Genomic DNA, 72,089 nt, shown 5'->3' on the forward strand with positions numbered 1-72,089 from the left:
CAATTGACAATTAGAAGAAAACAAATTTTAAAACAGCAACCCAACAAAGCAATAATAAAAAAAGTTGCTCTATTATACTTATTGACATCTGCATAACTTTTCTTAGTTTTGTATTTGTTTTGTTTCTATCTTTTTGACGTATACATTTTCCACTAACAGCTGTAGATTGAAAGCATACATTGTGAAAAGTAAGGCGTCATACAGAATGTAGATCCTTTTACTTATAAAACAGATGTAATATATAGATTTATTCATAAAATATTACAATTCAATTCAAATATTGCAAAGAAAGGATATAAGGAGTATTTGTATCAATAGAACTCATCCATTATTTCATTTAAGTATCGTATCAATTTTTGTTTCTAGATCAAATTCATTCCTTTTGTATATGCGAATTGGAAAAATATGACACACAGCTTATTTTGTCTAGCTATTAATTTAAATTATGTACTCAATTCATCAATATTATTAGTCCTAAAGACTCATCAAAGGCGCTCTAGTTAAAACAATGTGAAGGTAAAAGGCCACATCTAAATATTGAAATTTTTAATGCAGTTGCCATTCGCAGTAGATGCAAAATATTCATTGGGCATGCAGTTTATTCTTGATAATGTCTTATATTTTCATATTTTTATTAGTAGGTTATTTCAATAATGAATCATTAGCTTGTAAAAAAGTAATGATATTCCATGTAGGACATTTTTAACTAACTATTTTAATCATAATTGATAAAATTATGCTACTAAATTTCTAAACTATTAGACAGAAGTGATGCTCACCATTCAAACATGTAAACTTATTTGCTTCCTCATATATACTGAGTGGCAATGGAAACGCAACTTTTTTTTTTCAATGACGATGTTTCTTTAGGTTTTAAGAGCTTTTCAATTTTGAATCCTGAGGGTAATAAATTCCTTTCACAATTAATAAAATATGGAAATTTGTCCTTTGAAGGGCAATTTTCAACTATAATGAACCATTGTTACAAATAAAGGTGAGCAAAGCGTGTAGTTGTACAATAATTCTTTACATTTGGTACAGAATAATGAATAATCACATTTTGACGGGAAATTGTGAGTGTTACTTTTAACCTCCGTCAGAATTTAAAGCAAACATCGAACTTAAGAGGCAAACGCGAGGCAACTCGTTTTGCAAGTTACGTACAGCCCAACGTCCGTGGAATGTCTCAAAATGAGATCAGATGGGGCTTGGAATCATTTTGATTGTTTGCGTTTCTATAGGCACTAAGTATATTATCGATCATCCCATCATTTCATATGTGAACTTGTCAATCAACAAGAGTATTGTCTGAATATAAAGTAATGTCGGTCATGATTGATTCTCCGCTGTACATTTTAGGTGTTTTTCATGCAGTAAATCATTGCTGTTTCTGAATAATGATTAGTTATCACTGAGTAACTGTTAATCATATTTTCTTCGGCCGATGACCGAGAAATGATTTCAAAGTCGTTTGCAAAGTCATACCCTAGATTGATTGCGAAAAGGTCAGTATGGTGTGCAATATATAATACACTATACATAACTTTATAAATTATAAATTTGGTGCGTCCGAATCGACTTTCTTTGTAAGACCTTAAACATAACCAACGATAGCCAGGGATGTATAGACACTAGGCGAGCTGAATCAACGAAAGGGACACGAGCAAATAGTCAAGGCAGTCTTAATGTCTAAAATCGAATTTAGCGCCCATAAGAAGTATTTCTGGAATAACCGTGATGCGCAAGAACAAAATGTTGGAACATAAAATATCTTAAAATTAAAAGGTATTATAGGCATAGACAAAGCATTCCCTTTACTTCCAAAGATGTAATACATGTAATACACAGATGCGGATCCTGGATTTTGAAGTAGAAGGGGGGGGGGGGGGGACCATGATCGAAATCATGATTAAGGTTGGTTTGGAGACGTAACCACTGAATGTTTTGACGTTTTGTCTTTACGACAGAATAAAAAAATTCGATACTGTTTATATTTTGAACTTTCCGTTTAGTAAATTCTCTTTTTTTTATAGCAAGACCACGTCAACGTTAAGATACACTGTGTGATATCTATAAATACCGTTTTAGGCAAGTGACTTATGATTGCTTGGTTTCCTTAATGCTCCCTAAAAAAAAATTAAAATTTCATATTTCTTTCTTTTTTTTTATTCTAGAGTTATTTAAATGCAATTACTTCAAAATTCAATCATAACATGTTATAACAAACATTGCGGCAGCACCTGAGTAAATATTTCACATATTTTATTGCCAATAAAATGCAATATAAAAAATGAAAATAAGTCACATCCTCATCATTGTAAGAGGTAATCAGTTAAAAGCAAGTCAGAATTAGTAAGTTTTAATTTTTTTTTTTTTTTCAATTTATTAGGTTTACAAAACGATCTTAAATATCCTGGAAAAATGTTTGGTTATTGTACACAATTTAAAATCAAATACGTTAACGGATATAATCTATGTAAACTCAGTGATTATTTGAATTAACTTATTTTTAAAGGTTATCAATTCAACAAAATAGTAAGATCTTTGAATATTTTTTTGGTACTTACATTTATTTTTTTTATATATATTGTAAAAAAACGTAGTAACATTTCAATCTCTAAAGAAAAAATTCATACTAAAATTTACGACAAAAGAGACGACGTTTCATTCCCTATTGTTAATATTCCTTTTTTAGACGGCGATGTTCCTTTGGCTCCATTATACGTTGTTTATATATCCCAACTCGTTCGTTATGCCTGTGTGTGTAGTGATGTCATAGATTTTAACGAACGTAATCACTGGTAAATTATTAAGTCAGGGATTTCGTTACCATAAATTACGTAAAAATTTTACTAAATTCTTTCATAGATAAAAAGATTTGATTAGTAAATTTGGCTGTACCTGTAGAAAACTGATTAAAAACGGTGTTTCACATCCTACATTTTACGGTAATATTGTACTTAAAGCGCGGAAATCACTATGTGATCCGTGTAAACTTATCGAACCTTTAAACTAACTTATTATTAAAGGTTATCTTACCAATGTTGTAAATAGATCTTTGACTATAGTTTACATTGGCACTAATATCGATTTTGTCATCAGCAAATTAAAATATAACTAAATTTCAAGCATATTGTTTTTCTTAAATTGTTTAACATTTCACAGCGGTATAGCATGTTTCTTTAATTATACTTCCCTTAGTTTATTTATTTTTTATCTACATTGTATCATAGATCAAATTTATTTGTTCAGTGTATGTTCACTGGTGTTAATATGTCTTTTCATGGAGTTAAGCCATTTCAATTCATATTTTTAGTGTGTCTTTCTATGTTGTGATGTTACACTATTGTTTCAGAAAAGGGTAAAGGTTTGGTACCATTAACACGTTTAAACCCGCTGCAATTGTTTGCACCTGTCCTAGACAGGAATCTGATGTTCAGTAGTTGTCGTTTGTTGATGTGGTTCATTAGTGTTTCTCGTTTCTCGTTTTTTATATAGATTAGACCGTTGATTTTCCCGTTTGAATGGTTTTACACTAGTAATTTTTAGGGCCCTTTATAGCTTGCTGTTTGGTGTGAGCCAAGGCTCCGTGTTGAAGATCGTTCTTTGACCTATAATGGTTTACTTTAATAAATTTTGACTTGGATGGAGAGTTGTCTCATTGACACTCACACCACATCTTCTTATATCTATATAGTTGAATATATATGCTAGACAATTAGAAAAACGTATGACCCTACATCCTGTCGGTACTATTTGCACATATTTCAACATTGTCATATGACATGCTTTTCTCAGAGTGTTTATTTCGTCTTTACACTTAATCCATACGATGCAAATTGATTGATACTTTAGTCTTGGAAAACTTTATATACTAGTATTTGTTGTTGGTTTGGAACTAGCTTTTATAATATGAGAGTACTGTAAGTACTTCGAGTACAATCGTTATATGTGTGTCCGAATTCAGGAGCCTGTTATTTCGTGACTGTCATTGTTTGCTATCTGTTATAAAATTTTTTCGTTAATTGTTTGTACTTAATTATACTGATTTGTTGTTTTCTGTTTCCTTTAAATTGTCTCACATTTTGTCAAGGTGCCTTTTATAGCTGACTTTACGTATTTAGTTTTGTTCATTTTTAAAAGACCGTATTGTGACCTTTCGTTGCTTACACCCACCTCAGTTTTGAGAGTTGTCTCAATGGTCATTAAATAAACCACTTCTTCTTTATTTTTATATTAAGGATCAATTTTTTACATCTTATCAGATTAAGAATCAACCAAAATTTATTGAAAGTTAAGTCACTGACATTAAACTTGAACATATCAAATTTCCCCCAATTTGATTCAATGATTGATGTGATGTTTGTACTAATGCCGTGCAGGTGTGTATATAAACAAGAACACCTGCGTTTAAATTATAAAACCACTGTAATCGTATTTGCCTTTAAAAGTTTACACTTCGATATAATAATCCTCTATTTGTTTTACATTTTCTATCAACATTAATTTGAAATGGATACAGCTACGATGGATACAGCTACGTTCTACTACCTTGGATAATATTCCAATTGCTAAATAAAGGCAACAGTAGTATACCGCTGTTCAAAAGTCATAAATCGATTGAGAGAAAACAAATCTGGGTTACAAACTAAAATCGAGGGAAACACATCAACTATAAGAGGAAAACAAAGAAACAACAGAAACACTGAAGTGCAACAAAAACAAATGACAACATACATAGAAACGAACTATTTGATAACAACCGCCATATTCCTGACTTGGTACAGGACATTTTAAGAAAAATTGGTGTGTTGAACCTGGTTTTATGGCTAGACAAACCTCTCGCTTATATGGCAATGTTAAAAAAATATCGCTAAAATGACAATACTACATGACAGAAATACAGCACAAACACACAGAAGAACACTCATCACAGAGAAACACACAAATAAATAATGTATTAGTCGATACAACATGTAAACCGCAGAATAACAACGATCATCTTCCATTAACGACAGAGAGCACAGGACATCACAAACAGTGACGTATTTTTGTAACAAAAACATAATCTTGAAATTCATACAATTTATTCACAATACTAGTACTAGTCCAAAGAATTTTCATGATAGTAACGGTATTGAAAGGCTATTTTATAATTATTTGGACTAAAAACGATAACACATAACACATTATCCAACCGAAACCACAACAGAAACATCATAAATAAATACATGAATGTTGGATGTATAAAATACCGAGATACGTCGTATAGCAATGCAAATTCACTTCACATTCGGTAAAACAGTCATACTCGGGAATAGGTCACGTTCGGTACTTAGCAGACAGACAACATAGATGTTAAACCACAATCTAAGACGTGGTAAAAATGTCATTAGTTAGTTTAGACACAGACACGTCGTATAGACTAGAAAAATGGCACGAATATATATTGTCGCGAATATGTAACAATTAGTTCTTTCCTTATACAAATATATCATTACAACAAGAAGAACATAAAAATAGATAGCAGGGAAGTCAGTGAGAAAGGGATAAACGCGAAAAAAGTTTTTTCGCCAAAAAACAAGTTGGTTTACAGTAAGTTTGCCCATTTCTTATAGTTTAATGGCAATATGTTTCTACTGCGAATAAAAACTCATCATAGAAACACGGATTTAAAATTGGTATGCCAGACGCTCGTTTCGTCTACAAAAGATTCATCAGCGACGTTCAAATAAAAAAAAGTTAAAAAGGACAAATAAAGTACTAAGTTAAAGAGTATTGAGGACCCAAAATTCCGAAAGCTTGAAAAATTTGTAAAATACAGCTATAAAAATGTATCATGTTGTTCTAATGTGTATATGTTAATGGTCTTTTCCAGACTTTTGTCAAAACTACATTCTGCATCTATCATTACTTGACAGAATATGACAGCTTTTCCATTCTTCCCTTTGCTTGATATAGTCGAGCGTTTAGTTTTGTCAGGTTTTATGGACTGTCCACGTTTTGAATTTGTATTTCAGTTCGGTATTTTTTAAAAATAACCTACAGCTCTCATAATAAAATGTTCTAGATTATTTTGATTTATGGATGCAGTTTCAAAGTAACTACTAGAATTTTGTTCTTAAAAATCGTGGTGTGCACACCTAGAAAGAAAAAAAAAGAAATTAAGGACAGACAAAAATACAATAACTTGACTAGTGTCAACCTACACAGATTTCAATTCTATCATGCGGTAGGACAGTTCCAGTCGAGGAAGGTTATTCTATAGTAGTTCACAGAACCCGACTATTCGTTTTGAGACTATCAATTTTATTTGTTTTCTTCTAACAGCATTTTGGTATGAAGGTAAATTATGTTCTAGTTGCTACTAAAATATCTGCAGCGGTGTTTCATATAAACATAATCAACAGAGACAAAATAAGAATTACTCTGGAATAACCGGAAAACAAAGAAGTATTTCTCTAATCATCATAATCAACTTCTGTACCGACCATATGCATATGATTTAGTGTTAACCACTTCGGCACGAATCACCTCATTACCGACCAAGTTTATGTTATGATCATAATGAGTAAAGTAAGTTGCACGGAAATTTTTATGAAAACAATGCTCATTTGATTGACATTAATTCATTTCGAAACAAACGAGAAGTAGCACGTACGGGATTCGAACTCACAACCTCAGGATTGACAGGCTAGTGATACAGTAGGTCGACTACTTAGACCACTCGACCATGGCGGCCCCCTACATCATAATACGATGTCGGCTGTGGGTTACATATATTTTTCAGATTAAGTTTTTATTGATAAAAAACCAAACGTTTTTGTCAGGCTTTAGTTTTCAATGTGGTGTTCATAGACTGTTGTTTGTCTTTTCGTCGTTTTCCGTTTTTTTGCCATGGTATTGTCTGCTTTTCCGCCTCTTTTGATTTTTATTGTCCCTTAAGTATCTTTTGCCTCCTTTTATCTTCAATTAAAACAGTTTTTATTAGAACAATGTTCGCTTTAAAAAATACTTGTTATAGCAAAACCATAAATAAATATCCAATGAGGTTAAAACACTAGAAGGTCGCTCACTTACTTGAAGGTCTATGTTCATCTTTAATAATGGACACACTCTAAATAATGAAGACAACGGTATAACTCATGACTAAACTCTTTTTGGAATTCATAACTAAAATCCCTTTTTGTTGAACTTGTATCGCGCCAATTTTTCTGTTTGCAGTTTCTTTCTATCTTCTATAGTTTTCGCCCGAAACACAAACAAGTAAAATTCGTCATGGTGATAACTCCTAGAAGAAGACAACTGGCAATTTCATCTAATCATGCTAATGGTGACGTATTAGCTGATATAGTCTTGCTTATAAATTTGGCATTTAACGTTTCTAACTATCTATTATAATTTTTAAGATAACGCAAATACGCAAAAGCAGTAAGAAAAGTTGACTAACAATTTCAGAATTATTCACTTATTTGTAGATCTTGCCGTTTGGATTATTTTTGAATTTAAATCTTCTCTCCATCAATTGAAGTTTCAAAATAATTCGCAATAAAAGTTAGTGTAAAATTGTTATTTAAGAGTAAAAAATTCTTTATAGTCGACTGAAGATTTCGGCATTTTGACTTATTTGTAGATTTTGTTTTGCTGGTCATTTTTGTTATTTTAAGTTTCTATCTATAAATCTATTAGCTTTCAAAATAATAGGCATAAATACAAAAACAAAAAGAGGCTAAAAATCATCATTAAAGGACAATAGCTCCAACTAGGAGTCGACTAATGATTCGCTTCATTTAACTTGTTTGTTAATCTTGGCTTACCTATCATTTTTCTATCTAAAGTTTACGTCTATCTTTCATAAACTTATTTTTTTAAACTAGATCTCTCGATGATAATTGTTGCCTAGTTTGAATAAATTTGGCCTTGTAGTTTCAGAGGAGAAGATTTTTCTAAAATTTGATAAAACGACAGAAGACGGACGCCAAGTGATGGTAAATCTCACACTTGCCCTTTGGCCAGGTGAGCTAAAACAAGGATGCAAAGTCTACAACAGACGAGTGACATCAAGATTTGGTTACACTTTATTGGCACTAAGTTTACACCCTGACAAACCCCTTATTACCCCTTTACACACATGCAAAGTCCGATTGCAAGTCATCATAGAGTTATAAGTTACGTTAAACTATTGGAGGTACAATATGATGTCTTAATTCATTCACTAGATCATTGCAAGTTCATTATGTTGTCCTCAAAATCAAATTATCAATGTTGTTTAAATATTTGTGATACTTTTTTGTTCGTTTCAATGTTGATATCAACCATACAAACATATGAATGAATATGTAAAAACTTTATGAATAAGAAACCATTATTACAATGCCTATTTTACATTCATTTTTATTTGTTGGTTCTTAAATCATAAATTCACTCCATAAATCAAAGAAAAGTTGAAAAAGACATAAAGAATGACAGTGCTTTGTCTGTTAATGAAACTATTTTAATCTAAAAACTTTGACAGAAATTGTATAGTCACGTGCAATGTTTCTTACGCAGACGAAATAATTTATTTCTGAATTGGTTGAACCGGCATCGAGTTGAGAAAAGAACCCGCGGACAGGATTCCCTATGATTAAATCTCAAATTGTACATGCTGTAAGGAAAACATATCTAGTAGTACTAAGTATTTACTTAACATTGCTAAAATCTAAATGGTTCAAAGGTGGATTTTGAGATTTTATTTTGAACTTTACTTTTTCTGCATTTCTTCACATTTTCAAATAATTTAATTTTGGATGTAACACGTCTTCTGATTGGCTGAAAGTGTTTTGTCTATCAGCTCAAAGACATAATTTTGTCATGTGACCGTGACGTCACCAACGTTTTTTCTTCAAAATTTACTACTTAAAATGGAATTTAGAAATAAATTATAAGGAACGACTGTAATATTTATTCTGTATATTCGAAATAACCTAAAAAATGTGGTGACCACTTTTAAATAAATCGCTACGCGGGTTATTCAGTATGCACCACACTTTTGATGTTATTTCTTCATCGACAGAAAAAAGATTACAGTCATTCCTTAAATCAAGCTATAAGGATTGATATTACAATCAATATCACTTGGGGGTATAAGAATGGTAAGTGTAAAATACGTAGATTTGACTAGAATGACTGTAATATTTATTCTGTCTATTTGAAATAACCTAAGCAAATGTGGTGCACACTTTTAAATAAACCGCTACGCGGGTTATTCAGTGTGCACCACATTTTTGATGTTATTTCTTCATAGACAGAAAAAAATATTACAGTCTTTCCTTAAATCAAGCTATAAGGATTGATAATACAATCAATATCACTTGGGGGTAAGCATGATACGTGTACAATACGTAGAACTAGAACATGTTAAATCTGTTTGAATTAATAAACATCGAACGAGAAAATTAACTAATGAGACATGGCACCGTACACATGTATCTGTAGTAATGTCAAGGCTATAGAAAACCTCCTCGATGGTCTCGTGGTAGCGTGTTCCCCTCGAGTGCGGGAGGTCGTAGGTTCGAACCCCGGCCGGGTCAAACCAAAGACTTTAAAATTGGTATTTTCTGCTTCTCGCTAAGCATGCGGCATTACATAGTAGGAGCAAAGACTGGTCGACTCGGAGTCAGAATAATGTGTCCGGTTAAGGTGACATGTCTTCCTTCGGACTGTTAACTTGTGAACTAGCACGTTAAAAATCCGACTCAGCGTGTCGGTTTAGTACAAATCAGGGTTTATATTCATATTACATTAACAAGTTCTTGTCCTAAATATGCATATTAATTTGCCGCTGGACGTTAAGCAGCTATCCATATTCATCATCATCATTATCATCATCACCATCATCATCAAGGCAATTAAAATTATTGGAAATTACATATAAGGGTCATTATCAGAAAAACATGCAAATATATGCTATTTGGTCTTTTTAAGTCACAGACATGAAAATATATCAAAATAACACTTGTATATGTTTGATATGAATGTTTTGTGATACACTATATCCAGTTTACTATATGAAATGTTATAAAAACATTATTTATGTGTTTTGAAACCCTTGAATATAACCAGAATTAACTGTTATTTTTTTCTATAGTACCTTTCAGACCTGAAATAGGACTTTTATTCATATTCTTTGTTATTAGGATTTATCACTATTTATTGCATTTTGATATATACAAACATGTTTTAATGATTTTGAAAGCGTATGATACGGTGCTTTTAGTCCGCAATTTGCCTTTTGTCCGCATTTGCTTTTTGTCCGATAGTTTTGCTTTTTGTCCGACACTTTTGCTTTTTGTCCGTTGCTTTATGTCCGTTTTGCTTTTTGTCCAATAATTTTGCTTATTGTCCGACACTTTTGCTTTTTGTCCGTTGCTTTTTGTCCGTTTTTCTTTTTTAGCTCACCTGGCCCAGGGGGCTAAGTGAGCTTTTCTCATCACTTTGTATTCGTCGTCGTCGTTAACTTTTACAAAAATCTTCTCCTCTGAAACTACTGGCAAAATTAAAGCAAATATGGCCAAAATCATCCTTAGGGAATCTAGTTTCAAAAAAGTATCCGATGACCCCGCCAAATAGTCAAGATGGCCGCCATGTCTAAAAATTGAACATTGGGGTAAAATGTTGATTTTGGCTTATATCTCTGAAACTAAAGCATTTTGAGCCAATCTGACAAGGGGTAAAAATGTTCATCAGGTCAAGGTATATCTGCTCGAAATTTTCCAGACACATCAGACAACGCGTTTTTGGGTTGCTGCCCCCATTCAATCACCAATTAGTATACCTTAGGTAAGGCAGTAAACCAGTTGGTACAGCCTAGTAGTTTGTTTCCCTTTTGCCAGAGGTGCTTTTTAAATTAATTTCAACATTTTTTATTTGAAGTTGTGTTACTTTTTAACTTTCCACTTAAAGTTTTTGATATGATGTATACAAATATTAACTTTTACGAATTTTACTTTTTATAGAGATTTATGTAGAGGTCATCAGATTTTTTTGGGACCCCTTATCATAAGAAGATAAAACGGAGAAATTTTTAATTTTACTACCTTGTGGGATTTTGTAGATTACACCTACCGGTATCAAAAAAGGACTTGCATATACTAGGTAAAACATTTAAGCTAAAGTGAATGAACTTTCAAGTATATTTAACATTAATCTGGTCATTCAAAAATTAAATAGTTTCTCTTTAATGGCATACAATACAGTTTCGATCCATGATGTTTTTTTTCACAAAAATTTGCATACAAGCTATAGTTTTTCACCTAAGCAATTCAATTATGCAATAAAAATATACCTTCATGTGCTACTTTAAGAGGTAAAAGGGGTCAAAATTTCGGTTTTTTGGACATTTCTATCCTTTTGATAGACACACCTAACTTTTTTATTTCAACAGATAAACACAAGCGGATTTTTGTTAAAAAATTATGAAAATCTTCTTTACTCATCTCTTAGTATCTCAGTCAACAATTCTTTGAAAATAGTTAATGTTTAACTTAGTTTCGGAATCTTAGGAAAAACGACATTTTTGCGGTATATTTATCAAATTTAAAAAAAAATCAATGTTGACTTTTTCATTAAAATTGGTACAAATAATCTTCATACGTAATCAAACATAATGAAATTTAAAAAAAAGGGGGGGGGGGGGGGGGGGGGGGGGGGCATGTACTCGTTTTCATGTTAAATCAGTTTAAATCACACAAAAAAAACCCAGTCATTTCTTGATATGTCATAGTTTGACCTCGCGAAAATTACATTTTACGTTAGCAACGCCATTACCTCCCCTGTAATTGTATGACGTTACGCGCGATGTTCGTGCCGTTTACGTTTTTTGCATGTTTTGTGAGTAAAACTGCGCTGCAGGTGCAGAAAAAAACGTATTTTAATTCAAACAAAGATATCAATGTGCTGGATATAAATGTCCTTGTTCATTTATCTCCATTAAAACAATATAAAACGCATTTGTTCGAGTTGATAAGCATTTGATTCTGGATTTTGGGGAAATAATGGGTTGTCCCGGGTAACATTTGACGATAAAAACTGAAGTATAAACCTTCTTTTCGCCTTCTTTTTTTGCCGATTTTCATTTTTTTTTTTTTTGCCGCGAATTGCCATTAAATGGCAATCCATTATGACATATTTGTATGACGGCTAATGACGTCATATTCTGTTTCGCAAGGCAAATCGGCAATGTTTCATTGTGTCCCATCTCCATTTCCGAATCTACTTTAACGAAAACAGTTCAAAAATACGGATAAATGATGTCATCAGGTGAGAAAATGATATAGCTAGTATAATGTTGTTTTTCTGTAATTAATTAATTTCAAAAGCAAACTAGTTCAAACACAAAAACAAAAAAGATGCTAAATTTTTAAATTTAGTGAACAAAATGTCACACGTTCATTTTTTACAAAAATGTTGCGTACAGTCGTAATTAAAGTTAACTATGTTTAGTTTTGCACTTGATTGTCGACAATGAATTTCTAATATAGACATGTTATTTTTCTAGTCTTTTTAAAATATCTATATTGAACTCCATAGCATTCGTACTTTCCGAAAAAAAAATGTTTGAAAAATGGTGAAAAAGATGTCACACGCATCAAATTTATTACGGCGGCAACCTGATGTCGTTTCGAATAGTGAAAACAATAAAAAACGCGGCGCCATAAAAACAGACAGAACAAGCGCACAACTTAGTCGACTGTCGGTGCATGCATTGTTCAACTATATATATAGAGAGAGACTTTTTAAGCTACGATTTGATTTATCAATATGTTACTGATTTTTCGGATCCTTTTTGTTATTCCGTGATTCTAATAAGTGTTGCCCTCGACGCGGAACAGATTGCATGTTTTATTTTGCCCGCAAATTTTAACTTGGGTGCAGAACTTTCAAAGTTTTTAAAACGAGTAAAACTTGGGTGCGTAATTGTACGAGCATTTCTTTTATGCGTTTCTATCTTTTAGCACTAAAGAGGCTTCTTTTAAACAAGCGTTCCATTTTTAAAACTCAATCATAAATTTTTGGTAATGATTTTAATTTGCAGTTAATAAAAGCACGTCTGCTTTGAGATTGAAAATTTGGAAGGAGAAAAGGCACAGAAAAACAGAGAAAGGTGTAAACAAAACTACAAAATGAAGAAAAAAGACAGAATGAATGCATTAAAACAAAAATGTCACAATTGTGGTTAAGGATCAAGTTAATAATTCTTACTCGAAGGCGTGTTTAGATCGTGAATGTAGTAAATGTGGACTTTCGTTATCAAAATTTACGGACGAAGAGTTGAATGATTTGGATGATGCTCCCAATGTATCTTGGGAACGGTACGAATATATCACTGTGAATTCTAAGAAAAAACTTACACTTTTCAGAAAATGCACTAAACCGGGTGATATGTTTAATTACTTTAGAGAACTTTTAGACAAATTCGCTAGACATCAGTTCCGTGCACAGTGGCAAAATGCACAACTTAAATGTTTGAAAGAAAACTTATTACCTAATCACTGTATTATAATTCATGACTATTCCGAAAACTACGGTTGCAAAGAAAAGTTGGAACTTCAACAAACTTATTTTCAGCGCACTGAGGTATCTATCCATGTGTCCATTTATCGACATGCAATTCTGGAGGTAGACGGAGTAGAAAGTTTGCCGGATATTTCATGTATTATCACTGAGCATTTCTTTGTCCGGATGAGAAACATGACCAATTTTTTACCCAAAAAGTTCAAACCCTTGTCAAGGAGTATTTAGATTCGATTCGATATGATGTAAAAGTTATTCACGAGTTTACTGACGGTTGTCCGGTTCAGTATAAGTCACGAAATTGTTTTGGAATGTTAACCGACATTTGTTCCAAACACGAATATGAACTTTTCATTCGAAATTATTTCGAAACTTCTCACGCAAAGGGACCTCAGGACGCAGCCGGGGGCTTTTTAAAGAATCAAGTAGACATGGCTGTTTTTCGCGGGAACGAAATAATACAATCTGCAACAGATTTTTTTAAATATTGCGGGAAACATTTGAAGGACACCAAGTCACTGTATTGTAAGCGCCGAATATTTAGATATGTCGAGAGTATAGATCGTGACACAATATCTTTAAAACCCGTTCCTGGTATTAGAAGTCTCCATCAGGTTTTTTCTTCTTTGGACGATGCTAATTTGACAGTTAGGTACCTGTCATGTTATTCTTGTGAAAACTGTTTAGTTGGTACTTACAAAGACTGCATAAATAATTCCATTGGAAGTAAGGCGACCATACCGATAGTTGTCGAGAACAACCGAACCCGCCATTCGGGTCCCGCAGAATCCACGGAAAATTACGAAATGGAAGACCTCATTGCGGTTGGCACAATACTGGCAGTATACACTGATGAAGCAGATTCAAATTATTACCTTTTTAAAGCAAACGCTTGTCCCGAAACTCTTAAAAAGGACACCACCGATGATTGGGGCGTAACTTACGTAAAGGGATCCAAAGTTGTTCGTGATTTATACTTTGACCAAACAAAAAAACTTTTGTCGTATAAACTATTGGATAAGAAACATTCCATCATTTCCATTGCATCTGTTATTTACATTTCACCAACTCTTCAATGTTCGACGCGTGGAACTCTTAGTCTTCTGGAAACTGCACATCTTGACATTTTATCAGTATTGGATAAAATGGAAGGAGCACAATAAAACCTCTTTTTTCCATAAAAAACATATTGTTATATCTCCTAGCAAAAAAGGTTTGGGCTATATAGGAATCACCCTGTCCTTCTGTCTGTCCATTTTTCTTGTAAGCGGTAATCCTTATAAATTACTTGATGGATATTAATGAAACTTTACACAATGTCATTTAGTTGTAGTACACTAGCTAAAGATGTCCATGCAGGAAGATAGACCACTTCGTTAAATATTACAATATAGGGTAATACATAGTCTTGTTATGTAAGCGCAACTTTTTCTAAAACGTTTATTGGATTTCAATGAAACTTTACATTAGTGTAGTATACTATGTGCATAGATGTGCATAAAAATAATAATGTAGTCTGACAACTGTTACTTGAGATAATCTTAATTTGAGGGGGAAAAGGGGAGGTGATCGTGATCACAGTTCTCGTTTTATTTGTATTGGAATTAGATTGAAATGAATCATTTTAAAAGAGGTCAAATGGTTTGCAAAAAGTGATCATATTTATTGTATTGGGAATACATATCATTATAGTACAATTGTTATTAACGTTACTTATTCTAGAAGTATTTTTGTAGCATCTGAACCAGAAAAAACGTCCGATTTTAGCGATAACGTCTGTTACGCTTATAGGCACGAACATCGCGCGTAACGTCTCTTGTATGCAGAGGGTAGTCGTGAAGGTACGGATTACTTGTACAATTCATTCAAACATATATAACATTTTAAACAATAAGAGGAATTTGTATGTTTAAGAACACATATTAATGTCATATAATTTTTACAATTCTTTTCTTACCAATTTGACTATACGTTTTGACTTTTAAGGAAAGATACCTCTGTATGTGGTACAAAAGACACTTTTCAAAATGTATTTACCGTGTTTTTACACATCAGGAAGATGTATTTTTCTTTTATTAAAGCTTTTTTTCCAGAATCTTTTATTTCTTATGTTTTGTATTTTAATCTATACATGCAAATACCGTATAGCGAAAAGTTTAACTTCTTATTGACTAAAAATATCAGAGGACATCAGAAATGTCATGCCAATCCAATGGTTTCGTGTAAAACTTGTGTGGTATATTTGTACATTAGATGACTATCCAGTAAAGCCAATAATCAAAAATGTGATCATTATAAACCAGTTTTCGCTCGGCTTTTAACAGTGAGTAAACCCCATACCACAGAAAAAAGCTCGCTCAAGCCCGGGAATGATCGATATTTAACGCTAATGGCATTTTCTGAATTTGCAACCACGAGTTCGTTAGTTAATGCATGCAAATCGTAACAATACTTGTTTCTTAAACTGAAATTAATTATTAATAATTATGCCTCGATACAAAAAAGATGTAAAATTGACATTTCAGAGCAATTATTTATTTAAAGTCCTTCAACTTTGGCAAACATTTCTTAATCTGAACGAAATTGAAGGATGCTATGCATTTTCTCAGGATAAAACCATACACAATGTTTCAAGCTTACAGATAGATAAGGAAAATGGAAAATCTAAGGTTTCAAGCAGAAAGTTCCATCTAAAGATGGAGGCGCAGGATACCAAGGAGGCATTGAAACTCAGAAGTCGAAAATGAACCGACAACGCCATGGCTAAAAAAGAAAAAGACAAACACACAAACAATTAAAGTACAAAAAACATAACATACTGAGCAAAACTGGGGGTGATCTCAGGTGCTCAGGAAGGGTAACATGTATAACCCCGCCACATTCTGTATGTATGTTTTCTGTCCCAAGTCAGGAGCCTGTAATTCAGTGGTTGGTGTTTGTTGCTGTTGTTTTTCGTTAATTTTTTTGTATAATAATTAGGCCGTTAGTTTTTCGTTTGAATTGTTTTACATTTGTGATTTCGGGGCCTTTTATAGCTGATTATGCGGTATGGGCTTTGCTCATTGATGAACGGTGACCTATAGCTGTTAATTTCTGTGTCATTTGGTCTCTTGTGGAGAGTTGTCTCATTGGCAATCATAACACATCTTCTTTTTTTAAAAGCAGTTCCTGCTACACACTTGGCACTCATCATGCTGCTCGTGTTAGTCCAAAGCCGGTAACAAGTCTAATTCGGTAGGCCACATTCAGGGAAAACGGGACGGGCTTGTAGTTAAGACATTTGAAACCTATCCACTATCATCTGTGAAACAGATATTCCATAACGGTCAACCAATTCTTGATGGCGTCCGTAAAACTTACGAGGGGATGATTTCAACTTCACCACTTGGATTTCTTGGTTTAACAGCTTCTTTGTGAGCAACAACCCTCTATCAAAGAAATCATGATTGGAAAATTGTTATTATTGTCGGCAAAATAGTCTTGAAGAAAATGGGTCAACAAAATAAGTCAAGTTTACCGATTAGTAAAAGTATCTGAAAAACTTGACTATAACAATATTGATCAAGGTCAAACAGACGTCTGATGTTCAGTCGTTTGTTGATGTGGTTCATAAGTGTTTCTCGTTTCTCGTTTTTTATATAGATTAGACCGTTGGTTTTCCCCTTTGAATGGTTTTACACATGCCATTTTTGGGGCCCTTTATAGCTTGCTGTTTGGTGTGAGTCAAGGCTCCGTGTTGAAGACTGTACTTTGACCTATAATGGTTTACTTTTACAAACTGTGACTTGGATGAGAGAGTTGTCTCATTAGCACTCATACCACATCTTCTTATATCTATTCTGACGCTATCTTTTCGGTTTTTAGGTTTATGCAATATAAATGATGCCGACGATTTTCACGTTTTTGATTGTCTATGAGGTGAAGCGTTGAGTTTCATACGGTGTCATGTAGTCTCTATCACCAAATACATTTGGTCTCTTGTAGAGGGGGGTTTCTTTGGCAATCTTACCAATTATTCTAAGTTCCATTTTTTTTTATCGACCGTCACTGATGAATCCTTTGTAGGGAAACGCGAGTTTGGAGAATACAGTTATACATCTGCATGGTATCTTTCATGAATGTTTTAATTATTATCCGAGATACAGACCTATAACCACCAATACTTAAAATTGACCAAGGAACTATGAAACTGAGGTCAAGGTCAGATTGCCACTTCTTGTCGGATATGTAAATCATACATAAATTAAATCTAGCCTATGTCGAGAACTCATGATTGATCGATGAATGACGAAAGTAAGGGCAGTGTCAGTTTACATGCAATTAGACATCTATATATTGCAATCATCCAATACAACCAATATTGTCCAACTATTGGTTATTATCTAAGATACCACACTCATTAAGACAAACAAATAAACTATAAAAATGTATTAAATTTCAGACATACTATTTGCGAATAGTATGTTCACATTACAATCATTTCAGAAAATATACTTGGTCTGCAATGAGTTTATTAAAAAAATACCACCAAAATCTCATGAAAAATAAGCACATGAAAATAAGGTCAATGTTAGATGAACCCCGTTCAATATTCTAGTAGAAATAACAAGCCCTGCATACGCTAATTGTAGTTGACCCATTGCTTAAAAACCATCAGATAAAAAACCGAACCATAAAAATATAACATTGACAAAAACCTACCGGTCGGACATGTGCACCCTACAATCAGCCTATACACAAACGAAACAACGAAAAATAAATCAAGGACAATTGAAAATGATGTCATTGAAACATAAAGCTTTAGTATGCAAAATTTGAAGCATTCGGATCTTCTTCACATCTGAAATAAAAGAAATATATACCAATATATAAATAACACATAGCTGAGAGGGTGATAGAGCAGATTGTTACCCCGAGAAAACATTGTCAACTGAGGCGAAGCCAAGGTTGACAATGTCTTTTCGAGGGGTAACAATCTACTCTATCACCCTCTCAGATATGTGTTATTTAATTTATTATACTGAATATTTTGTTATTACTGTCGATTAAATTTCAAATTCAAAGCAATAAACTATGACGTCTTGTACATAACAACCATCCGTATTTGCCATAGGATAGAGTCGTATATAATAAAGCGCACACTTGATCAAGCGTCTCCGTGAAGGGTAATAGAGTATTTGCCATAGGATAAAGTCGTATTTAATAAAGCACACACTTGATCAAGCGTCTCCATGAAGGATAATAGAGTAAATTAACACCCTCGTATTAGCCAATCAAAATATGGCACTTTAACGTGAAGTATAATAAAAGGTAATGACGTCGGACTTGCATACCCATATTTTGCATTATCACGGGTGTCATTCGGTTTATCGAGAGAAATGATCGTGAAAGAATACCTAACGGTAGTCAAGCATTGCGATCGGATCGTGAAAGATCTTGTATCGGATCGTGAATGTAATTTATTGAAATTTTACTTCAAAATCTTTGCAAAATCTGTTGTATTTTCAAAACACGGAACAAATCCGGAAAAAAAATTATGTCTGTCAAAATGATTCAACTTGCTCAATATTACTACATATGCAATAAGATAAATAAAATATGCAGTACTTTAGGAGAAAACACAAAAGGCGCAACACAAGTCTATGGGATTTATTAAAATAGGAACACGTTTTGTACCTATAATGACTACATTCCAATATACAATGATATATTTGAAACTGAATCTTTGGTGTGACCGATAATACAATAAGATGAAAGTATTTTTTTGCTTAAAACCCTTCATTTTGTTTTCAAAAACACTGAATTTTGTTGATTTTTCATAAAAATTTATCGTGAAAGATCGGGCAACGCATTATCTCGAATCCTCGATCGTGAAAGACAATGGGTGACCAGAGAGACGCAGGACTTTTTTGATTTTTTTACCTGTAACACTAAAGGACATTTGCACTTTTAACTTTGATACACCTGAACAAAATTGACAAAACATTTGCGCTTTTTAACTATAAAGTTTTATACCTGTAATCTTCAGAAAATTTCCCAAGTCATGGAAAGATGTTCACATATTCTTTGAAAGTTCATCCGAACAAACGAGAAATTCAGAAAAAAATAATCGGGTTAACCAGACTTATTATAAAGAATATAGTATACGTTTTTTGAAGGCTTATTAGATTTATAATTTCTGTTTATGTTTGCGTGCAGACTTTGCTTACATTTGCTTACATTTCAGAGTGAAGTGAATAATTTGATTCAGTTTGTAAAATTACACCAAGACACACACATGGAGTTTCGTTTGTCAGAAACAAATTGGGGGGGGGGGGGGGGGGGAGGGGGGGTGTATGACGGAATTACTTTCCGAATAGACAAAACACTTAAGTCAGGGGATATTTCATAGAGATGCATTGTAAATAATTGCAAAGGTATTTCGCCGAATTCCCATTTTCCTTCAATTCTTTGGGAATCCAGCAGAATCCAAGCGTACTACGTATAGTTTTGAGCATGTTACGACGTGAGAAATAAGTACTTTTAATCTTAAGATATAATATTTTCTGCCTTTTCATCTGTATATTGTTCCAGGACTAAGTGCGTGTGCGTAATAAAACGGACTTATCATGATCGAAAACAATAGTTCAATTAATAAATAAGTATATGTATCTACCTTATTTACCAGAATTTATCTCTAAAAGAATGCACGCAAATGTAATCAAAAGCTGTGCGCAAACGTGATGATTTTTTCGCGCAAATGTAATGGTTATGCGTGCAATGTAATGCATGGGTTTCTCGGTAGACGGTAAACGATAGAAAAAACAAAACTTTTATGGATGGACAAAAGCATGATGGGGAAGGTTGAAGCTTTTAGCTGTATATAAATGTATGAATGTTTTGTATTTTGTGTGTTTTTTTTTTTATATTTAATGATTTTTATGTTGTTTAGAAAGCGCAAATGTCCTATTGAACAAGTGCAAATGTCCTTTTTTAAAAGTGCAAATGTCCTGTCAAAAAGCGCAAACGTCCCGCGCCGGACCAGACTTTTAAAATACTCAGAAAACAATAATTATATTTCTTTTACCACTTGATATACCTGCAACTAGCTGAAGCGTGTAATTATTTTGATAAGAATGGACATTAATGCTTTCATTTTGTTTCACTTTTTTTTCAATTCAACACTTTTCCTTCAAAGTTATTAAAATAACTAAAAACGTGTCTAGATAAGTAGATCTCCAAGATAAAAGGACCTGCAGAAGCGTAAAATAAAAGTATATATGTATCTGTAATGCTTAATGCATCCGCCCTGGAAAAATATGCATGTGTATGTTATTTTTTTGGGTTTTTTTTGTGTGTGTAAGAGATGATACCTTCAGTAATAAGGAGTATCGTTCATGCGTACATCGTATGACAATATTGGCTAATTATTGTTTACTTCGTGGCTGCGCTGACATAAACTAAAAAGGTACCAAGAAAACATTATTTATACTCGATTGTTTGATCAGTCTGTTCACAATACTATATATCATTGTACCAACTTAGTGGGGGAAATTACCAATCAACGTACCTCGCAATCGATTGTGCATAATGCCCAGCTTGAACTGTTATTTAGCAAATTAGGTTCTATTCTCAATCTTAAATTTGTATAAGAAATCAAAACTTATGAGGACGGAAAATAGGACTGATATTGTTATAAGGCACCTAGTCGGTTTGGTATTATAAGATAATCAGATCCAGTGGCTTTAAATGATTCACCAACAAAAGAGAACCGGAATGAGTCATGCAAATCCAATATTTGCTATACCAATTAGAAATATCAATTACCATATAATCAAATAATGAGTGGAACGTTATCGTAGCATCAGATCTTTCACGATCCTTTTCACGATCTTCAAAAAGCGGTTCACGGTCTTCACGATCTAAAAAATCAGTTTTTTGTAAATATTTCCATTTTTTTGCAAAATTTCTGATTAAATTAACACAAAATAACTGTTAGAACCATTTGAATCATTAAAATGGATGACATTTGTCAAAGCAAAGTTGTTTAGTCATTCGAATTATGAAAAAAAATCTTGTTTGTTTACATATTTAATGTCATTGAAATGTCGAGGAGCAATCTGTCTTTTGTAGTTTTGTAAGAACGGTTTACTTTTAAACCTTGATTTTTCTCAGATACTGACCATTATGTTGAACCATTTGACCAGTTTTATTTTTTTGTAAATTTTTCCGTATAATTCATTATATCAGATTATTAATTGACCTTGTGCATGTCTTCTCGATAAGATTGAATTCACGATCCTGTACAAAAGCTTCCGATCGTAATACTTGACCACCGTAAGGTATTCTTTCACGATCATATCTCTCGATAAACCGAATGACACCCGTGATTATGTTGCGCACTTCTCAGGCGAACATCGCCGCGATATAGCCTTTCTGTGCTAATGCGGCGTAAAGCAAACAACAATCAATCAATCAATCTCAGGCGAACTAAATGTATGTCAAAATTATAAATGCTCATAATAACCATCTTCTAAAACTTTTCCAATGAATCATTTTAAACGTAAGTAAATTCAGAACATATTGATCATACTAGATGGAGATTTGTTTCATTGGCACTCATACCACATCTTCTTATATCTAGTGAAAGAAACGAATATTTCATGTACAAATCATTTATAAAGTGAGTATGGTCTGTAAACTCCAAAAAGGGCATAGTGTTTCGAAGTTTAAAATGAAACCTGCAAAAAATATACACATTTTTATACCGGACATAAAGCAAAATCAGCGGACAAAAAGCAAAACGGACAACAAGCAACGGACAAAAAGCAAAAGTGTCGGACAAAAAGCAAAATTATCGGACAAAAAGCAAAACGGACAAAAAGCAACGGACAAAAAGCAAAAGTGTCGGACAAAAAGAAAAATAATCGGACAAAAAGCAAAACGGACAAAAAGAAACGGACAAAAAGCAAAAGTGTCGGACAAAAAGCAAAATTATCGGACAAAAAGCAAAAGCGGACATAAAGCAAATTGCGGACAAAAAGCACCGTATCAAGCGTATGTTGGTTTTATTATAAAAATTTGCAGCAAAAAGAAGAGTCTCATTTTTTTAGGTCACTGGTGTAACCAAAAGACAAATTGGTTGGATAAGAGTTATCTTTCTCAAGATTTTAGCATTTACAATAGTTTCTCCCCTAGCAATGTTACCTGTAAGCATGTAATGCAGACGACAAAAAAAATCTATGTTGGAAATTAGTGAACAATTCTTAAAAGTAAGTAAAAGCTGTATCGTAAATGAAATTAGTGTTCATGGTGTACCCTTATAAAAATCATTTTCCGAAATATTTCCTAAATTTTGATTTATGAAAAGATATTGATTGTAGAAACATGCACCAGGAACAACATATAAAATAGGGGAATTGAGCACTTCTTTTGCAACTTAATCAAAAAATACACCTGAAAGTCATTGGCGTTACTGTCAATGGTGAGACCACTTTAATAAAGTAACACCATTGACTAGTTTAGTAACACCCCTGAATATATTATGACTATCAGCAATTTTGTGTGTTTTTTTTTCATGTTTAACAACCGAAACATCATATTATTTATGAAATATAATACTTATTTAACAATGTTTTAACAATATAATATATTACCTATACCAAGTTTTCACAAACTGGTGTATGCTGGTAACACCAATGACACTATTTAGTAACAATATTGACATTTTTAGTTATTGATGCTATGTGATATAATTGGGATTTTTTAGCCTAAGAATTTTTTTTCTTTTTCTTTTGCTTAGTGTTCTTTCTTTTGTGTTCAGTACTTCAGAAAAGTAAAATTTGAACTTTGTTGTCCATGTTGATACTATTTTGTCATTGTAGTTACTGAAGGGTCAGTGGTGTTACTATATAAAAATGCAATAATTTTTATTTTCTATTAACTAATGAAAGTTTTTTAGGCCGTATACGAAGGATTAGGCATTAACTTATCATTCAGTCTTACACATTTTACATATATTCAGTTTTAGTGTATACTTTAATATTAAGAACCGCCATAATTAGGACAGCTACAGTCCTTGGATGGTGTAAACTTCCCACTTACACCATACACCATTACACCATTCACCATACACCATTACACCATACACCTAGTGCCATTACACCATACACGTTACACCTTTGCACCATACACCTTACACATTACACCATACACCATTCCCCATTCTATCTACACGATCCGAAATTACCCATAATGCAATTAAATTTCAAAAAAAGCGTGCGACTACAAAATTATTAATTTGTTTTAAAGAACGAATTTTGATCACAATATTGTAAATTAATGTATAAAATTAAAACCTCCGTGGTCATGCCTATGATGGTTATATAAACAATACAGATTAAATATATATATATACATGTTTTTGTAAATAAAGTACGCATAACACTTTGCTTGTAATGCAAATTTATCCGAGATCTGTCTATCTATAAATTAAAAACGATATTGGTTACAATGCTATTATTATCGGTTTTAAAATGTAGCGTAAATCTTATAAACTTGGTTTTCAGATAAAATCGACAAACAATGCCAAAAACGAATAGTACTTAGATCATATAAAATAATCATGAAAGCAATATTGGTGTACAGTTAATCATGCTTATGGCCAGCGTAATATTAATAATATTTCTTTTTCTGCACCAATCAACAGTGCAAGTATGCATGTCCTTTTTTATTCAAATAATTGAATCATCACAAAAAATCAGAAGTTTTCACATCTCAGACAGTGACTTGCTCCAATATAACATTTTTTTTACTGTCTCAGAAGTTTACACCATCCAAGGGCTGTATGTGTTTTATTTATTCTGAAATTTATGTTCAAATAGAATGTTTACCTATAAAAATAATGTCAATAAGTAGTAATTTAACCCTTAACAACAAATCGGAACAGTTTTTTGGTATTTAAAAATATTTTTTGAAACTAAATGCATGTCTTTATATTGGTATCACCATTGACATGATTCTATCAAAGGATGACCTACAATTGTTAAAATTGAAGGAACTAATTTTCTCGATGGCAAATTTCTGAATATAGTTGCTACCATATTTCAGAATAGCAGGACATATTTTGATTTTTAAAAACAATGACATCAGTTTCCCGAAATTTCCCTCATCGAAATATGCATGTTTTTTGATAATGACCCATATCCAAAAAATACGTCTATGTTATATAGGCACCTACGTTTTAATATTGAATTTATATTGTACATAGATCAAACTTATTCGTTTAGTATATGCTTACTTATTTTTGTTTAAATGTCTTTTTGATCGAGTTAAGCCATTTCTATTGGTATTTTATAGTGTGTCTTTTTATGTTGTAATGTTACACTACTGTATCAGGTTAGGGTGAAGTTTGGCGCCTGTTGAAACGTTTAAACCCGCTCCATTTGTTTGCACCTGTCCTAAGTCAGGAGCCTGTTGTTCAGTGGTTGTCGTTCGTTGATGTGGTTCATAAGTGTTTCTCGTTTCTCGTTTTTTATATAGATTAGACCGTTGGTTTTCCTGTTTGAATTGTTTAACCCTAGTCATTTTGGGGTCCTTTATAGCTTGCTGTTCGGTGTGAGCCAAGGGTCGGTGTTGAAGGCCGTACTTTGATCTATAATTGTTTACTTTTTACACATTGTGACTTGGATGGAGAGTTGTCTCATTGCACTCATACCACATCTTCTTATTTCTATATAGCTTTGTTAATTTTATGAAATATTTATATTAAAGTTTTATAGCAAAATATACATATTGCTGGCTTCGTTTGCAATAGTTAAGCATATTTTATACTTTTTTTTATATTTGCATTAGAGAGAATTATAAATCTGATTGAAGGATTCTTTTCTCAATTTCCTCTTAGCAAACTTATGGAACCATAAATAAATCAGTTCATTGAACATAACTTTGTCCTGCGAAGAAAATTTGACACGTTTGGAATATTAAATTGATAATTTTCTTAACAAGGAAAACTTGAGGCAATCTCATGTAAAATAATTGTATTTTTTAATCAATTGTTAATCTAATTGACATATGGTTTTGATTGATCCCTGATAGTATAAGAACACCTGGATTCCCTAATATTTTTATAAATGCATGTTATTTACCGAAGGAATACAATAGAAGACAAGTGGATCTCGTTAAAAAAACTGTTTTATCCAGTACAAAAATGTATACAATTTGTGCTACAACTTTAATTATTGGATCCATGTTTAATTTATATGAAGTAACAGGTAATTTAATATAGTGTTTTACAGTTTGATCTTTATCTGTTTGGGTTTTTCTCTACTACAGACAAAACCTTTTTTTCAAATAAAAAAAAACAGGTTTAGTATACGTATTGTATGTTTGATTAGTTAAAAAAAATCAGGAATATTTAAGTTACACTGCGGTTGTCTTAATGTCTATTCGTTGACTATTAATTCAACAGAACTCGTCTACTTGAAACAAAAGATAGGAAGATACAATGGGGGCAAACCAACAAAAAACAAAACAACCATTGAACATTACAGTATTACACATACTATACATGCTTATACTAATTGTATATATAGGTTTGTTCGTGTATAACATAAAAAGCTGTCTGAATATTTGTATTCATTTATTTACATGTTATGTCAAAAGGGTTTTCAAAACTTATGGACCTGTTTGAAATGAATTAACCCCTTTTTACACTTGTGAACAATATCACTATAAGGTCTCTTTTCAAATGATAATTTCATTTTTCAGGCTTATCATACGGTAAAGCAGCTTCTATTGAGGAAGACCAAATGATTGATGAATGTCCGGAGCTGGAGTGTTATTACTTAAGCTATCCTATAAAATGTTTTAAACCTACAACATTTTGGTATGAGGGCAAACTATGCCCAGGCTGTTTTCGTAATATCTGTTCCACTTATCTGTACAAACCACCTCAGTACAGGGCAAACAACTACAACAAACCAACTCAATACAGACAGAAGAAGTTTTATTATAATGACCATTGAGGTAAATTTTGTCTGTTCTTGAATTGCCGTAGTATTTACATTTATTTCATATTTCTATAAATAGTCGCACGTCAATACTACAAATGAAAAGGGAGAAATCGACTGAACGAGACATTATAAACATATTGCTCCATATCAGAGTACATTTTGTTCAATCAAATACCTTTCCGTATGGGTTAACAGTTTTAAACGAAACATATTTCCTAAAATATTATTTTCAAATGCATTTAAGAATTGATGAGTAGGTTCACAGTGCAACAGATTCAGGTCATATTTATAAATTAACTAATGATTGGTGTATGACCGAATCGTTTATTTTTTGCAATACAAAGGTATGCTAATTCAATAGATATTTTCAAAAATGATAAAATATAAAAAGAAATTAAACCGTTAACAATTACTGTCCAAAATGTGATTAAAATAATGCAACACATAGAAGGCCATAATGGACATGTCTTAAATTAATTTTGCTTATTGTTAATTTGCCGATAAGGGGAATTGGTATATCGTAGACTACTAAAGATATTATTTGAGATGGGTGATGCAAACGGATTTTTTTTCTTCTGTAATTGTTCATTTCATTTAAAAAGTTAAACAACAAAAATACCGAACTCAAATGAGACCAATATAAGCAATGATGATAAGCTATAAGTGTCGAAAAACTGTTTTATTAAATTATATGTAATTCATATTCTACGATTTAATTTCAGGTTAAACTATTACCAAGAAGGGATTGTGTCTCTGCTAAGTTTAAACAAAGCTTTAACATCCTATGACTTGCTAGTTTCGCGATTCTAATGGAAGATGAACAGGATCGTACAGAAGAGGATGAAAATGTATCACTTTATCAGAAATAGATACTGTTGTGTTAACATACACTGTCAGTGTGAAAGACGAGTATATTAAGCTATGCATTTACTTCTCAAAAGTAAATATCTGAGGCGTTTACTGGAAAGACTGAAATTGAAACATTGTATGAATGAACTAATTTTGCAATGGTTTACTCGATGTATCGCGTAAGTTTTGCAATAAAAAAATATCCAGAGATTGTTTTTTTTAATTTCTTTTGATAGCAGGTGGTTAACATTTAAAAGTCTATCCGATACAACTTTATAGAGTACCACTGTATCGGTTAATACCCAGAGATGAATAACCGAACTATACGATAGCATATTTTGGGAAGTATAAAGAGAAATAGATGTAGCTGTTGATCTTCTACTTCTTTTTCTAATGATGATGATGATTTAAAAGCTAACAAGCCATAGGAAGAAATGTCAGCCTGTCCGTACGTATCATTTTGACAGTCACATTGCAGGCCAACGAGTCTTTGTGCTTACTCATTAATGTCGTGAACCAACCGAATAAGCAGCAATTACAAATTTTCAAGTCTTTGACTGCAATATATACTGGTATGTTCTGATTTTATACTAAGTGTTATTTACCATTTTCATTACTCCTTTTCAAAGTTTCACTATAAGTTTTTACTTACTCTTTGTACATGTGCTAAATAAATGACTGTACGACAATCCTAGCTCTGTTATAATCCGAGATGAAGCCGACAACGAAAGTCAAGACCAGACTAACGGAATTTATTTTGTGGTATAGCTTCGGCGTCCCAGTTGTTTTGGGCGCTGGACACATTTGAGATGGAGTTTAAGCGACTACCTTCATCCTAGAAACAAATTATGACCATACATCTAACATTTGTAATATTACATCAAAAAGGACATACACTATTTCATCAAGTGATCTATTGCTAAGTAAACTGTAGGTTCTAAAGTTTAGAGATGTTGTCAAAACTTGACAATTGTATTTTTTTTTAAAATCTTCTTGAAAACATTTGCGCAATTTACGGTCAAATACGTTTTGTAAGCAAATGACATCAAGGTTTATAGTTTATCACTGGACATAACAATTTTCTGGATAAGGGATTGATGTCGAAGTTGTCAAATGCTAAAACATGTTAGAAAAAAGTATTTAAATTTTGATAGAAAATTACCTGTCAGTGTGATTTTAATGCAAAATATAAAGGAAGTTGTACACATGTATATTTGAGAGATGGATTTGACATAAATGTTACACCTATCAATTTAATGGTTGATTATGGTAAGTAAGAAGTCTCGTATCAAGTAACATGATTATTGCGGTTCACATCAAGTCTATCTTATAATAATTACAAATTAAAATATGTTTAAACCATAATTTGAACTAATAATTAAATTAAAATTTAGTTAATTTCCTTGTCGATTTAATTTCAATAATTACTACTATTGAATAAGGTGGGCAATGCCAACTAGTGGAACAAAACAAAATTGAGAATAGAAACGGGGTATGCGTCAAAGATACAACAACAAGACCAAAGAGCAGAAAACAGCCTAAGGCCACAAATGCGTCTTCAACATAACCAGAAAATCACGCTCCGCATCTTCAGCTGGCCCATAAACAAAAATGTATACTAGTTCAGCAAAAATGGACGTCGTACTCAACTCCGAAACATAAAAGAACCAAAATTAAAACAACAAATAAACTAACAAAGGCCAGAGGATCCTGACTTATGACGGGCGCAAACATGCGGCGTGGTTAAACGTGTTTTGTGAGATTTCAACACTTCCCAATATAGCCAATGTGGAATAAACAAACACATACCAACACTCACAGTAAAACTCAGTTTAAAGGAGGTCTGATTACGATGTAAAAAAGGTAACAGAAGAAACTAATCAAAATGACAATAATCAGCATAAATTAACATAGGACTACTTGCAGTTACTGCCATGCCAGCTCCAGACCTTAATTAAACTGATGAAAGATTATGTCTTTACCATTTGAAAATCAAACACAATACCTCACGTTAGGGGTTTAGTATCATACCATCATAAAATATATAATATAAGAACATAACAAATAGTACGATAGTAGAATAAAAGTTTGAATCTTGAGAAAAAAAATGTGGAAGGTTCATAGCATCTGTAGCAGAGATTTAGATAGATATGTCTGTGAAGAAGCCTCCTTATTATTCAAATGCTAGTACAATAAAATACAAATAATTTGGAAATAGCTCGATCCTACATGACCTGTCATATGAACATTCGTAAATTCGAAAAGTGAGAATAGGATCTAAAAGAGGGACGAAAGATACCAGAGGGACAGTCAAATGCTAAACAAAAACAAATTAGTCAAATTTGTAGGAACACTCGTGGCTAAAACTTTTAAGAATATATTGAAATAATATGACGTCAAAAATATTCCTTCTTAGTTCATAGATTCAAAGATATATTCAGTTATGTGGTCTTTAAGAACATGATTGAATATCAACAAGCTATTCAGTCTTCTGTCCGATACCGGCTCCGTGTTGAAGATCGTACTGTGACCTATAATGGTTTAATTTTATAAATTTTGACTTGGATGGAGAGTTGTCTCATTGGCACTCATACCACATCGTCTTATATCTATATATTATGTAGTTGTATTTCCCTTTCCTTGTTTTATCATTATTCTTGCAGGAACATAAAACAATGTGATTTTGTAAAAACAATTATCAAATACGAGCTATCTTTTGATTCGCATGTCTTCTTTTACAATATTCTGTCTACAGAGTTCAGTTGCACAATGCGGTACTAATAAATACACTAGATACGTCATCAAATTTTCAACAAACGCTTGATTTATGTTCTAGTAGCAACCTCAAGAATTTTTACGAAATAAATAATTGTACATGTATATACAATTTAGTCATAAAAACAAAATATATTGTTTATTCAGGAATGTTTGCAATGTTGTTTTTTTTACAACAATTATAAAATCAGGTTTAATCCACTATTTTTTACATAAGGAAATGCCTGTACCAAGTCAGGAATATGACAGTCGTTTTCCATACGTTTGATGTTTTTGAGCTTTTGATTTATCCAATTTGATAAAGGACTTTCCGTTTTTAATTTTCCTTGGAGTGCGGTATTTTTGTTATTTTACTGTTCACGACGGGAATCTTTTTGCAAAATCTACAAAATACTATTTCAAATTTTGATAAACTTTGTTTTGTCTCAATTCAGAATAAAAAATGTACATTTCTGTCTCTAGTCCAACAATAACAACAATGCAAATACCCCTTAAGCTACACTACTTTAACAATATTTATAGAAACATATATGAATATGATAAAATGTCCATACGCCTTTCGCATGCTGCTGAAATATTTATGTTTTTTCCGATACGAAATATATTAAAAAAAAGCAATATTAACTTGTTTAGTATAGGCTGTCCCGTGTTATTATAAAATTACGTAACTTTATGATTTGCATATTTGACTGGCTAAGACATACAATGTCTTAGAATGTTTGGACCAATATATTTTTTTTTAACTGATTCAATTTCACTAAATGGAATACAACCATAAAATGCCTTTCGATATCTGACTTATGTTTATCAACTTTAGATAACGCATTGTGATTGTTGTGGTACGATCGTTACATATATGTAATGTTTTGTCGACTTGATCGTCTTTTCATCGATTTCGTTTATTGCCATGACGGTATCTGTTTTTTTTTTCAACTTATGAGTTTTAAATGTATCTATGTTGTCTTCCGCCATTTTTGAAAATTCCAAAAACTGTAAAAAAAAATATGTTTTGTTGAAGCCTTCAAAGTTATCCAAAGAAAAAAAATGATCAAACTGAATTTAGAGAATATTCAAATCATGATCAACATTGTCTAACTGTTGAATACTTTGAATACTAGTATTTCAGATAAAAACTGGTATGCTTTGGTCTGATCTTGATTCAATTACATGCCAAAATAATTAATTACATAACAATTCCAGGCTTGTCATTTCAATTGAATTACAATACAACTCATCAAATATACAAGGCTCAACATTCGCCAGATGCGCGTTTCGTAAACAGAAGACTAGTCAATGTCGCTTGGTTGAAACAGTTTGAATGCCATTACAAAGTTGAGGAGTAATAAATAAAGTAAATTCCAAAAAATCTGTGCCAAATAGGCTAATTAATATAAGTTGATCAGTATGGAAGAGTTAAATTTAATTCTGAATCACACTTCGGTTAATATGACATTCAGAAAAAAAGATATACACCAAAATTTGACAATTAGTATATTTGTAGGCAACATGACACACATAAATTGCATTATTATGAACCTGTGCCAAGTCAGGGGCTTGTAGTTCAGTGGTTGCCGTTGGTTCATGACTGTCATATTTGTTTTTCGTAAATTGTTTTGTTATGAATTAGGCCGTTAGTGGAAAATTGTCTCATTGGCAGTCATTTTTATTTTCATAAGATCATCATTGCATAATACAATAGCAAATTAATATACTTCTTGGCAATTAATTTTTTTTTTTTTTAATCTTTGGATATTTGTATGGTTGGAGAAAATAATTCGCGGATTTGTGGAAAATTAGGGTTATTGTTCATATCATTCAACTTGAAATATCAAGCAAATGGTATGTGAAAGGGTGATATATACGAAATATTTTGATGTTGTCAATGTTTTAAATATCAAAAACAAAACATTACCAAGCAAAAATGAGAACACAGTTAAACCTTTTGCCACTGAAAAATTGCATAAGGCCTTCTTCGTAATATATTTGCTAGCCCCGGGGAAATTGTGTTAACGACAGACAAACGGAAAACATTTTTTCTCTAAGCAATGAGCGTCGGAGTTTGATACACTATTACAGCAAAAGGTTAGGTTAAGTGATATAGACCTCATAATAAAACAAATATTATAAACGCAGGTTATTCGCATGAGAAATCAAAATTGTTAGAACGATTTTCATCCGTTTTGTGAAACACGGTACCTTTAGAAAGAGGCTGCAAATTAATTACCAGTTGATTGGTTGATTGATTGTGGTTGAGACAAATGAGAAACGATGTTAAATTGAAAAAAAATAGATTCGCATAAAACGTAAAAACTCAAATGATAGATAAATCTTTGTCGTTTACCATCAATTTTAATTTACACGATATTTAATATATTTGTCACGAATTTTATATTCATTAATAAATTCATCACTCAACATACATTTATATTTTCTGAATACCAAAGAAATTTAAGACCTTACAATTGAATAAAATTGAGAATGGAAATTGGGAATGTGTCAAAGAGACAACAACCCGACAAAATAGCAGAAAACAGCCCAAGGCCACAAATGGGTCTTCAACACAGCGATAAAATCCCGCACCCGGAGGCGGTTTTCAGTTGGCCCCAAAACCAAAATATATACTAGTTCAGCAAAAAAGAACGTCACACTAAACTCCGAAATATATAATTGAACTAAAATCAAAATAAAACATACAAAACAATCAAAGGCCAGAGGATAATGATTTGGTACAGGCGCAAAAATGCGGCAGGGATTAAACATGTTATGTGAGATCTCAACCCTCCCCTTATACCTCTTGCGAATGTAGAATAAACAAAAAACACGCAGCAATACATACAGTAAAACTCAGTTTAACAGAAGTCGGAGTCCGATGTTAAAAAAAGTAGCAGAAGAAACTAAGCAAAACGACAATGATCAACATAGATTAACAAAGGACCACTATCAGTTACTGACATGCCAGCTCCAGACCTCAATTAAACTGATTGAAAGATTATGTCTTCATCGTATGAAAATCAAGCACAATCCCTCCCGTTACGGGTTTAGTATCATTCCATCATAAAATATACGAGAAGAACATAACCCGTATCATGCCAACAACTAGTTTTAGAATAAATGTGTTTATTTTCGATGCAAAGACCCTATGAGTGATTCAATATTAATTCTAAGAAAATGCCATCTTTAATGACCTGACAATAGTATCATAACTATATCCCTTCTGAATAAGTCTGTTTAAAGGTTTTGTTAGCTTTTGAGGTGAATGATCACATTGTTGTGCTTTGTAAATAATATTACCATAAAAGATGGGATGTGAAATACCTGAACGTATAAGATGTCTGCACATTGATTTATATTTACGAATGATATCCGTGTACCGATGATAAAATTTAGTAAATGATTAGATAAGTTTGTGATTTTGAAAACCCTAGTGTAATAATGTTTCAGTATTGCAGAGATTTCTGTCGTTAACATCAAATACATTGTTGCATAAACGAACGAATCGAACAAGCTGAGATATGTAAACACTATCGAAAATCATCTCTATTATCGTAAATTTTGGTATTAAGCTTCCCTTTAAAGATATAGATATCAAGATCCAGGAAAGGGCAGTGTACATTATTATTATTAGCTTTATAAATGAAACACTGTTTGCATTCTAAGAACGATGTGGAATTTAAGTGGAGCATGATCATAATACTTTATAGCATTTAAATTGTTTTAGACTCATTTAGTCAAAAACAAACAGACAACGTAATAGCAAAAAACGAAAAACGACAAAAAGACAAACAACAGTACATAAAACATAACATAGAAACTAAAAACAGAGCAACATGAACCCAACCAAAAACATGGGTGATATCAGGTGTTCTGGAAGGATATTTAGACCCTTTTCCACATGTGAAACGCGTCCTGGTACTCCATTAACATCTGTTGAAAATGAATATCCAGTGATATGGCATTACGCAACAGCTTAATGGTTAAAACTTAGACAGACTTTGATGAAGGTTCATATTCAGTCACCATCAGGTTTTGATCATCATCATTAACTCAAATGTCCTAGTATCTATGTTCATCAGTCTGGAAAAGTTGAACTTAATTCTGAATCATACTTCGATTTATATGACATTCAGAAAAAAAAGACATACACCAAATTTGACAATTACTATTTGTAGGCAACATGACACACATATATTGCATAATTATTGAACAATTGCCAAAAAGAAAACAGAGAAAAAGACATTAAAGTCGTCATAATTACACAGAGAAGAGTAAATTAGCACATGAATGAGGTAACTTTTTCCACCAATTTCAGTATTTAGATTGCAAAAGTTCATAATAAGATCGCCTGTCATTGAAACAGTAACATTAGAAAGTTTTCCAATCTTACCTCTCGAAATAGCAAAAACTACTACCTAGTTGTTTTATGGCAAAATGGTATTTTCAACGCGCTGTAAAATTTGCATATGCATATTGGTTTTCAGCGAACTTATGAACAGGATATGAAATTACACTTGAAAACTATAGTAATCTTTTTAACTATTTCTTTCTCCCATTTTTTATTTCCTTATTTTTATGCTAATCAAAACAAACAATACCTTGTCTTTCTCCATATGCGCACCTTTTGACGTCATCAATATACCAATATAATGCATTCAATTAACACATGGTGTTCGTTGTTTTGGTGTAGTTCACCGATGGTTTTGTTTTCTTCGTTTGTTTTTTTTTTTTGCTATTGTTTTCGCTAGTTTAATATTCAAAGCGGTGCACTTTGTCCGTGACAAAATGTTTAGTAAATGTTAATTTAAGGCACTTTTAGTAAAAATTTATTGCATAAATATAAAAGGAGGAAATGTTTGCAGGTTGTCTTGTACCTGATGCCTCTAGTAACATGCAGCATGATAATTCATTGCATACATAATAAAGAACATTTTACTTAAGAAATCATTTTTTTATCAGACCACAACCTTCTTTCTAGGTTTTTTACATTAATTTGGCGACAATATTTGCAGTGACACGTGACTATTATTAACATGATGGATTGGCTTTTCAAAAACCGCATTTCCGTTATGGCGTACAGGAAAGAATATCTTATAAAATTCAATGATTTAAAAATATATGTTATAGAGAGACAATTTACACGTTTGACTATAATAATTGATAATTAACCTATGTATGTAAAGTCTGCGGTAGTCAAACATATCAAATGAATAAAATTTCTCGCATGATTGATCTGATTGACAGGATGTTTGGATCGATCAAGAACAGGTATATAAGAAAATGTTCTCTCAAAAATCTCTACTTTTACTTGCTATTCTTTAGTATAGGATCTTAGTGAAAATTTTCTAATTGAAATTTGTTTGATTATTATTTGAATATTGGGATATTTATTTGAAATGTATACACACATTGTCGCATATTTTTTCCTCGGAATTGTGTTACTTGTTAAAGAAATCAAAGGTAAGACAAACGAATATATTCTATGCAATAAACGTAATTGTTTTTTTTTTCTATCATTAAGTTTGTTTATATCTTGATTTATTAAAACAGACTTTAGATTTTCAGATGCTTTGGCATGAATCAAATATATATCATTCTCCATTTGTGGGTTGCCATTTTATACTAAAATTCTGGTATTAAAGCAAATAAATGTAATTATTATACATCATGTCAAAATGCCTCAGTTGACAATGTTTTTTCGGGGTAACAATCTGCTCTATCACCCTCTCAGCTATGTGTTATTTATATATTAGTCTTTTCTTAATAGAGACAGCAGCAGTGATACTCTAATGGAATAGTTAAGCATCTTTTTAATAGTTCTCTAAATACATTCACTCCCACGTGCACATTTCAATTCTTTTAGGCAAAATAAACTCTTTTTCTAAGCCACAGTATCAATTTATGTTAATTATCCATATTTTTTACGACGATATCCATTATACATTACAAAGCCTATAAAGAGCATGAACGAAATAATTGAAATGATAAATAATAAAAAAAGAATAAATAAATAAAAAGATTAGAACTTCTTCGATTTGATACTAATTTAAGGGGGTACCAAACACTTTGACTAAAATACAATTGGCTCGTTTAATTTTCATAAAATTTTGACAAAATATTTACTTTGACCAGTTTACAAAAATATAAAAATTTCAGGAAATTTGAACAACACAATTTACAGGAATAATTTCAATGGATATATAACAGGTTACCAAACACTAATTTTGATCATTGAGAAGCTTGATTTCTCTTAATACTAATAGCATGTGATTAAAACGTTCAGCTGATTTTTAAAGAGTTAACTCACTTAGGTGTTCTGTACCCCCTTAAATCAATCAGGAAATTATTTCATTTTGTAAAACCTATCTGCTCACCATTGCAAAATCCGTTGACGTTTATTTGTTTTCTTTTTCCAGGTATGTCTTTCAGCAAAACAGTTACCATTGAGGAAGAGCAACCACTGAAAGAGTGTCCAGTATTGGACTGTACTTACCCAAACTATCCTCTCAAATGTTTTACACCAACTGCATTTTGGTTCGGAGGAAGACTATGTCCTGGTTGCTTCAAAAATATCTGCTTAACTTCTCTGAATAATCAGCAACACAATCAGCATCAACAAAGACCATCTCTAAAACCACAGTATAAACTCTCACAGCCAGAACAACGTCAATACGGAACACGTCAGCCCAAACAACGAGCATATGATTCACCTCAGTTAGAAACTCGCAAATACGGCGAACCAGAGTATAAATCACCTCAGTATGAAGAACGCCAATATGAACAGCATCAGATGTCCCAGCGAGAAACAAATCAATACGAAACACGTCCATACAGCCAACAACCGTATAACCAGCAGTATAAAGCACCTCAATACGAAACACGTCAGAACAGCCAACAACAGTATAATCAACAGTATAAAGCACCTCAATACGAAACACGACAGAACAGTCAACAACAGTATAATCAACAGTATAAAGCACCTCAATACGGAACACGTCCGAACAGCCAACAACAGTATAACCAACAATATAAAGCACCTCAATACGAAACACAGTACAACCAGCCACAGTATCAAACATCCCAAAACGATAGGTATCAGCTTAATACACGTCAGAACAATCAACAACAGTATAAGACAGCTCAGTACGGTCAACATCAATATGAAGGAAATCAGTACAATCAACCCCAAAATGATCACCCAAAGTATATACAACATCAGTACAGACCTCCCCAGAACCGACAGCAGCAACGACACTATTACAATAAATGAGGTAGGTTTTCATGAGAATATATATTTTTGGCATTTGACTCTTACCAAATTTGACTTATTAGGGGTTATTAGCAATACGAATGTATCGCTTGAGAAACCAGTTATGTTTATTTTTAAGGATAACGTGCTATCACTGTCGGTTTCAGTGGAGCAACCCAAGTACATGGATTAAGGTATAAGTGTTTGTTGTTATAAAACTTTTATTTGTCCATTGTTTGAATTGTGTATTACTCATTTTCCTTGGGATTTCGAGTTTCGTTTTCCTTTTTGCAACTTGTTGGGTAATTTTTTCCTTTTTTGTAATGATATAACAAATACACCTTATTTCCGGTTTTCTTTGTTTCTTAAATATTGCAACTGATATTCAGTAGACTTTAACTTTCCTTAATTTACTAGAGGATGTTTTTCTTTAAGATTACACTCTTATAAATCTTGATCATAGTCTAAAATATCGTCCGTTTCTAATCTTGCTTCATTTAGATTGATGATACAAAAAATACAGAATATTGATGTAAATTAACGTGCACTCGAATATTTTTGGTAAAGACAAACAATAAAATGTTACATCTTTTTTCTTCAGAAAGCCTTGAGAATATCCAATGAAGGAATAACTCTTCATCCTTGTTTTCACCCGCTCTTTCATGAGTTGGATTACAAATGCGTCCATTATGCGATGTGAGATGGTTGAAATTGAGTAAAAGATGGCGACGTTTAATGAGCGAAAATGATGTCCTGTCTCAATAAATATGCAGTGGCATCCAAAAACTGGTATCGATATTCCACTTTGACAGTGCTGCTCATATTTACCAGAGTCGAAACTGTTTGGACTAACAGGAGCATTTGAGTATAAAAATGCGATAACAATGGCAAGCCATATAATATCGACTGGATTTAAGTGCATCTACGCTTCAGCGAAGACTGATATGAAATAGTTGCGAATCATCATAGAATGTCATATCTTAGATTCTGTTGTCGAATAATCTACCTCAAGAACTGTACTCAAATTCATTTAAGCCAAAGATTCAGTAGATTGACGTAGACATGTTCGGAGTACTATTCTGATATAGGTGTTTTACAATCAAGACGATTTAATATCAAGACAATCAAAATAATATTAATCCTAAAAAATATTATGTAATTGATTTCGAACAGTTGAATAAAATATGAACTGAAACTCGTTTATTAAAATACTTTGTTGAATCAACAGTTTCTTTCAAGTCTTATGACTATAATGAGGATGTTTGCATTTTTATAGGTTTTAATCAGTTGATTAAAGTGATCCCTACAGTTACAGGTTTCTCTATCTCTCTTATTTATTTACTATAAGAATAAAATGTTAAATTTTAGAATAATTTTGAACTTACATCATACCAGGTGTAAGGTGCACGTTGAATTAATATCAAATTAATTTGAAAAGAGAAATGAGTACAAATCAACACAATTAAAATTCTACTACTGTTGCAAGCTGCGGTTTTTCTGATCGATATGTTTCATGATCGACATATCAAACTTTAAACATGTCAATTGAATGTCAGTGTGATTAAGGACAAAAGTGAATGCATTGGAAATACCATGTGTGACATCAACATAATGCATGCCTTGTCTAGTTTAATATACATTTCAGCATGTATTACAATTTGTAAACCAAAACGATTGACATTGTACGTCCTGTTATTAGCATTTTCGGATCCTAAATCTCGTTCTTTTTAATATATGTTTGATTTTTTATCGTGAAGCACCAATAAGGTAATATATCGAAAAAGATATCAAAGACTAAAGAAACGAATTTTGATGATATTTCAGGAAAAAGAATGGCTCGCATTTGCAGAATTTATATTATTGGCATAAACTTTATGAACGTTTATTAAAAGATACACATTCTATGTAGTTGTGAATTGCAAACTCTCACAACAGTAGAATATTTAGTACATAATAGGTACTTAGATGCATAGAAGTATCCAATGTTTATGACTATTCTGTAGTCTGCGAATTCTTATGTTTTCCGTGTGATAAATTATAAATAATCAGAAACTAATTCCCACTTCTTTCCGATACCCTAACAACAATCTTTCAGCATTGCATCTTTAATGCCTTTTTACGACCACAGGGTTGATGCGGTTGCTAGTGGGCTTTTGTCCCAGATTGGAATCACCTGTTAAGTAGTCAGCACTGATGTGTTGTCATGAACTGTCATGAATATGCTCATTTAGTAAAATATTGAATTATTCGAAACACTTAGGTTGTATTTTTCCCCATGCTAAGATCTCATAAGTCCTTTTTCGTACAACCTTTCGGACCATTTTTATAATCACGCTCTTTAACTTCGTTTTTGAGTTGGCCTATCAACTGTTTTGGTTCGAGCGATTTCTTATGAGTCTTATGCGATGGATCAGTGAACGACATAAAACAAAATCCAAGCATATTTATTTGAGCATAAAAACAAAAGATATGTCCATCGTCTGTGAAGGGATGCCTGAATGTTATCTTTAACACACAACAGAAATCAAACAAACCTTCAAATTATATGACTTTTTGCATTTCCCTAACTTGAATTCACACACAAAAGAAATACCAAGGGGATATTCAAAATCACAAGTCAATGACTACGCCTTTGACATGTTTGAAAAACGAAAAAAAAAATTAAAAAAAAACAAGACAAACAACAGTGTGCACAACCCAACATATAAAACTAGCGATTAAGCAACACGAATCCAACCAAACCCCATGAGATATCTCATATGCTCCGGAAGGGTAAGCAGGACTTTGTCTAAGTGTGACACTCGTGTTGACTACAGATTTTGCATTTCTTTATGTAAATACCACAGGAGGAGACAGATCTTAGCTAACATGCTTTAAAGGCACTGACACATTTCAAAGGGCCAATTCGATTTCTTTATTATATTTATGCTAAATATGTACCTATAAGATAGCATTGCAGATACAGGTTACATACAGTATGTGTTAACAGAAAAGAAATGCATTACATACCCACTTTTACAGTGATATAGATATTGATAAAAGCTTATCAATTGGAAGACTTGGAACCCAGATGTACGAGACGGAAACTGAGATTAGCTGACATATGGAAGGACCTAACATTAACTTTTCCAAAATGTAACATTTTAATTGTTTTGTGGTTTTGTGGTAAACATGGTACATGAATTAAATGAAAATTACAAACTTAATAATTTCTTTCATAATAATAATAATACATATGTAAATATAATTACATAATCACTACCAGCACCACAAGCAATCGAACAAAAAAAAACATATCGTGGGGATATCTTTCAGAAATTTACAAATTGAGTTTTAAAAAAATCAGAATGAAACAACCGCGATACTAAAAAATAAGAACAAAAATGCCTGATTTTCAATTTTTGAAATTTCTTTCTCACTATAAAGGAAAGTTTTGAATGAACTGCTGTCACTCAACATAAGGAAGAAAACGTAAAGAATGCTTGTCAAAATATTTCTATTAATTTCAGGACAGTAAAATCTATGACAGTTTATTCAAAGTACTTAAACGTCCCGTTTATCAATCAAAATGTTTAATTAATCTGTTTGATAAGTGTACTCAATGTCATATCTATGGGTTGTAAAAAAAATTCAATACAACTATTTCTTCATAGTTTAATTACGCCAGTTATGTTGAGAACTGTTTTGATTCGAGCGCTTCTGGTGAGATTTATGTAGACGAATCCAGCTTGGTATCTTTGGTGAGTGGATACATTCAAAAACTTCAGAAAAAAAAAGAAAAAGAATAACAAAGTAAACACAAGAAAAACATCGGTTGTGCAATATTACTCGAATATATTGCTAGTCTGTTTATACTTTTTTTCAAATTAACTTTTCTTATGAGTGTAAAGACATATTGTGTCATTTATACAGGTTTCTTTTTCACAAATTATTGAGGATTATAGCAAATGATATAGACAATTAAGACATCATATAATATGACAAGAGTACAATTGCAATAAGGAAGGTTTATGGAATATTTAGAAATCATGATCACCAGTCTAACACATTCTTAGATTAAAAGATGAACATACGGAAATTGAGTTATCAAAATTTGCTACTTCACAATTTGGATTTTTTTTTAAATTAAGGGATATTTTTCGTTCATGCAAAGCTATGATTTCTTGACCGGATTTGGCTATAAAAAAAAATCATTTTTAGTGTCACCTCTTTATTTTTTACTGATTTTGTAAATGAGACCCGTGTCTATCGTACAAAATTATAAGTCGTGTATATTTGATTAATTTTATTATATATTCTAAACACGTTTAAACAAACGCAAATAATTAAAAAGAATAATAATAAGTATGGTATATCCATGACCATGTATGTTTGAGACGAAAATAAAACAGAAACACCACTGATATCGACACCTCGTAAGTTTTAATGTCACCATCTCGAATACTTGACCGATACAATATGTCTCCAACTTACTTGCAACGTATTTCGTTGGCCTTAATTTTATAGATACTAGAACAATCTTTTGAAAAAAGAGAGGCTAAAGATACAAAAAGGACATTCAAACTCTAAAGTCGAAAATAAATTGACGACGCCATGGCAAAAAACTAAAAAGACCAAAAGGCATACAACAGTAAACAGTTAATATAGAAAACTAAAGACTGAGTGACATGAACCCCACCAAAAAAACATGGGCTGATTTGGATGGGTAAGGATCGTGGTACACCTGAGGCACCCCTCGTGTTTCTCATGTAAATACATTTTGATATTTAGTATTGCACCCTCTGCATTTAACATGTTTCAGTTGTTTTTGTTGCTAACGTACACGATTGTCATCTAGAAGTCACAGATGACGATAACGATGTTGCTATAGCTGTTGCAGCTGTTGATGATGTCTGAAAAACGATCTGATGGCTCTTTTTGAGTATCTATTGTATCCTCGACTAAAGTTTGCAAAAATGTATACATAGGATAAATTCTCAATTTTATTAAAAATATATGCCAAGTGACTGTATTCAAGGACAACGAACTGTTCAATATTAATAAGATGAATGTCAAATGTATTCAAGGACAACTTTTTTTATATTCATTAAGACCAATGTCATACACATTTCCGACATAATTTGTGAAAATCGGCTTTTAATTGATCTTACGGTTGTCAAAAGCTACATACGTATGATTCGTATTACTTTTGTAATTTATTAGTTGTTTGTGCCTTCTCATCAATTGTATTCAACAAAAAACGCTATTCTTCTTTCAGTAGCAAAACTGTTAATAAGATTAAAACTTTAACCACGAAATCCTATAAATTAATGATAAGATTAACCTGAAAACAACCCTTGTTTTTGCTTGGGTTTATGTTCGTCAGTCTTTAGTCTACAATGTTTATATTTTTGACTGCTGTTTGGGGTTTTTACATTTTTTGTTTATTGTTTTCTTTTTTTTTTTTGGCATGTTTTTGTCAATTTTTTACGTCTTCAGTTTTTATTGTTCCTCTGACAATTTATGATATCTTCGGCCTCATGTTTTCAATAAATCTGGCAATAAAGGAAGTAATGTAGAAATCAATGAAAGTTGTGATGTTGAATTCAAGCAGTGAAATTTCTTTAATTAAACAAAAATTCAAATTGACAACGATAAAGTTTGTTTGCCTGATATCAGTAAGATGATATATGCAGTTGTGGTAGAATATTGTGAATTTGAGTTCAAAAATTGTTATTTCCGGCAATATTGTAGAGTTATTTCAGGACAACCATAATAATTTCGTTAATTTTTCTGTAAAAAATACGTTATGAAAAGTTGTGATTCTCAATGTCAACTTATGTCGTATTTATACTTTTAAGATCAAAAGTTATTATACTCGGAGATTCATTCATAAATTACAGTAGGTCTAAACAAATTTGACTTCATTAGCAACGATAGTCGACTGTACCAGAAATGTCTATACATGGTGAAAAAAAACGAAAGTTATATTCATCACAAACTTAATACTAGATTTGTAATTGCTAGCAATAACGGATGGCATTCTCGTCACCCAATGCCAGAGTAACGGAAGCTATTTTGAAAATTCTAACGTCAAAAAGTGAATCTACACATGCAACTTTATATTTTTGTAAAGTTTCATTAAGTTTGGAGCACTTTGAAATTTTTGCTGTTTCCATGGTAACGGCGGCCATTTTGAAAATTCCAATATCAAATAACAATTTTGCACATGCCAGGTAACATTCCTGTCAATTTTCATAAAGTTTGGAGCATTTTGAAGATTTTGACATTTTTGCTGTTTCCATGGTAACAGTGTTCATTTCCAAAATTCCAAAGACAAATGCAACATTGGCAAATGCCATGCTACATATCCATAAAGTTTTATTGGATTTGAACTTATATTCTTTAAGAAAATGCAGCTTTCATGTATTTTCTCTTAGGGTCAATGTTAAACTTTAGCCCTGTTTCCATGACAATGGCAGCCATTTTGGAACCTTTAAATGCTGTCTGTGTATCTAGGCATACCAGGTAACATTTCCATAAAGTTTCATTAGATTGGGTCTTAGAATAAATGATTTAGAATTTTAATTTTTTTTTTTTACATTTTTTTAGTTTCCATTGTCACCATGGCCATCTCGCACATTCCAAAGTCAGGTGCACAACTTCACATGCTGGTCAACATTATAGCATAGTTCCATCAACATTGGTCCATTCAATTCCGAGAACTTGCGCGGACAAAATGCGTGGAAGAAAAATAAAAGTAAGGAAAAAAAAGAAACAGTACGTCACCCCAACTCCGTTGAGGGTGCCATAATAAGATACCGATAAAGAAAAATCATATTCATGTATTAAAGAACTTCCTTGGAAATTGTTTCTTTTAATTATTGATTATCTATAAATTATTATACAGAAGAACAAGAAGTTGCAGTAGAGAATTGATGCATTTGAAACACAAAAGAAAGTGTAAGAATTATAATGAACTATACTTATATTGCATTGCCCCTTTAATATTATTTTGCTCCTGACACAAAAGAAAAAAAAAAAAAAACAAAGCAAAACAAAACAACGATTCCAACACAGTTAAAAAGAAACACGTCATAAAACGACACTAGGTAAGAATTACGGTCACCATCTCAAATTAGTTGACCAATACAACATATCTGTCCTCAACTCACTTGCAACATATTTTTCGCGGCATAGAATTTTTAGATTTCAGAAAAATCTTTTGATTCACGAATTTACCGACTGTGTCTCATTCTCAATTTTGACATTTTGACTTAGTGCTGGATCTCAAACGGGCCATACATGCATTGAGGTAGAAATTTACCCCGTTTATATTTGTATTTCAAAACATGACAGACCTAAAATTATGACATACATGGCATGACCAATAATATGATCAATAATCGTCCCCCAATTTGTAGATGCATATTGTAATTTAGCATTACACCCTCAATATTGCTTTTTTTACCAACTAACATTGTTGTCATACTGTGTATATATATATATCATGCTGATGATAATGAGGTGGAGGAGGAGGAGGAGGAGGAGGAGGAGTAGGAGGATGTTGTTTCTGCTACTGATGATGATAAAAAAAAAAATGGCAATACCTGGTGGCTCCTTTTGAGTATCTATGATAGCCTTAGGTAAAGTTTACAGAAATGTATACACAGGACAATTCTTTCATCTCCAATCAAAAAAATAAAAAAAACATATGCCAAGTGCCTGTATTCAAGGACAACCAACTGTTTGATATTAATTAGATGAATGAGAAATGAATTCAAGGACAAATTTTTGATTTTTATTAAGACCCCATGTCAGGCATTTTTCCGATATAATTTGTGAAAAGCAGCTGTGTACTTTTATACTTTTAATTGATCTCACGATTGTCGGAAAACTTCATCAGAATGATTTTTATTACGTTTGTAATTGATTAGTTTTTTGTTCTTTCTCATCAATTTCGTTAAACAACGAACACTATTTTTGTTTTAGTCGTAAAAAATAAATACAATTAATATTTAAACCATCATATTTTATAAATCAAAACATAACATTAACATGAAAAAAAATCGTTGATGGGATTTATGAAGGTTTAGTTTTCTATTAAGCGTTTTAGACTGCTGTTTGTGGTTTTGACATGTTTTATCAGTTTCTCCTCGAATTATGAATTATAATTGTTCTTTTAATATTTTTTTATGTCTTCCGTCTCACTTGTTAATAAAGCCGCTATAAGGGAAGTAATTTAGAAATGAAGGAATGTTGAGATTTGACTTCAAGCAGTGAAAGTCCTTGAATTATTAAGATTGACAACAATCATATTTATTAGCCTGGTATCAATAAAGTAAGGAATGCATTTGTGGTAGAACATTGTGAATTTGAGTTAAAAATTGTTAATATATTTCATGATAACAATAAAAAGTGTGTTAATTGTCTGCAAAAGATTCGTTATGGAAAAGGTTGATACTCAATGTCAACTTATGTAGTATTTGTACTTTTAAGATCAAAGAATGTAACATTGCAAGATCCTTTAACAAATTTGGCCTCATTGGCAATGACAGTTGAATGCAACAGTTTGGCGTTTTGGTGATGCAAACGACTCGAATATGTATTTATCATCAACCTAATATAAGGTAGCGATATATAAAAATCTTATCCATTTAAAAAACTCCTTGGAATTGTTTTTTTATAATTGATTATCTATTGATAATTGAATAGAAGAACAAGAGGTGAGATTAGAGAATTGATACATTTGAAGGGTACGTGAAAATGAATTATAAAAATAGAAATTTATATGCTATGATTCTTTGTCTTAATCTTTTCTTTCTTTGTATCGGTTTTATGTTTCTGTATAACTTATAAACATTTACACTTAAAGATAAAAAGGTGTCTGTAATTTTATTATAAGAATGTTGCTAATACGGTTGTTTGCCTGCATATGTGCGTTTTGCCATAAATAGAAGAAGAAATATAGTAGGAAGCGTACACGTACATATATATGCATATAGTATATATAAGATATAGAATACAATTTGAATTGAGATTCCTAAGTTTTATGTTGGTTTGAACAACACAAAATGTATGGCTTTAATATAAATGACGCATTTCCAGGTTGAATTGATATTTTTCGGAAAATAAAATGTTTAGTTAAATGATGTGTACAAGGAAATATATATTTCGTTCCTCGTGTTACAGAACGCATATAAGTTTTGCAGAAGTAAGCACAAAAAATAAACGCTCTACTAAAGATAATAAAAAGGTGTACACTTTTTTTCCTATTTAAATTTGTTACTTTTTGTGTGAAAAAAGAAAGAGCGATATAAACCAGTAAATTGACAAGGGTATATATAATAAAATTGAGAATGGAAATGGGGAATGTGTCAAAGAGACAACAACCCGACCATAGAACAGACAACAGCAGAAGGTCACCAACAGGTCTTCAATGCAGCGAGAAATTCCCGCACCTGGAGGCGTCCTTCAGCTGGCCCCTAAAAAAATATATATACTAGTTCAGTGATAATGAACGCCTTACTAAACTCCAAATTGTACACAAGAAACTAAAATTAAAAATAATACAAGACTAACAAAGGCCAGAAGCTCCCGACTTGGGACAGGCGCAAAAATGCGGCGGGGTTAAACATGTTTATGAGATCTCAACCCTCCCCCTATACCTCTAGCCAATGTAGAAAAGTAAACGCATAACAATACGCACATTAAAATTCAGTTCAAGAGAAGTCCGAGTCTGATATCAGAAAATGTAACCAAAGAAAATAAACAAAATGACAATAATACATAAATAACAACAGACTACTAGCAGTTAACTGACATGCCAGCTCCAGACTTCAATTAAACTGATTGAAAGATTATGTCTTCATCATATGAATATCAGGCACAATCCTTCCCGTTAGGGGTTTAGTATCATACCATCATTACATATATGAGAGGAACATAACCCGTGTCATGCCAACTACTGGTTTTTAAATTAATGTGTTTAGTGCCGATGCAAAGACCCTATAAGTGAATCAATATTAACGCCAAAATATGCAATCTTTAATGACCTGACAACAGTATCGTAACTATATCCCTTCTTAATAAGTCTATTTAAAGGTTTTGTTAGCTTCAGAGGTGAATACTGACATTTGTGTGCTTTATAAAGAATATTTCCATAAAAAATTGGATGTGAAATAACTGAACGTATAAGAAGTCTGCATGTTGAGCTATATTTACGAATGATGTCCTTATACCGATGATGAAATTTAGTAAATGTTTTGACTAGTTTGTGATATCGAAAGCCCTGGTGTAAGCACGTTTGCTGAATTAGTTAAAATGATATCTAATAATTTAATTTTGGATGCAATACGTCTTCTGATTGGCTTAAAGTTTGTGTCTGTCAGCTCATAGACATAATTTGTCATGTGACCGTGACGTCATCAACGTTTTTTTCGTGATTTACTCCTTAAAAATGGAATTTAGAATTAAATTATAAGGAATGACTGTAAAGATTTGTTCTGTCTATTCGAAATAATCTAAAAATGTGGTGCACACTTTTAAATAACCTGCTATGCGGGTTATTCAGTGTGCACCACATTATTGATGTTATTTCTTTATAGCCAGAAAAAGTATTACAGTCATTCCTTAAAGAAACAAAATACTGAAAGAAATCAATATTGTTGCATATTTTATTACTTAAATTGATTAGCTACCGTCGTGTAAAGAAACTATAGTCTTTCGTATATTCAACATTGTATAAACAAATGTCCGTATCAATGACACTTTATTCCAACGGGGATGAAACGACTACTACGGCAATGTACAATGTATCAGTGTATATATCATCAAAATATATACCAAATGGCGATTTTCATTGTTTGTCTATACCGTAACATTTGCATATTCCTTATTTGTGCATCAAGTCTTAACAATGAAGAACAAAAAAAATATCTTTAGTCTTTCGAAATCTTTTCGATTATAACCAAATTTCAGTACCTATAAAGCTTATCGCTTAAATGCAAAAGAGGGACGAAAGATACCAGAGGGACAGTCAAACTCATAGATCGAAAACAAACTGACAACGCCATGGCCAAAAATAAAAAGACAAACAGACAAACAATAGAACAGATGACACAACATAGAAAACTAAAGACTAAGCAACACAAAGCCCACCAAACACTGGGGGTGATCTCAGGTGCTCCGGAAGGGTAAGCAGATCCTGCTACACATGTGGCACCCGTCGTGTTGCTTATGTTATTACAAATCCGGTAAATAGTCTAATTCGGTAGGTCACATTCGTGAAAAGGGAAGGTATTGTAGTTACGACATAAGGAACATATCCGATATCATCTGTGAAACGGTTATTCCATAACGGTCAACCAACTCGTGATGGCGTCCGTAAAATTTACGAAGGAATGATTTCAACTTCACCATTTGGAACTCTTGGTTTAATAGCTTCCTTGTGAGCAGCAATCCTCTATGCAACTATAAGACATGGATTGTTCAATGGAAATGTGTTCAGTGGCAATTATTTATTTGCACCTAAACAATTGACACGGAATTGCCTGCAAAGAAGCTAAACAGAGATGATTTCCGGACACACCAAAAATACGATATGAATGGTCTCGATTTATGATATATTGACATGATATGATTTACCAAAGTTAGATTAAATACTAGCTTAACATTTTTTAAATGTTTTGACATCTTTAAATCGTTCTTGGATCAAAGTGATAGACTTGGATTTAACTTTATGACTGAACATTTGGCATCCTGCATCTAAATGGAATTTTCAGTAGTTTACAATCATAAATAGGACAATCTCTGTTTAAATAATTCTTGTAAAACTATAATTCTTTCACATTCAATTGACCTAAAATCAATTCCAATCTATCTTATAAACAACTAACAATTATTATATGTGAAAAGATTCCATGTACAAAATTTACAGAATATTAATAAGCGATGAGCGTTATACAAATTACATTTCATTTCAAAAGGGATCGCACATCACATACATGGAAGTTACAGCTGATCAAAGTTAAAACTTTCGGAAGACTTTGATTTTTTGTTGGTTTTTTGGTTTAAATCGTATGATACATGAAACTACGTTTGATTTTAATTAAGACCTGGCGATATATGTTTTATGTTACACTAGTCATTTCATTTATTGTCTCATCACAGTTAACTGGGAATCTTAATATCTTTATATATTTTTGAGGTGAAGGTAAATATTTGAAATTTAGCGCCTGAATTGACCCCTGCTCAGGTGCTCCTGAATTTAAATTCTGCATTTTGCTAAAGAATGAAAACACAGTAAACAAATTTTAAAAATAATAAAACTGTTGATGTGCACACACATTGTACCTTCAAATTGTTGTTTATTCACAGCCAGCCATGTGAAATAGATTATAAATCTTAAAGAATTCAAAAAGGACATCTAATTATTCTTTGATACGTATGACAGTCTCTGTGTTGACTTTTATATGAAATTTGTTTCCAATTCCTCATAGACTATGGAAGTGAATCAGGTGTAATTTTTTTTATAATTTCCATTTAAAATTTAAAATTAGACCACAAACGAATCCAATACATACTTAAGTACTTATGTTACCTACAAGCCACTAAAAGTCAGAAGATATTCATTCTTATGTACCAAAGTACAAATTATGAGTCGTGCCGACACCCACCTTATATTTCAAAATTGTTATTTATTACGGAACATCCGTAAAAGGGAAATTAATGAAATAGTTAAACTAGATTAAATCATAGCATATGTGAATTTAAAACTTGTATGCACTTTTTCTTATAAGAACATACCATAAATATTCTTAATTCATATTTCAGTGTTAATCGTGATCATTGTCCTAAACAAAATTGTCAACCCATTAAGTTTTCGTTCCGACAGGTATTATGATATATGAGATTATGGCAGGCTTTTTCATTTCTTTATTCTTTAGTTTTTCTTAGATTTTTCTCCCCAATTATTCTCTATTCTCTTTCTTTTCTTTTTTTTTGGGGGGGGGGGGGGGGGGGGGGGTCTTTATTTTCTATTCTTTAAAGCTATCTGGACCCTCATTTATCCTGATAAACAAATAATAAAATGACTATTGTTGACATTATAACAGTAAATGAATCAACAAACCTGTCTCACTGTAAAATGAAAAACCCATAAAGAGATAACAATTCTGTTACCTTGTAATTTAACCTTATATGGAGGTTGCACTTTCTCAGTCAATTTTGTATAGTTGAAATCAGCCTACACTGCAGAAATCAAACTACCAAACAAACAAACAAACTAAAAAACGAGCGATTTCAAAAACACATTTAAAGAAATATTCATGGAACGTTTTTAAGGCAAGCTCCTAAACTGTTCGAAATTGGAAATCAAATAGATGATCAAAGAATCGTAGAACCAAACACCAGTCTGCTTTCAATTATTTCACTGCTCATACTTTCATATTCCACAGACAAATAGGATTATAAAATATGAGTCACTTACTTAACGTATAGGTGAATCAATCACGTTTAATGCACTGTCCGCACTGTCCGCACACTCATCAAATAAAACAAGAGCCGAACTGCAACTTATACTGTCAGCTGTCAATCAATACAGCCGAAAACTAATGATCGACTTGTCGAAGTGTTTTTTTCCCATACCTATGAAATCAAAAGTTATCTAAAATACCATCACGGTTCGTTTTTAAATCAAATTTTTAATTAATCTAATTCATTATTGTACTCAATGTCACCCTCCTACAAACTAAACCAAAATAAAAGAAGAAAAAAAAAACGAATGTGCAACACACATAGAGAAAATAATTATCAAGTTGGCGTCAATACTGATAATACTTCAAAAGGATTTATCACTTTATTGCACCATCATTTGCTTAAACATTGTTAAATGAGATCAAAATTATACCTTTCGTTCTGACAAATCACACAATTTTGTTTCGACACTAGCTGAAGACAAAAAGTTCCTTTGGAAACAAAAATACACCTTTAAAGGGTGAGACCCGATTGTTTAAGTACAATGTATTATTTGATTCCTGTCAGCGATACGCATGATTTCAGTATAAGGTTTCTTGAACAACCTTTATTACGTAGAATAGAGTCGCAGTATTGGAAAGTAAAAAAAAAGAAAGGAAGTGAGAGCACAAAAACCAAAAGGACCGTTACTGAACAGACGAATATTCTCAGATCTAAGTTTATCTAAGCATAAAGGCGCAAATGTTTTCTTAAATGTAAAGTTTAGTTAATGTCGGTGTGGGAAAATTATTTCATCTTTGATTATAAGAGATTGATATACAAAACACCTCATACGTTATGGTCTTATTTTGATAAATAATGTTTAATTTTCGTTCGTCTCTGAGTACAAAAAGGTAACTTTTTCAATCAAAATAGATAATTCATTAGTATTCTCAACTTCAATAGAGCTTCTATGCAAAACAGGAGAGTGTGCTGCATACATAATATCGATCTTGAAATATTACTCAAATTTTACCCTGTCGACAAACCTGCTCCTGCTCTTTTAGAGTTCATGCGATCCTCTCGGTTTTGTTTAATCTTCAAAATGGATTTATGAACATCGATAAACAACTGGTGTCTACTTATTTGTTTTATTTTGTTATTTTAAGGATGATCGCTACTCTGTTTCAAAATAACAAGCTTTTTAAAAGACTGTTTTAAAATGATAGTATATAACTACAGGAACTAAAAAAGCAGAAAAAATGAAGGGTCCGTGTGCTTGTTTTCGAGATATAAGCCATTGAAAATTTGGCGGGAAATAATTCTCTCTAGATTTTTCATACATTTAACATTGGCACCTTTTTTCTTTCAAAAGCGATGAAAAAATTACAAGGATTTAATAAGATTTTAAAAAAATGACATTTTCAACTATATGTCATTGAATTATTGAGAGAAAAGTAGGGGTTAGTGGGCAAAATATTTAATGGCACTACATGGATGAAACCAGAGGATTCCGAATATCTGGCAAAAATTCAAAAACAAGAGGAGCGAACATCCTTAACATTAATTTATATTTGTTTATGTGTATGTATCGTATTATTCTAAACTATCACCAAACATTACAAAACACATATTTACTTGCGTATATATTTTTATTTCAAAAAATGATTGAGCTCGGAATTTGTTATATGCATGGTATCACCGTTGATCAATAACCGTTTCGCCTTTAAATTATGAAATAATAATTTAATTTTGTATGTAACACGTCATCTGATTGGCTGAGAGTGTTTAGTCTATCAGCTCATAGACATAATTTTGTCATGTGACCGTGACGTCATCAACGTTTTTATAATGATTTACTACTTTTTAGAATAAAATTATAAGGAATGACAGTAATATTTTTTCTGTCTATTCGAAATAACCTAAAAAAAAAATGTGGTGCACACTTTTAAATAACCCGCTACGCGAAATATTCAGTGTGCACCACATTTTGGATGTTATTTCTTCATAGACAGAAAAAATGTTACAATCATTCCATAAATATGTCAATATTTTTACAGCCTCTGCATTTAAGCAAAGTTCATTTAGTGTTGTTAAATAGCTATCAATAGTAAGGTAACAATCGTTTACCGATCTCCAAATCTCATTACTCCATTAAAAAAATTAAAATCAAGGTAAAAAACGACAATGGAGGAATAAAATGAGCGGACCTGCTGCCTGGACAGGCCTATGGTAAGCATCTCCTTTTTTCATATATCACCCGCTATGCGAATCTACAATATATCACAATCGGGAATAGGATTCACAAAAGTCAAATTACATATATTCACATATGTATTTTGAATTTAAGACATCAAAAACATATCGCTAATGAATTCATACAAAGACTCATTATTCTCGTTATGGTCGATTTCAGTCATTCTTCCTCATCTTTGATAGAGGAGGTTTTTTGTAAGAAGCAAATCTCTGTAAAGAAAGTTCGTAAAGTTTGAACATGCCAGAGAAAGTTGAAATCATAACTCTTGTCATAGATTCTCGTCGTCCATCTGTATCCATATTGCGTGAAAGATCAAGAAAAGATGCAGACCTACTATTATAGCTATTATCCAAAATTTCAAGTTCAAAGGAATATAAGATACAAGCACTTATTGAAATGTTGGTTATGGAGTATTAGGACTTTAAGAGGCCTTCTCTTTTTTTAATATGGTGTTGCAACCTTATTACTCATTTGAATACTGACTATTTGCTGAAACATCGATCCACCAAACTCACGAAATATTTTGTTGATCAACAAGTCAAGCATTTTTAAAATATCATCTTGATTGATTGTATTTGTTGGAATCAGTGTGGTTCTTTACAAAATTAGATTTTTAATGACCTGAAACATGGAATTTTTTATATTCGATTGATAAATATGATATTATTGCAAAATTTAAATATTGGGATTAAAGATTATGGAGAAGATCTTTAAAAGAATTGAAATCATCATTCGATTGATACCGTTAGTTGCATATATTTCATCACAGTATTCCTGAAGAACATATTTTACTGTAGAAAGAATGGTGGTAAAACTTTAGAAAGACAAATCGAACATATTGATGACCATGCTTTATGTCAGTCTTGTGAAGGTAAAGTTTCTAGTATAGAGGCAGATGATTGTGATCGTTATCTTTTATTAATAAAAATAAAAGTTTATTAAATATCTCAATCATATTTAAAAGTATCTGTTCCAAATGTAGCATGAAGTCTAATAGTATTGTATATAATAGTATAACTAATGTCTTTTGTATATTCAATTGAAACATCCTTTTGAACGCATATATTGTATTTGGATTTTCATAATTTATCAGCGGACAACAATAAAGATGCATTTTATTCCTTACAAACCTGCTCGTGCATTTTTCATTGTTGTTCAACGCAAAATAATTATCTAAGAGACCTGGGACGATTTCATTTCACAAAGGATTTCTATTGTCTACTTATTGTACCTCGAACTTATTTACCCTGTGTAGGTCTTTAAGTTGAGGTTCAATTTACTAAAAGTTAATCGGGCATGACTAATGAGATACGCCCTCTTAAAATCAGGGGGTCCGAAATAGGATCGGGAAAACACCCAGCAAAATACCATAATTTACAATTTAAATTTTTTTTTTTTTATTCAACGTGCTTTTGGTTGCTTTAATATCTCCGGGCAATAATCAAACGGTATTTTAGTGGAAATACTAACCTGTCTCGAACCGGGAGATGTTGGCTGCAATAGGAATTTATTTACAAAAAAGTTCATATATCTCATTTACTTATAGTGGCCGTTATTGATTGTAAATTCATGACGTTTTGTTTTTGACATTCGTCTACCGTGGAAGAAAAAAAGGGAAGGAGGGCTAATAGCTTAACTTACGACTTCGACCATGGTTCAACCGTATTTTATTACGGCATACGTTTTACCTCAATCGAACGCTTTGCCTTATTGTAAAAAGTGCCACTCTAAAATTGTAATCATTTGCTTCAGGTTGGTCCACTCGTCGTGAATATGCTTGACATATTTGCCACTGGACATTAATGGAGTTATTAATTTATCAGCTTCATTTAGTGATGTATAATCATTTGTCTTCAGTTGATAATTGTCTCTAGCAGTTTTCCTAATTTTATATATTTCAATTTTATTTACATTTGCATTTTTAAGCGTAAATCTTACCATTTCTTCCATCATATTTCTCTTTGCATTTAATCTTTTTTTTTAACATTAAAAAACGTTGTCGTAGTACACATCAGGGGTTACTTTGTATCTTTTCCAGCAAAATTTATAGGAGAGGGGATTAGAACAGAATAACAATCTTCATTGAGCGGCAATAACTCTTATATTGAAGCGTACAATGACGACTGTCTCGTCTAGGTGACAACATTTGATGTTTAAAGATTATTTATATCTCAGACTGGTATAATAGTTGACATAAAAGCAAAAATGGATAACAAAAAAATGTTGACAATAATTTATTTAAGGATTCAACTTATTTTGAGCGTTTCATTTTTTTTTTTAAGATATTGTCTTGCTAATCGGTTTTGTTAAAATTTTTTCATCTACAATTTTCCTGGCAAAAGTGGCAAAAAATGTGTTAAAATCAGCCATGCGACTTATTAGAAAAGATTTAGCCAATCTTTCTTGTTGTTTACACATTTCAATCATTCAACTCGTGCGTAGATCGTATTTCCCTCTTATGTTTTAACGTATAGATAGCGTGAAATTCCCACTATACCAGTCATCGGAAATACATTCCTATTTCGATCAGACAAAGCTGCGCATTTATATATCCGATAAGCCAAACGAACGCACCCAAGGCAAGGGTATACTGTGGGACGGGAGAGGTCCAGCCATGTCAATATCTCTATACCCAAGTGAATCATTTTGTTTTCAATAAAAGGATATAAAAGGTATACATTAATGCGACAGCAACCCCAAGACATAGACAAATTAAAACATTAAGATTCAACATTCAGTTTTATGTTGCGTATACAGAATAAAAAGCTCAAAACCGCCCCATGACTAAATAATAGTTATACGGAGTTAATTCAATAATATTTACCGTCAAATATTATATATCCCAAAAGGCACATTTGATTTAATATTATTTACCGTCAAAGGTATCCCAACAATCACAAGAAGTGTTTGGTTGAAAAATTTCACCTGCCCAAGTTCAATTTGATCGGTGAAAATTTAAGAAGTTGTACTATAAACCAGTAGAAGAAAAACACTTCACTACATATAATATAACGGTAAATTAATGATGATAATGGATGACGACCAGCGGCAAATAAAATGAATATTCAGGACGATAACATGTAAATATGATATGAGTATTAACCCCGCTTTTTACTAGACTGACACGCTGAGTCGTTTTTTTAACGTGTAATTTTACAAGATATTAGTTCGCAGTAAGAAAAGTCACCCGAGCCGGACACATTTCCGACTCTGAGCCGACCAGTCTGTGCTCTTACTCTATGATGCCAGGTGTTTAGCGTTGAAATAGCAAATACCAATTTTAACGTCTTTGTTTGGCCCGGTCGGGATTCGAACAAACGAACTCCCGCTCTCGAGGCGAACACCCTCACACGAGACCAACCAAGAGAGCGGTAGTACAGAAAATCGTACCAAAAAAAAATCAAGTACAATAAACAAAACAGTTTCACAGAATTCGCACAGTTACTAAAGCGAGCTAAAAGTATATAACCTAAATTTGGTGCGTGAAATGATATTTCAAACTACACGTAAACATCGATGATCGACTTCAGAGAAGATTTCATGGATCAACGCTCTCGGAAAATTAAAAACTCTTGCACCAATTATTTGAGTGGTCCGAATGTGGCCAGCTGTTGAAAGTCTAAATTTTTGTCCTTATTCAATATACCCTCATTTTCCAGTGGCATTTTAAAGTTTTACGTCCAACCTCACTGTTGACCTCCTATTGCACGACCTACCCATTGTATTTAAATCTATTTGTTATAGTGATGAACATGCATGAAACATTTGCCACTGGACGAAAAGCAAACAAAAATCAATCAACTTCATAAATTGTTCCATGTACTTAGCACACAAAGACAAGTTTTAAATACTTTTTACTATGCTTCTTATCTAATGTTTTAATACGATTTATAACATATGATGTTTTGTCAGGCAAGGATAAAACTAAGAATGGTAACGTTTTTTTCAGGTGTTTTTGCTTCATTTAGACAAGAAAAGGGAATAACGGACGACTAGCATAAAAGAGTTTGTTTTCATATAATACATTGAACTTGCGAAAATATCTCAACTCAACACGTTTTGATCTGACCAGTGAAACCTTGTTGATGCTACATATGTTACAATTAGGTTTTTTAAAACGATTTAATTCAATGAAGTTTGCATGCATAGCTTTTATCTAAAAAAAAACAAAAAAAGCAAGATCTATAAATTAATTGGACTGAACAGACAACACTAATTATTTTGCATTCGCATGTTACGTAGTGTTGGCAAATTACAGAATCAAACACAAAATGAACATTTACCGGATGAATATTGTGAAGGGCCATATACATCTAGGCCTGTTCGATTAGAAGTTCTGAAACAAGCAGTTTAAAAAGTTAATTATCGGAAGAATTTACTTACTGTTTTCTAAGATCTGGTCTTTACGAATCTATTTCATGATTACTGACAGATTAAAAACATCAAATATATACAACAAGACGTTGTTGTGCAGAATATTTATTGGTCAGTTATAAAAGGAGGTCTGTATAGGGTTTTGATTGCCTCATTTATTAAATAAGAAATCGTTATTTCGAAAAGTTGGATTCAAAAATATGAATTTACCCCCTAAATTTGTAAAACTATCATTTGGTGTTATTTTAATGCTAACAAATTTATAATAAATAAATAATTAAATGATGTACTGCCATTTAATCGGTCCGTTTCCATTGCAATTTGGTAACTGTTAATTGTACATATCAGTCTGAGTACTGTTTAACTATCAATTAAGTTGAACATCTTTAGACTCGTCTAATTCAGGGGAATTAGGTTTCTGCAAGTGCTTTTTGTGTACTTTTCTTATGTTTTTGACGGTTTGTAAGTCAGTAAAAGTTCAATGATTAAGTTAATATTGACATTATAAGACCTCCTCACAAAAAGGGCTGTTCAAATCCCCTGGCCCTTCGGGCTCGTGGATCTGAACATCCCTTTTTGTTCGGAGGTCTTTTAATATCAATGTTAACTTATCATTGAACTTTTACTATTACTAAATGTGTAACAGTCTACTGCTTACTAACTTATTTACTATAGTTCTATTCATACTAATACTAAAGACTGAAGAAAAAGAACGGATTTGTGATCTACAACGGTTGTTATAGAGTAGTCACGAATGATGATGATGATGATGATGATGATGATGATGATGATGATGATGATGATGATGATGATGATGATTGATGATGATGATTGATGATGATGATGATGATGATGATGATGATGATGATGATGATGATGATGATGATGATGATGATGATGATGATGATGATGATGATGATGATTGATGATGATGATGATGATGATGATGAGGATGATGAGGATGATGATGATGATGATGATGATGATGATGATGATGATGATGATGATGATGATGATGATGATGATGATGAGGAGGAGGAGGAGGAGGAGGAGGAGGAGGATTTCAAAATTATTAATACATAACGGCTCCATTTCACTACCTATGATAACCATGTCTTTGGCTTAATGAAATGCAAACATGAACATTTATTATTTTCATTTAAAAATGTGTCAAATGGATACAAGGACAAATTTGTCATGTTCAATTAAGCAAACGTCAATTTTATACAAGGACACATTTTTTATATTCATTAAGACAAATGTCATGTACTTATTCGACATCATTTGTGAAAAGCAACTACGTTTTTTTCGATTTTTGATTGATACTACAGTACACAAAAAATATAAAAGTAATGATTTTATCATTTTTGCAGTTTGTTTGATTTTTAGTGTCTTCTTGTCAATTTTGTTAAACAAAGAACACACTAATCCTTACAGTCGTAATACATTTCATTTGATAAAAACCATACAAAATCTAGTAATCATTGATAATATTAACATCAGATCAATTGTGATTTTTAGTTGTTTCGTTTTGCGTAGACTTTATTTTTTTTTTGTGTACAGTGTTTAGACTGTTGTTTCTCATGTTGTCGTTTATTATCTAGCTTTATGTCATGGTTTTGTCGGTTTCTGCTTGCCGTTTGAGATTAAAATGTCTCTTTGGTATCATCTAACTCTTTCGTATGAAGCACATAATCAGTGCACTATTTTATGCGAGTCCAATCAGAAGTTGACTTACTGCAAATTATCTCTGGTCTTGAAAATACAGGATGCATGAAAATGACAACAATACGTGTCGACAATAAAACACAATTGTTATTCCTTAATGATTTTCAATTTGAAGATATTTAAATGTCACATTTTCAACTTTTCCTCAAACAACATGATAAAATACATATAAAACAAATCTAGTAAAACTACGTAGGAAGAGGTGAACGATACCAAAGGAAAATTACCAAACGAAACGATAAATAACAGAAAGACAATCAGCAGTCTACAAATAATACATATAAAAAACAGTAATGGGATGTTGTGATTTTGAATTCCTGCAGTGAATGTCCATACATTAAAACATATTTAGAGATTGACAAATCGATCAAGTTTTTTTATGCTTTTTCTCAGTGATGAATTAAAAAGAAGTCATGGGATGTTATGAATTTGAATTCCTGCAGTGAATGTTCATACATTAAAAAATATAGAGATTGACAAATCGATCAAGTTTTTTTATGTTTTTTCTCAGTGAGTTAAATGCTGTTTTTAAGGTAGAACATGAAAACAGACTGTGAAATTGAGTTTAAAATTGTAACTATCAACAATAATGTTGACATATTGCAAGACACCTACAAACGTTGTATTAACTTCCTGCTAACATGTTGTATTAGAATAGTTGTGATTATCTATGTCAACATATGTAGTATGTTTAGTTGTAACATGAAAGGTAATGATATTGTAAGATCCATTCATAATTTCAGTCTCAACAAATTTGACCTCAATTGCAATGATAGTCGAATACAACAGTGAAGTTTTGTATAGTAAAAATTATGATTAACATCAAAAACCTAATGCCGATATACATCATCCTTATCCATATAAGGACTATTTTATGAAAAAGGGAGATGTGGTTTGATTGCCAAAGAGACAAATATCCACCAAAGTTAAAATAAAGAGGATGTAAGCAGTTATAGGCTATCGTACGGCCTTCAAAAATGAGAAAAAAACCATACTTTATAGTTTGCTGTAAAAAGCCCCGACATGAAAGATTTGTCACAATATAATCGACAAAACTAACAGCCTTATTTATAACAAAACAATTTCCGAAAAACAAATATGACAGACATGAAACAACGACAACCACTGAACTACAGGCTCTTGACTTGGGACAGGCTCATAAAGAATAGTGTTGTATAATTATATGTTATTATTGATAAACTATTAATTATTTGATTCAAGTAAAAAAAGGGGGGAGTAATGAATTTAAAAACTGAACCATAGAAAGGAAAGATTTTAAATAATGCTAGAATTCTTAGTATGGGCGCATATCTCGCATTACGAAATTGCATAATTTTCTACTTTTCCTTCGCTTTTTTTATGTTTATATATAATTAACGAAAAAAGAAACACACATTAGTTGTTTATTTTATTATTGCTTCAATTGTTTTGATACGCTCAAACAATAATTCCTTTATCAATAGTCGATATTTTAAATTCACCGAAGATACTAGGCTTACAGTTTGGTACACCATACGCGCGTCTCATATAAATAAAATGTATAAGGGCCACTCGAATCAAAACTGTTGAAAGGCCAAATCAAATACCCTTGTACAGTCCTTGGATGGTGTAAACTTCCCACTAACACCATACACTATTACACCATTCACAATACACCATTACACCATACACCCTGTGCCAATACACCATTCACGTTACACGTTTGCACCATACACCTTACACATTACACCATAATGCAATATAATTTCAAAGAAAGCGTGCGACTTTTGATCACAATATTGTAAATTAATGTATAAAATTAAAAATCAGTTCTTATCAATATTTTGCATAGTTTTAAATGTCGTACACCATTCATTCACACCATTCCCGATCGCACGTTACACCATTACACCATTTTCCTTACACCATACACCATAGCACCATACACCTTCTATTATTGCACCACATGCCATACACCATTACACCATACACGTTATTTTGGGAAGTTTACACCATCCAAGGGCTGTAAGGAGCCTTTAATTTCGTGGTTGTCAATGATTGTTGCTGTGTTCTTATTTGTTTTTCGTGTGTTGTTCTAGCACATATAAGGACATTATTTTTTAAGGTTGAATATTTCCCATTTTTACATGACGGTACCGTTTATAGCTTACTTAACGGCATGAAGTACATTATTTTTTAAGGTTGAATATTTCCCATTTTTACATGACGGTACCGTTTATAGCTTACTTAACGGCATGACGTTTGTTTGTTGTTGAATAGCCTACGATGACTTTACAAAGTTAATAACAGCTATTTCAAAATTGTCTGTTCACGGCGGGTAAGTGAACGAAGTTTGACCTGATCTGAGATTGTACAGTGCATAATAAAAACTAGTAAATTGTGTATGCTTAAATTAAGATGCGTGTTTTTAATCAAATTTAATGATTTATATATTTATATATATATGCCATTTCAGAAAGTGTCCCGATCTAAATATAAACTAAGAAACTATAGAAAAATAAGCTAAGACTAGGATTTTATTATCTCTAATGGATTGTTTTTTTTTTGGTTCAGTTTAGACCTGAAAGAAAAATACAAAGATTTATTGAAAATTGCAGAAAAAAACCTTAGTTTATTGACACAAGAATAAAACTCAGTAAAATAACTTATTGACATTATGACATACTTTTAAGGATCAATTGATGATTTTTAAGGCACAATTTCGTTTAACATGTTTAATAGACTAATCAATACGAATGAACAAAACATAACCGGAACATATTTTTTTTTTATTTCGTATAAGAAACAACTTAAAATCAACTTAAAAAAACAGCCTTACATTAACATAGATAGTTTCGAACTGTATTTAACACTTTAACACTCGTCTTAATAATGGAGTGAATATTAGTTCATTTAATATTTAGAAAATAACTTAAATCTCTTTTCCTTATTTCAACATCCCTAAGTTGTCCAGAAAACACGAATTTACAAAACTATTTGATAGGAAAAGGCAAACACATGTCAAAAGATGGCGTCAAAAGAAAACATAGTAACTCGAAGGGAGATAACCGTATATATCCTTTGAAAAAATGGACTTATTTTGTATGGGAACGGTAGAGGGAAGTTGCAAATTGTTTAGGAGACTGGATAATAGAATTATTAAATCGAGATCGAATGTTATGGCGAAGTTTTTAGATATAAGAGAATAAATATTTGATGAAAATACTTACCAACAGAGTTTTCAGTAAAATTAATGCACTTTTGATGTTCTGTTGGATTAGGTTTTATTCATCTAGCAATTGTTGAAAATAATGAGATTTAATATGATTGCAAACGAGACAAATGTCCAAACGATGTGAATTTGAGCAAATATTTGTCACCGTACTGCATTCAACATTGGAAAAACCCCATACTGCTTTTTCAGCTTTTAAAAGCCACGACATGATATTTGAAACAATAAGAGCAAAAAACCAGCATCCTTATTTGTGAAAAAACAAACAAAATGAAAACAAAAAAAAATAACAACTAACGAATAAGCATGTGTCAGAGCGATCATCCCTGCGGCCATGGTGTAACATCACAGCATAAAAAGTTAAAAAAAACAACGTGAAATGGCTTAATTAACACGAAGAACAATAACGTGTATATGAAATTCGTTCCTAGTACTTTTGGCTTTGCAGGTAACACCTATACAATGGAAGTGATGCAGATGTAAAATTTGTTATAATTTCAATAAAAAAAGGAACATTAGACAGCAAACAATTTTGTTACGAACTGAAGTACTCATATTACTTTCCTGCCACTAAAAGTCAGTGGATATAAATAGTTATGTGCCAAAATACAAACTATGAATAGTATATCCACCCACCTTATGTTGATTTACTCATACTACAAAAAAGTTTATTGTTTGCCTTGGTTAAAATCGAACATGTATATAGTCAAACAAATTTTAATCATACAATATGTAAGTTTAAACTTAGAAAACATCATATATGAATTTGAGATTATAGCACAACATGTGTGAATTTGAAACCTATCTATTGTTGAATTATTCTATAATGACGTATAGTAAATATTTTCTTATTTTAGTGTCAACCATGCACATTGTCCTAGACAAAATTGTCAACCCGAAAGTTTTGGTTTCAGACAGGATTAAATGTACATATATGAGGTTTTCATTTCTTTATTCTTTACTTAATGAGGCCCTTTATCTCGCACGTTTGCATGCACGTTATTCTATTTTTCATATTTGAGTGCCCATTTTTCTCGATTCATTATTATTTGTCACATCTGCTCTTTTTGTCAACCTTATGTAGACCCTCATTCATTCTGACATAAACATGTAATTAAGTGTCTTTTGTTGACATAATTAATGCAAATCACCAACAAACATGTCTTACTTTACATTAAAAACATATAAAGCGATACAAGTTTTGTGATCTTATATTTTTACCATATATGGTGGTCGCACTTTTTTCTGTATTTTTTATATGATAATTATATTCAGAGTACAGACGTAAAAAACCTGCAAAACAAACAAAGAAAGTTATGAGATAAAAACAAATAAAGAAATAAACAACCGAGGGATTTAAAGAAAACCAAATGATAGAAAAGTTTAGGAAAAGTATTTAAAGGCATGATTCTAAAGTATCTGCAATTGCATATCTAATTCTTGACCCAATAATCCTACAACCAACAACAATTTAATTTTCTTATTGCACTATTTCTATTTAAAGTTTGCCAATAGGCTGACGCTGACAAAATTTATTCAAATGGAAATTACGATTTTTATAAAATTCGATCGTTTTCAAAATAAACAAATACAGGATGGAGAAAGTTCATTTCAAAAAGGACTACAAAAAATCAATGATCAATCAAAATACCCAAAAAAAATCAATTCACTTTATTCTTCATAGACAGTAAACTTATACACTTTACACAAGTATTCCCCATTCCAAACTAAAAGACAAATTGAAAGAGTTGGTATTACTTTGTTTCATTAAAAAGAATGGCGAACGTAGATACAAGTATCTTGTCTTGGGGAGGGATAAATCCTACTTTGTAAAGAATCACTCTGATTCAAACAAAAAATTCTCTGAAACTGACATTATCAAGATGCTTGATTTCTTGATTGACAACATATTTGTTACGTTTGGAGGACGTGTTTTTCAACAGACTGTCGGAATTCCAATGGGAACCAATTGTGCCCCTCTTCTTGCCGACTTGTTTCTTTATTATTATGAGGCTGACTTTATACAGGAGCTTCTTAGGAAGAGAGATAAGAAGTTAGCAATATCCTTTAACTCTACGTTCCGCTATATAGATGATGTTCTCTCACTAAATAACACAAAATTTGGTGACTATGTTGAACGAATCTATCCCATCGAACTAGAGATAAAGGATACTACAGATACAGTTAAGTCTGCCTCATATCTTGACTTACATCTAGAAATTGACAATGAGGGTCGGTTGAAAACAAAACTTGACGACAAAAGAGATGATTTCAGCTTCCCAATTGTGAACTTTCCATTTCTATGTAGCAACATTCCAGCAGCGCCTGCATACGGAGTATATATCTCCCAATTGATATGATATTCCCGGGCTTGTGTTTCCTATCATGATTTCCTTGATAGAGGACTGCTGCTCACAAGGAAGCTATTAAACCAAGAGTTCCAAATGGTGAAGTTGAAGTCAACCCTTCGTAAATTTTACGGACGCCATCACGAGTTGGTTGACCGTTATGGAATAACCGTTTCACAGATGATATCGGATATGTTCCTTATGTCGCAACTACAATACCCTTCCCTTTTCACGAATGTGACTTACCGAATTAGACTATTTACCGGATTTGTAATAACATAAGCAACTCGACGGGTGCCACATGTGGAGCAGGATCTGCTTACCCTTCCGGAGCACCTGAGATCACCCCCAGTTGGTGGGGTTCGTGTTGCTTAGTCTTTAGTTTTCTATGTTGTGTCATCTGTACTATTATTTGTCTGTTTGTCTTTTAATTTTTGGCCATGACGTTGTCAGTTTGTTTTCGATCTATGAGTTTGACTGTCCCTCTGGTATCTTTCGTCCCTCTTTTATATCGACACATGGTCTGTATTTAGAACAATATTTAGTGCGCAAGTAGTCTTTGTTCAACCAATGCCCACTACATTGGACGGTAGTACAACGTCGGGCTTTTTTGCCTGTTTTTTGTCTATTTTTTGTTTTTGTTTTTATTTTGCTTTTTATTTTGTTTTTTTGTTTTTATTTTGTTTATGGATGAGCTTGATGTTGTTTGGTTGTGTGGTCTTTTGTATTGGCTTGATTGTTTTACTATTCTTGTTCTTGGTACCCTTTTTATAATTTATCAAGTAAAAAGAGGAATTGCAACATGTTTACTGGAAATGATACATACGACTCCTTGAATAGATCGATTGGTTGATTAATGAAGGTTTATCAAATGGATAATGGTAAATACTGGCTATTTTTGGTATTTTGTTGATGCTGAAAGAAAATATAGCCAACATGGTTTGATTAGTACGCGTTCATCAAATACAGTTGAGAGGTATAAAATTTAATGCCAAAGCATGACAATAACGAAAGAAGCAGGATAACAAATCAGAGAAAAACTAATTCCTTGTTGATTAAATATTTCATTTATAAGTGAATTTGCTTCAGAACGAACTGTTTATTTTTTTCCTTTACTCGACCATGAACAAATAAGAACAGTATATAGACATGATATATGAATGTAGAAATACATATTTAATTTAGAAATCGTACAAATTACGCATTATTTACGCAAGTGTTAAAGATCATTTGTACTTCAACATGACCGGATAAAAAATATCTACAATTGATTGTCTCTCTAAACATTTTTCATCGAGTTTATGTTTAACTTCAAGAAAACCAGAAATATTATGAACTGTACATGTATCACTTTTTGACATGTTAATAGTCGATCAATGTTAAACTCTTGCATATTGACACATGACGACTGGAAGTATTTTACTACATATCAATACAATTTTTGGGGTGGATACATCTAGATCCATGAGGATTTAGAATTCTGCGTTAAATGTTATAACAATTTAATGTTGATAAAATATGTCATACCCCTTCTTAATTTATTTGCTATTTAATATAATACTGTATAACGAATTTGCAATAAACAAAACAATAAGCGGCAACAGTAGTTAAAGAAATGCGAAGGATACCAAAGAGACATTCAATCTCATAAGTCAAAAATAAACGGACAACGCCAAGGCTAAAAAAACACAAGACAAACAACAGTACACAAACCAGAACATAGAAACCCAAAGACTGAGCAACACGATGTCCAATTATCATCAGTCGTTTCACATCAGAAAATGCAAGATAAAAATAGAACCAGAAGAATAGCATGAACACCAACGAGATCGGTACCAGGTTCGTTGACAGGGTAGTTTTATGCATGCATCACCCACGTTACGAATTTATATTCAGTCAAAATGACACAATCGGTAAAGTTACATATCAGAAAACTTTTCTGATATCTTAAAGACGATATCTTAAAAACCGGAGTGAAACAGACACATGGTAAGGGTCAACTGATAAATGATGGTATACGTTAATTTTATTAAGTATAGATTTCTGTCTTTTTCCTTAATAACTCTGTTTGGACAGTGTTTGTTTCAGGAGTATACCCATGTTAAATACGTGCGTGTAAAGTGAACATGCGTAACGAATCAACAAAACATCAATGATGTTTCTCACTTTGTGTAGCAAATTCATTGAATATTTTTGTATTGGTGCTTAAATGAATGACATTGAGTAGGCTCATTAAAAAAAATAATCAAACATTTGATTGACAAACGGGACATATAAGTACTATAATTGATACATTTTTACTAGTTTTATTCCCCTAATATGAGAAAAATTATCAAGGTATATTGACATGTCTATGAGCGTTTCCGCATTCCGACTAGAAGATGGGGATCATTTGTAAATCATGTTCCTCTTTTTCCTCCTCCTGCTGCTCATTATCACCATCATCTAGGAATTTTAAATGAATCAAACTACAGAAAAAAGTAAAATCACAAAAATACTGAACTCCGAGGAAAATTCAAAAAGGAAAGTCCATAATCAAATGGCAAAATCAAAAGCTCAAACACATCAAACGAATGGATAACAACTGTCATATTCCTGATTTGGTACAGGCATTTTCTTGCGTAGAAAATGGTGGATTGAACCTGGTTTTATAGCTAGCTAAACCTCTCACTTGTATGACAGTCGCATCAAATTCCATTATATTGACAACGATGCGTAAACAAAACAAGCAGACACAATAGGTAAAAATGTCAAAAATAGGAGTACAGCAGTCAACATTGTGTTATCATCTTAATCACTATAAAAACAAACAAATGTAACGAAGAAGCACAAAAATGCATACATCCTCATTTTGCTTTTTTATTTTGCGATTTTCTTTATCTATGTAAAATCCACCCATAAAGGATGGAAGGTTTAAAGTACTGGCGTAAAATCGCGCGTTTGAAATTCGCACAGGCAGATATAAAATTATTTTGTCGTTCAAAGTATGACGGGATACATAAGTACAGAGTCACGTAAAATGGATATCACAAAAAACAGACTTAACAGTAAAAGTAATATTTATTAATAAAAAAATTTTGTGGTTCAAAGTATGACGGGATACATAAGTACAGAGTCACGTCAAATGGATGTCTCAAAGAACAGACTTAACAGTAAAACTAATATTAACAAAGACAAATAAAAGAATCCTATAACACGTTATTAAGATGATAAACAACGTCAGTACGCATAATCTATACTTCAAGACCATCGTGTATTATTTGTGAAGTTGATACGGAATATTTATCAACAAGGTCTTGGTACCTTCCGACGAACTTTTTTAGAAAAAGGACGAGACGTTCCTTGACATACCCCTGGTTCATCAACTTTCTGCTCAGACACTGGTGACGATTTACAAAGTCTGAGTAGGAGCTGCAAGCTCTTGAATACCGAATAAGTTGGGAAATGTATAGCCCGTATGCAGGTGAAGTTGGTATATTGCTACTAAGATGGGGGAAATTGATAATTTCAAAATTAAAATCGTCTCGTTTGTCATAGATTTTGGTACTGAGATGACTGTGTATGTCAAATTCGAGGTATAAGTCTAAAAACGAGGCGGAGGAAGCCGTGTCTGTTGTTTCTTTAATCTCTAGTTTTGGTGGATATATTAATGGAACCCAATCAGCAAAGTTCGGATTGTTAATGGAAAGAACATCATCAATATATCTGAAAGTGAAATTTAAGAACCTGGCCTCTTTGATCTTCTTGTTTTTGACAAGTGTCTGAAGGAACTCCGATGTCAACCCTGTTTATATCCTTTTTGGGTCCCCTAATTTTCAGATGTTTATGTTTGACTTTTGCTTGCTTGATGTATTGGTAAAAATTTAGTTCGTATTCAGGACGAGATATCCAAGTAAATAAAATATGTTAAGACATTATAATGCATACGATATAAAATAGGCAGTCTAAAAGTATCAAGTGTTGAATAACAATTAATTCAAATATTACATAAATGCGTCTGTGAATATTTGTGAAATAATATTAGTTACATAGTGTGCTAGTGACCTAATACGGTATATATGGGGTCAGTAAATTCCATATGGGGTGAGAGCGAAGCGAATATTGATTCACTCATAGGGTCTTTGCATCGGAAATTAACACATTTATTCTAGAACCAGCTGTTGTTATGATACGGGTTATGTTCTTCTCATATATTTTATGATAGTATGATACTAAACCCCTAACGGGAGGGATTGAACTTGATTTCACATGATGAAGACATAATCTTTCAATCAGTTTAATTGAGGTCTGGAGCTGGTATGTCAGTAACTGCTAGTAGTCCTTTGTTCATTTATGTATCATTGTCATTTTGCTTAGTTTCTTTTGTTACCTATGCATCACATCGTACTCGGACTTCTTTTGAACTAAGTTTTACTGTGCGTATTGCTATGTGTTTCTTTATTCTACATTGGCTAGAGGTATTGGGGGAGAATTGAGATCTCACAAAACATGTTAAACCCCGCCGCATTTTTGTGCCTGTCCCAAGTCAGGAGCCTCTGGCTTTGTTAGTCTTGTATGTATTTTAATTGTAGTTCATTTATATGTTTTGGAGTTAATTATGACGTCCTTTTTCACAGAACTAGTACACAATTGTATTTAGGGGCCAGCTGAGGACCACCTCCGGGTGCGGGATTTTCTCGCTGCGTTGAAAACCCATTGGTGGCCTTCGGCTGTTGTCTGCTCTTTGGTCGGGTTGTTGTCTCTTTGACATATTCCCCATTTCCATTCTCAATTTTAAATATGATGCTTATACAGATTTTCAGAAAACAAGAGTGCTATTTGTGGTAGTGAATGACTTCCAGATCGCTATGTAACAATATGCAAGAGTTTAACACTGATTGTAAATTGACATGCTGTAAGATGATACATGTACAGTTCAGAATATTACTGGTTTTCTTGAAGTAAAACTTAAACTTAATGAAAAATGTTTAGACAGACAATCGATTATAGATATTTTTCATCCGATCATTATGAGTATAAATGATTTCTTTCACACTTGCGTAAATTTAGCGTTGAATGTAAGTTTCCTAAATTAAATATTTATTTTTACATTATGCATACTTTGTGTATCTGTTTGTGGTCGCGTAAAGGAAAAGAGATTTAACAGTTCGTTCTAAAGCGGATTTACTTAAACAAATTACTAATTAAATAAAACATTAAAAGTTAAGTCTTTTCCTTTCAGCACTGAAAAACTGCAAAACATAGCCATTATGCCATTAAGCATTTATTAAACCTTAATCAATGACCCAATCGATCATTTAAGGATATAAGTCATGACTTTTCAAGATGAATAATACAACAACGGCCAGTACAACAGACTACATCAACCACCAATACCCGACTCATCCGAAATTAAAAAAACAGCAAAACAGCAAAACAGACATAAATAAAGTCTGTCTTTGTATCGGCTCACATTAGTGTGCACATCACTGCTTTTCAACTCAACCTAAATATAGACCGTGTTTTTAAAACTTGAAATACTAGTTTACTTTCTATGTGAAATAAATTGACGATGTTTTGGTATTTCAATAGATTTTGCTCTTTAACTCCCTTTAGGAATGAACTTAATCCATCCTCTACCTGTTCATTTAGGTATCGATCGCATTTAAAGAAAAATAGTTATTTCCATTTGCTTAAATTTTTCAGCCTATTGGCAAATTTTGATAAAAACAGTGAAATAAGGAAATTAAGAATGATGTTTGGGTGTAGAATAATTTAGTAATCAATTGGATTTGCAATTACATGCATGCCTTTGAAAAATTTTCCTAAAATTTCTATAAACGTGTTTCCGTAAATTACCCGTTTTTTTTTTCTTTGCTTGTTTCTTTTTATCTACATAACTTCGATGGTTTGTGTTGTAGTTTTGATTTTTTTGGTGTATGGTATTTTAGTTATCATATTAAAAAAGACAGAAAAAGTGCGACCTCCTTATAAGGTTACAATACAAGATCACAAACTTTTATCGGTTTGTATGTTTTTTTAATGTAAAGTGAGACATTTTTGTTGATGCTTTGCAATAATAATGTCAATTATAGACACTTTATTACATGTTAATGTCAGGATATATGAGGGTCTGCATAGGGTTGACAAATAGTGCATAGTAAACAATTATAAAGAATTAAAAAAAAAAATGGGGCGCTGAAATATAAAGAAAAGATATCAACATTATTAATGAGAATACAAATGTGAGAGAAAATGACCTTGAAAATTAAAGACATTCTATCCAGTAACTCATATATGTACAATTAATCCTGTCTGAAACTAATATTTATCAAAGGTACCAGGATTGTAATTTTATACGCCAGACGCGCGTTTCTTCTACATAAGACTCATCAGTGACGCTCAGATCAAAATAGTTATAAAGCCAAACAAGTACAAAGTTGAAGAGCATTTTCCTGTTGACAATTTTGTCTACGACACTGAAATATAAGAATTAAGAATATTTACTGTAAGTAATTATAGAACATTTCAGTAAAAACAGGTTTTAAATTCACAAATAATTTGCTTAGAAAAATAAAACTGTCTTGCAATATTAGTATATCAACATAAGGTGGGTGTCGATACTACTCATAATTTGTACTTTGGTGTATACGTATTTATATCCACTGACTAGTAAAAGTGTTGTACTTCAATATGTAACAAATCTGTGTGTGGTCTAAAGCTATTCTCTTTTATTGAAACTATAACAATGTATATATCTGATTTACTTCCATTGTCTAGGTGTAACCTGCCAAGTATTTAAACAAGTTCAAGCGGACTATGAAGAAAAACAAATTTTTTAAGGGAACATATATATCAATTGGTCAATTCATTGTCTGTGGTATCATATGATAACCTAAAGTCCTTTATGAATTCTGCAAAGCTTAAAAGGTATTTCATATTGCTGGTTTTCATGACACTCAGACTAGAACATGCAGAAGCTAAGTTTGAATTTTAAAAGAGAATCAAATTTACTCAATATATGATCATCCAAAATACAAAAATTCGATTCAAGAACAATTTGGGCATTATTTTTCAAGTAAAATAAGGTATTCGGTTGGACATAAATGAGACAACAAAAAAATGTAATGTGAATAAATTTTTTACAGGTCTATAATAATAACCTTTTTAATTGCGAGTACTCATAGATTGGTATTTTGTGTCTTTTTTCTCTGGGTTAGTTGTTATTTTGCCTCGTGTCAACCCATTTTTATCTGATTCTAAGTTTGTTCATTTGTTGTGCTGTGACATCACTGCTTTAAGTTAGATGATGGTTGAACGCTTAGGGTTGAGCGCTCCGAAACAT

General features: G+C 32.2%; 1 protein-coding gene across 1 annotated transcript; it reads left to right on the forward strand.

Annotated features, from left to right (window-relative positions):
* Positions 1–35,486: 35,486 nt before the first annotated feature.
* LOC127705336 (putative mediator of RNA polymerase II transcription subunit 26) lies at positions 35,487–38,608 on the forward strand. The gene is made up of 3 exons (XM_052209649.1): positions 35,487–35,624; positions 36,581–37,435; positions 38,015–38,608. The coding sequence occupies exons 1-2, from the start codon at positions 35,561–35,563 to the stop codon at positions 37,432–37,434; spliced, it is 918 nt and encodes a 305-aa protein (XP_052065609.1). The 5' UTR covers positions 35,487–35,560; the 3' UTR covers position 37,435; positions 38,015–38,608.
* Positions 38,609–72,089: the final 33,481 nt, after the last annotated feature.

Source organism: Mytilus californianus, unplaced genomic scaffold (assembly GCF_021869535.1).
Source record: "Mytilus californianus isolate M0D057914Y unplaced genomic scaffold, xbMytCali1.0.p SCAF_6, whole genome shotgun sequence".
In the NCBI taxonomy this organism is placed as follows: Eukaryota; Metazoa; Mollusca; class Bivalvia; order Mytilida; family Mytilidae; genus Mytilus; species Mytilus californianus.

Coding starts and splice junctions, on each gene's coding strand:
- LOC127705336 (XM_052209649.1), top strand. CDS start 35,561: ATGTATACACACATTGTCGCATATTTTTTCCTCGGAATTGTGTTACTT. Junction 35,625..36,580: donor ACTTGTTAAAGAAATCAAAG/GTAAGACAAACG, acceptor TTCTTTTTCCAG/GTATGTCTTTCAGCAAAACA.